This window comes from Ursus arctos, unplaced genomic scaffold, assembly GCF_023065955.2.
Source record: "Ursus arctos isolate Adak ecotype North America unplaced genomic scaffold, UrsArc2.0 scaffold_16, whole genome shotgun sequence".
Taxonomy (NCBI): domain Eukaryota; kingdom Metazoa; phylum Chordata; class Mammalia; order Carnivora; family Ursidae; genus Ursus; species Ursus arctos.
Window position 1 is genome coordinate 5631038 of NW_026622830.1, and position 65832 is coordinate 5696869.

A 65832-nucleotide genomic window follows, 5' to 3' on the forward strand; every position below is an offset into this window, starting at 1 on the left:
CTACACCAATGCTTGTAAATCCTGCCCACCTGCCCGCAAAGCCAGCTACCGCTAAAACCAAGCTTGACCCTCCGCACAGCGGCCTACTCGGCCCATCTTCCCACGTGTGCAGGGCTGATTAATGAAAACGGAGGTGTAAATAATTAACTTGAAAACTCAGATTTTTTTTTTTAAGCCAGTGCGCCTGCCTTTCTCTCTAAAAAATACATTTTTCATGCAAAAAGATAGAGCCAAAGAGTTAACAGGTCTGATTTTACTTGTGATCTGACTACCAAAGAATTTAAACCACTGAGTGCAGGCAATCTCTTCCAGTAGAAAATTTTATTTTCATTGTTTTTCATGAGTAGGCACACACAACACACAATATTGTCAAAGGCAGATTTCCACTCAGCAAGTCACTTTATATATACCAGGCCCCAACAGTAAAGCATAAGCAGCATTTGGGATCACAGGGTAAAAACACAACGGACTCAAAAGTCAAATGTTAAGTTGAATTTCATTTCAGATACTTACCAATCAAGAATTTTAAATGACAAGAAATAAAAAACAAAAAACCCCAAAAACCTACCAGTACTGGGGCACGACTGAAGAGCACCTGTGATGCGGGGGGCTCGGGTCCTAACTTGAAGGCCACACAAACATCACCCACTTGGACTTGCCCGCAAAGGCCTGCCCCTCAGCACACGGACAGGCCCCGTTCCGGCCACCGGGACCCCTGCCCAGCAGAGCCGAACACCACTGGGGAGGTTAAAGATGGAACGGAGAAGCAAGGAAACACACATTCAGCCTCTGCCCGCTTGTGCTCAATGCTGCCACTAGACTCGCCACACGGCAGAGTCACAGCTCAGGACTCCCTCTCTCCTAAGGGGCAAGACGGATGTGCGTCCCCAAGGGCAGCTCCAATCACGAATCAAACCCAGGATGCTGCGGGACAAGATGGCCACTTCAGAGCTCACGGGGCAGGCATGGGGAGAGACACATGAAGGGAGCTTAGTAGGGAATCTTCAAAATATTTTATTACAAAATACAGTACAGCGTTCATAGAATGTTTCCCAATGTTCTCGAATACACACACGGCTGAATGAAGCACTGCAAGATACCTGGCAGTCGCCCATAGGAATCTAACTTCTAGAATTATTTCAATCCCCGTGGAGTCACAGAAGAAATCTGTAACAGGCAGTGGAATGGAGAGACGGACAGTCACTGGGGCCAGCGGGGCTCCTGACTGCTGATCAAGGACATTGTTTCCTCCGGGGCTTGAAATCCACATCCAGGGCTGACAACCTACCAAACACTGGGACCCAAATCCGTACAAAGACGAGGCAGAGTGGAGAGGAAACAACTCTGGACAACCCAGAAGTCTCTGGCCACTACTTCTTATTCCTGGGTTTTAGCTCTTCGGCTGCATTACGCAGGAAAATGTAATTTTTCTTTTGGGGATTATAAAATTCATGTCCCTAGAGAGGAAGAAAAAACACACACAACAATCTTACCATTAAAAAGCAAAAATTAGCATTTTGTGAGCACTTTGTATATGCCAAGTCCTGTGCTACGTGCACGAAACATAGGTATCTAGGACAATGAAACAGGTTTATGGAGGGAAAGAAAAGTCAAATGTTAAACAAGTTTAAACTCTGGTTTCAGAGGAAAGGTTAAGGACTTGGTGGAAATCTTGTCCTCGGTGTCCCACTTAGAGGGATGATCTTTTACATATTTTCACTGCTAAGACTCTTCAACCCACCACCATTTCAATACCAAGGCGCCTGCCCGCAGGAGCAAGGCCTCCAGGGAGGGCGGTGGAGGACTGGCTCAGACCTGAGGTTTCACAGAAGAGGAGACATCTGCTCTATGACTTCCGGGGGGGATTAGCCATCCACACAGACCCAGAGAGAAGTGCAAGTACATGTGGTGGTCAGTGTGTGTGCCCGTGGGGAGGCAGAAGGGGAGCTGTGCAACTCTGGGGGAGCCTGGAAATCAGGATGAGGCTAGACTATGAAGGACTGTGAAGGACAGACTGAGGCCTTTGAACATTATCCCCCAGGGAAAAGGAACAGGAGCCACAGAAGTTGTAAGTGGCGTTCACAGTGACAGGACAGTGGAGGAGGGTTGTGGGCAAGGCAGAGAAGTGGGCACCTCAGGTGATCCCAAGACCTGGAAGAGGGAGATGGGAAGGGCCTCTGGCTGCACTCTGCCTCCTCTAATGCAACAAGGTGTTTTATTCTCATCCCTTAACAGATATGCCCAGACGGTTCTGGACGTTTAGCTCAATGGTGACCGTAAGTTCTCATCATAATATACAAAGTGTCCCTTCTGGACGGTTACGTTCGGGCAGCAAGCTCATGACGTTGATCCTATGTGATTACAATTTCATCCTGGAGAGAACTGTCCTTAAACTAAGAACAATGTGAAATTCCCAAAGCAACTCTTTTTAAATTAAAAAGATTATAATTTCAGTAACTCCTACTGTAAGTTGACATTAACTGTTCAGATGGTTCACCTTGAACAGCATTCACAGCAATGAGCTTTCTCACTTCTTTCAACAGACTTCCAATTTTTCAACGCCTGCAACACGCAGCGTCCTGAGCGTGACACGGGCTGAGCACGCGGACCAGGGAGGCCCTTCGAAGAGCCCGTGGAGACACCAAGGCCCCAGGCCCCAGCCTGGCTCCAGCCCCAGCCCGGCAGAACCAGAAAAGGCACCCTTTGTAAGAACCGCGTGTGTGGCCACCATAGGTGGACAGATAAACCCATGGCACCCTGTACCACAGCCCGCCCGGCAGCAGAACGGGACAGGCGAGGGAGCCACTCAGCGTCGGGGGTGAATGCCACGATCCTTACACCGGGAGAAAGCAGCCAGGCCAGAAAGAGTATGTAGTACAGGACTCCTCTGACATAAAACTCTAGAAAACGCAAGCTCATCTATAATGACAGAAAGCAGACCGAGGGTTGTGTGTGTGGGAAGGATGAAGGCAATACACACGGAAACTTCTGGGGGAGATAAAACTGTTATCTTAAAACAACAAGGTTATCTGCACCGTGGTCATGGTTTCCCAGGTACACACAGATGTTGAAACCGACCACCGTGCACTACCGCGCCTCCACGGTACCTCAGCAAAGCAGCTTCGAGAGAAACACAGCACAGCTGCCCGGCTCGCATCGGCACACTCCCGGGGAGAGAGGGCTCGGATGCGGAGGCCAGGCGGGCAGGGGTACCGCAGGTAAAGCCACCAGAGATGGGGACTGCCCAGCTCTTCCGAGAGAGGATCAAAGGTGACACCGAGACCCCAAGTGAACAGTGACTGACTCAAAGGAGGAACCCAGGAGAGGCCGCTAGCCTGGACAATAAAGGACACGTGTGCGGGAATTACAGGAGTTTCATCTCCTGAAGTGAAGGCACGCCATGCACTCATGCTGTCGGGACAGGGACACTGGAAGAGAAGTGGAGAGCGAGCTCAGGAACCAAGTCAGAGACTGAAGGGTCACTGGTTTGCATTGGGAGAACCAGTCAGGCTGGAGCTGACGGGGAAGGGCGGCACCCAGGAGGCAGCCAAAGGAACGGAAGCCAGCAGGTGTTAACCCCCACCGACACGCTGATCAGTCGAGGAAAACAAGGCTTCTCAGCTAGCTTTGGCATGGCCGAAGGCTTGAATGTGTGCTTACAGACGGAGGACCAGGAGCTGGTGGGCAGGGAGAGAAGGTGCTCACAGAAGGAGAAGAGAACAGAGGGGTGTGAGGGAGTCTCGGGCACGTCTGGGATGGGAGGCAGGCACGCGTGCAGGTGAAAGGGAAAGACACTGCGGTGGGCGGGGGACGACGGACAAAGCCCTTTCGGGTGAAGCGGGCGACCTCACGAGTCAGGAACCTGGGCAGCAAGGGCAGGCAAAGTCTGGAAGGCTGCTGTGGAGAGGGGGGCTGGGGGATAGCATAAGAAAAATGAACAAACAATCCAGGAGAACCAGCATCTGAGAAGCAAACACGTGGGCTGGCCGAGAAACATCAGCCGTTAGCCAGCAGCCTGCAGCCCCAATCCCCGAGTCTGCTCCCTTACCACCATGCTGGGATGCCTCAAAAACGCAGCCACGACCCTGTCGGCCCCTAACTCACCTCCCCAGATAAGAAACAAAGCAGCAATGCCTCCAGCGAAAGCCCCATGACCTGGCCCTGCCGCCCCTCCGGCCGCCCTCGCCGTGCCCTCTCACTCTCTGGCAACCGCCTCAGGCCTCACCGAATGACCTAGAGCCTCCTGGAGTAACGGCCTCCAGCTCACCTCTGCTTCTGGCCAGACAATGACCAGACCCTTCCCAGGGGCAGGCTCCCAGGGAAAGGCTCTACAGGTATGATTTCGCGGAGTCCCCACATCTCATGAGGAAGGCCGGCTATTTCCCTTTGCAGTGACGGGATGGTGACCTGTGAAGGTCACCAGCAAGTCCAGAGAAGAGTCACAACTCAAGCCCAGGCCTTCCGACTCCAGACCCTGGCGCTGCTGCCTTAGAGTGCCCAGCAGGCCTGGGAATGCTCACCTTTGACCAGTCGTAGCTGGAAGCGTAGGCAAATATATTTCCATTGTGATTGAAGCAGCAAGCCGATATCGGTTGATCTAACTGTTCTGAAGTTTTTAGTTTCGTTCTGGCATCTTTGTCCCAAAAGCTGAATCTACCATCAGAACCCACAGTTGCAAGGGTGCCATGGACAGGATGGAACGCGATCCCATTTACCTACAAGGATTAACACGCACGATGAGAAGCAGTGGAGGAGGGAGGGGAAATCAGGTTTGTACCAATACATGCCTCCTGCTTCACTCGGGAAACAAAATGTGTGGACTGCCGCTTCCTGACTGCCGGCGGCCCGCAGATCGAAGGAGAAACCAATCACACTTCTGGAATCAACGACCAGCCCACAACCGAATCATGTCTCTTGTTACGAACACAAGTTAGCCAAAGTTAACAAGTATGTAGCCAGGGACGCCAAAAAGCGGACCTCAGGGAAGTGCCTTTTCTTTTGCAGCAATCAGCAACTTCTCGTTTTACTACGTATGAACAGTTGGGCAGCACTCAGAAGGAGGGGAAGGCCCTCCTGAGAGAGCCGTCCACTCGCACTCAGCAGCAGATAGAGAGCAAAGATGGTCAATGTGGACAGAAAACCAGGGCCCACAGCGTAAGCCATCGATCTCTGTCTGTGAACGTGCACAGACAGAATGAGCTTTCCTGGCCCCGCAATGACTCAGCCACCCACCTCCAAGTCTAGTTTCTAGATGTGTTCTCAAGGTCAAAGTTTCTAAAAACGTACCGCATAGATGTCCTGAGGAGCTGAGGTATTGGTTCCATTCGAGCGGTGACATTTGAAGGTAAAATTATCTTTGGCACTGAAAAGCAAAGGCTCAACTAAGTTTTCCTTTCTGAAAAAGTCTCAAGTGAAAATTTGCAAGCAAAATCAAGCCCACTTACGGATTTGGGGGGTTGATGTAGTGAATAGCAACCCTGCCCTCAATGCTTCCCAGGGCAAAGCCAGTCGGCTTGTTCTGTTTGTCTTTAAAAATAGCCACACATCGATGCTACGGTTGGAAAGGAAAAAACTGTATGTTATCACAATGTAAAATACAAGATTTCATAACAAAGTGAAGGTACATAATGTTTACCTCATTTTGGGGTGACCCAAAGGAGGGTCTCCTGGACTCTACAGAAGATCCCACAAAAGAGCCCATGACCCAGCCACCAGGGGCAGAGGAGCAGAGACCAGGGCCTGGGTCCTCACTCCCTCCTTCTGGTCATGACAACCTGGCCTACTCCAGAGGCCCACCCACACCCTACCCAAACTGAGGTCTTATCTTGCGTGAGCTCAGGAGGCATGGGGGCAGGACCAGAGCCTGGGGATGAAGCCATAGAAGATGAAGGTAAAGAGCACTTTCTGTTACTGTGACCCTTGCTAGAGCACATATGTCCTAAGTAAATGGCAAAAATATGCTAGCTCTGTTTCTATACCATTTGCCTTTTTTTGAACAACAAGCCCATTACTTTTGTGAGTGGAAAGAGAATTAATGAAAAGAGGCAAAAGCCTAGAAGTCAGTAGGAACCATGCCTGTGCCTCCCATGCTCAGCACAGGCTCTAATACACAACACAGAGACCAGCAACTGCACACCTTTGAGGGGCCCCATTTACAAGAACACAACCACACAGTGACCCTGTGCTAATGCTGAGGGCATGGCTCAGCAAACGAGAGGTCAGGGTGTCTGGCACAGGCAGCAAGAAGTGAAGCCAGTCAGACTAGGTTTTATCGAGGAATCTGGGATCTATCCAAAGGGAAGTGAGGAGTCAGTGCTGGGTTTTTAAGCAGAGATGTGGCAGTCAGATGTGCCACTATGAGAGAGCCCCCTGACCCACGCATGGAGAATGGATCAAAGGTGGGCCGAGATCTAAGCTCTTACACTCACGCAAGGAGACTCAGATTAGATGCAGAAGGAGGGAAGGAACAAAATGAACAGATTCCAGACCACCTGTAGGGCAGGAGGGAAGCTGGGGGTCAGCGAGACAGAAGGAGGAGGAGCAGAGCAAGGAGGACACCCGGATTTCCAGCAGACAGAGCAGGTGGAGCTCCCACCTCACGAGCCGCAGAGTGCACGGCGGGGGGGTGGTGGTGGGGGTGGCCGAGGGTGGGAGGGCAGGAGCAGGTTAAGGCTGTTCACTCAGCGAACAGCTGCAGAACCCTTCTACGCATCAGACCTGCCTCTAGCAGCTGGGGACAAGGTGGCAACAAAGAGAAATCTCTGCTCCCGCAAGTCTATATTGCAGTGGGCAACACGAGACAGAATACGTGACACATGTTATGCGGAGATCTATAAAACATATACATACACACACAGTTTGGGGGAAAACAGCCAGGGAGAAGCCTGAAGAGAGGTAACATCTAAAGGTCTGTAGAAAGCAGTCCCGGGTTTAGTGTGAGATACTGCTGGGCTGAGACGCTGGGAAGACACTCAAGGCGGCTGTCAGACTGTAGGTGTCCATGCAGGGATCCCAGAGGGGAGGTCTGTTGGGGATCGGAGTCCCCGGCCCACAAGGTATACTAAGTGACAGCAAGGTCAAGAGATGAGGTTCTGCTTCAGTAGAGAAGGCGGCGGGCAAGGGCAGAGGCCTGGGGAACCCCAACATGCAGCAAGAACCAGCAGGGAAAACGAACTAGCCACCGGAGAGGCAGGGGGTAAGAGGTGGGCATTACAGAGGCCAGGGACAGGGTGTTTCAGAACATGTAAGAACAGTGGTGAATGCTGCTCTGCTGAGCTGAGGGCTGGTCAGCGTTCACTGGAATTATGGATGAGGAAGCCATTGGTGGCCAAGCAAAAACAGTTTCAGCAGAAGTCTCAGCGAAGTCGGGTGAGAAATGAGTGGGAGGTAAGGAAACCAAGAAAGCTCATGTGAGATGCTTAGCTGCAAAGGAAAAGGAGTCCAGGTGGTACGGCAGGATGTGGGGCAAGAGAGTCTGTTTTCTAGGATGAATGAGACTGGAGCACGTGTCCGTGCTAGTGGTGCCAATGGCGGGGGGGGGGGGGGGGGGAGAGGTGGCACGAGTGTCCAGACACCCCCAGAGGAGGGGGGTAAACCATGGCGCCCCACCACAAAACGGCCTTCACAGAGCACAGACCTCACCTAACTGGCAGGAGAAAGGCAAGGGAAGATGCAGGTACAGGCAGACTTCTAGATTCCCCAGAAGACGACAAGAAGTTCCCCGCCACTATGTTCTCCGAGCAGGAGCTGAGCTGATCGGCTGAGACAATGGCTAGCGGAGGGAGAGCCTAGGAGTTAGAAGAGAGTGAAGAAAACCGAGGAGTCTGTGGCAGGTGGGGAGACTGCAGGAAAAAGCCTGGTGTTGTGCGAGCAGAGCTGAGGCTGGACGCTAGGACCCGACAGAGCCCATCCACGAGGCTCACGACTGTACGCAGCAGCGAGTAGCCCCCAGGGGCACGTCCGGAGACGAGAGAGCTCCTCCAGGGATGGACAGCATCTACTCACAAAATACATGTGCTTGTGTCCTTAAACTCACCCCTTAGAGACTACTTCAAGGCGTCTGAAAGTACAACGGTATTCCACACGTGACACGTACAAAGTACATGCTTCCTGATCGGACATGCGACTCACCTGATGTTTCAGTGGAGATTCTATCCTCCTGAATTCAGAAGGTTGATTCTCTAACTGGTAGACAATCAGTCCTCTCTCTGCAGTTGCCACCACGGCCATAGGGTAGATCTAGGGAATGGAGGGAAGCAGAGACATGCTTAAAACGAAGGAATGTGGGGGCGCCTGGGTGGCACAGCGGTTAAGCGTCTGCCTTCGGCTCAGGACGTGATCCTGGCGTTATGGGATCGGGCCCCACATCAGGCTCCTCCGCTATGAGCCTGCTTCTTCCTCTCCCACTCCCCCTGCTTGTGTTCCCTCTCTCGCTGGCTGTCTCTATCTCTGTCAAATAAATAAATAAAATCTTAAAAAAAAAAAAAATGAAGGAATGTGGGGCACCTGGGTGGCGCAGTCGTTAAGCGTCTGCCTTCGGCTCAGGGCGTGATCCCGGCCTTCCGGGATCGAGTCCCACACCGGGCTCCTCCGCTGGGAGCCTGCTTCTTCCTCTCCCGCTCCCCCTGCTTGTGTTCCCTCTCTCGCTAGCTATCTCTCTATCAAATAAATAAACAAAATCTTAAAAAAAAAAAAAAAAAAGAAATTTGGAATGTGTTTTTTTAATACCAAAATATTAGATCCATGTTTTTAGACTCACAAAAATAAGTCTGAATCTTTTAAAGTTTAAAAATCCTATATCACAACATTTTTCGTGAAAATCTAGGGAAATAATTATTTGAAAGTAGAACATCCGTTTTTAAAAGACTCATTTTTTAAAACTATAAAATATAGGATTATTTTTAAAAAATACTGAGGAATAGAGAAGAAATAAAAATCACCTACACCACCCTTCCAAATGCTGACGTTAATGTCATGCCGTTTCCCCTGGGGCTTCTCTGGCACCATGCATGCATATGTAGTGTGTTCCTATATAATTCATATCCTTCACTCAAGGCGCGTATTCCGAGAATACTAGCAGCTGCTGTCCAATATTCCCTCAAACAAGTTCATTTCACCTCACTGGTCTTGTTGGCTCATCAGGCCACATCCAAGCTTTCATTACACTATACAGAACATCTGCGTCTTTATTTTTCTTATGATAAATTCCTAGAAGTGGAATTACTGGCCGTTAGCACAAAACTTTAAGGCTTATAACCAAATGGACAGAGAAAGTTCTTCAGTTTCTCTTCCACTCAGACAGTCCCCAAAGATCCAACGCCACACCACACAGTTATTGCCCACTTTCCTACAGCCGCCAATAAATGTTATATATTGAGGGCACACGGCTCCCTGCACATGTTCAAATAACAAATGACAAAAAAACTTGACAACCAGTATTTAGTATTTGGAGACAAACGCAGCACAAAAATCTCCTGATTTAATATGACTGAGGCAATCTGAACTATACCTTCTGTGTACTGATTTTTCAAGTTAGAGGAATTTTTAGATTACCCTCTAATTGCAAGACGTCATAAAGTAAGAAATTTGTATTTCTCTTAAAATGATATATATTGTTAGAAATTCCTTACCACATCAGCACAGTAACATCTTTCCGGGAGCTGCAAAACCATCATAGGATTTGATGATCGTGTATCCCAAAACTAAAAGAAAAAAAAAAAAAGCCAGTAAGTGACCATTCAGAGCTATAGTTCAAACAGTGTAGAATTAACGTCCCTCCTAGTCAGGCCACGCTGTCCCCTCACTGGTCTATCATACCTTCAGAGTCTTATCCCAACTCCCAGTCATCACACAACTGTAGTTTGGTGCTTTGATCCAATGTATGGTTTTCACAGGAGCATCGTGCTTGCAAAACAAAACCAAAACAAATCAAGATAAATGTAACTACGTGCTACGCAGCTTCAGTTCTGGAAGCTCAAAGAGAAGGTGCAAACTTAAATACTGAGGTCACACCAAACGAACACCGAGGATATCCCTTCCCAATGACCGTGACATTCAACTTAACCTAAGAACATGTATCTACTTTCCATCCTGACAAACATTAATTTTATCTTACCCATAATGAGAGTCAAAGTAAGCCCCTCCCCAGGGAGATACTCAGAAATAACTAGGAGGGAACTCTACCAATTTCATTTATTGACGGTGACGTGAATGAAGAGATCAAAGAGATGCTTCTGGCACACATACTGTGAGCTCGGTGAAGGTAATGCCTTTCCAAAAATGGTTTCGTGTCAAGAGGCCCCCCCTTCCTGACCAGGTCAGACCCTCTGGTTCTCGCTTCCCCGAGCTTCATTACTTCTGCCCTTCATGCCTGCTGTTCCTGGTAGACTAAAAGCTCCAGGGGCTTACTCACTGCTGGGTCTCTACCCCTACCGGCAGTGCCTGGCACAGAGAGGGCATTCACTAAATACTCGTCGAATGAACCAGTGTCCAATGCAGTTGGTAAAAGGCAAGCCCCACATGGCTGTCAGAATGTCAAACACATGAATGTTGAGGCCCACTTGGAACATCTGTCTTTGATAGGCTTTAATGTCACTAACTCCTTAGGACCCCATCCTCACTTACACACATATGGAAGATCCAAGACAGACCATCTGTGAAACGCCAGTAGGAATAAGAATGGTTATCACCCTGGTGTTACTCTGATGCTAAAGAGCTTTCTGGAATTAAGTCTAAATGACCTGGTAAAGTCAACTACACTTTTTCTATACTAGAGAATTAGAATTTAAAAGTCATCACAAGCCCAGGCACCAGCCTTTCTGTACACAGTGTTTATTACCTGTGCTATCTGTATTGCTTGATTACTGTTGAGGTCCCACATTTTGGCAGTTTTATCACATGATGCTGTAAATACTTTGCTCCCATCCTAAAAGAAAATCAAGAATCTGTCATTCTAAAAAAATAAATAAAATTTCTATCTGTATGTTAGGTTGATCATACTGAAGGTTTTGTTTTGCAATTTTTATTTTTCTAATTCTTTGGGGACCAGTGTATTATAAACTCCACTGTCATATACGAAACACACTTTCACCCCTATTTCTTTATTACTAATTTATTTTTCTAAGACATACCAAATAAACAGGATAAAAAAATTCAAACAAATCTGAAGTTATACAGGGAAAATGAAGTCTCCCACCCCTGACCTGCTCCTTCCTCACGGGCCACTGACTACCTTCCAAGAGTAGTTTTTGCAAATCCTGCATCTATACGTAGTACCGGGGGTCACTTACACATTTTTTTCTTATTCTAGTTAATTTCTTTTTTTTTTAAGATTTTTGTTTATTTATTTCACCAGCGGGGGGTGGGGTGGGGGTGGGAAGAGCGTGTATGAGCACACAAGCAGGCAGGGCAGTAGGCAGAGGGAGAGGGAGAAGCAGGCTCTCCGCTGAGAAGAGAGCCTGACACAGGGCTCGATCCCAGGACCCTGGGACCATGACCCGAGCCAAAGGCAGACACTTAACAAACAGCCACCCAGGCACCCCAGCTTCAAGCCTTTTTTGATCAATTTCAAGCCTTCACAAAAGTTATAAGAATAAAACAATGAACACCCATAAACCCTTCACCTAGAATCACCAATGGTAAACATTTTGCCACATTTAGTGCATCATTCACCCTCTGTATACACACATATGCATCTATTATCATATGTTTGTTCGGCTCTGTATCTAACAGCATTCTAAAGTGCACACCATGAAACTACACTAATTTTCAATAATCATTGGTCCTATGAAAACTACAGAACAGCTTAACAAATTAGTAATCATTGTGTAGTGGTTTTAAAGATACTCAAATATAGAACTCAAAAATTAGGTCATACATGAAGAAGCACAAGGTAATTTTTAGAGAAAAAACTAAATGGAAAGTCTAGACCAGTGGCTAGCAAATTTCTTCTTAAAGGGCCATTTACTTAGGGAATATTTTAGTCTTTATAGGTCTCTGTTGCAACTCCTTAACTGTTATAGTAGCTTGAAAGCAACCATACATGCTACGTAAATGAATGAGTGTGGCTGTGTGCCAATAAAACTTTATTTACAAAAATAGGCAGTGGGCTGTATCTGGCCCATGGGCCATAGTCAGATGACCAGTGTGCTAAATTATCTCATTTCTGATTCCAAGGCTCCAAGATTTACTGCCATTCCTTAGCAAAAATTTCTTCTGATATAAAGTCACCTGTTCTCCAACTAAAAGAAAAGATAAAACCTGCTTCTCGATCAGTGAAGTTATAAGGGTAACTCCATAAGTCCTTAGAGAAAGATAGCCATGGATGTAGTGGGCTACCCTGAGCAATACACTGGCCTCTCCTACCAGCTGTAGCCAGCACTACGGAGCAGCAGCGTGCCAGACCCCAGCAGCACACAGACATGGAGGCCAATCTAGCGGAAGGCCAGGGCAGAGAAACAGTATTTCCACGTGCTCTCCAGCCAGCTGCTCTCCACACTGCGACGGCCGCACAGTGACCCATGTCCTTACAGTGCCGAAGAATCACCTTCACCGAGTTTGGGTTTCATGCCTCACAGGTAACCCTAACTCCGGCTCTTTCGTGCATCTGTGCGGCTGCTACGTGTGTGGCTTCCTCTCGCGAATGCTCTCCCCCCTCCCACACTAGCCCATTTCCCTCCCTGTAAGCCTCTGAGGAAGGCTGTCAAGCACATGGGCTCTGGAGCCAATAAGGTCTGGGTCTGGGCCTAGACTCAGCCATTCAGTATGTCCCCTCAGACAAGTCTGTCAACTAACCCCGTGCTAGCCACTTTATGCAGATGCAGTCTAGCTGCCACAACGTTCTACTACCTGCAATTCTGTCTGTCTGTCCTGACAGACCAGGAGTTCCATGAATATGGCATTTGCCCACCTTGCCTCCTTCGCTTTCCACCCTATCCGCAGGCCTTTAGCATACTAGAGGAGCCTGATAATTATCTGCATAATTAAATATCATCTGTTGTAATAATTATTACCTTCATCTTACAAATGAAGAAACAGAGAGATTAAGTAACCTGCCGAAGTCAAAATCCTGAAGAGTAAGAGCCCGAATCTTAACTTCGGCCTGAGCTGGACGACACAATGCTCTCAAAAAGCCACAGGCACACCGTTCATTCCTCTCTTAAGATTCAGTTCAACTTGTCCCCTCAGTGAGGCCTTCACGGCACGCCTCCCAAAATTTATAGCTGCTTTCTGTGTTCCCCACAAGCCAGCACCAGGACATCCCGCCCCTCTCAGAGCTCGGCTCACTATAGGAGAACCCGTCATTACCGTGTTTGATTCCTCCATTAGAAGACGCACAACTTGGAAGAAGGAAATAGGCTGTCTTTATTTTTAGAAATGCCAACAGCCACTCAGTAACATGTGGGCAATGGAATTCTGTATCCGTTAATTCTACTTCTTACCCTACTTTGTAAGAAACTTTACATTCTGACCCATTACCCAATCGTAAAAAAAGACAGGCAAAATAAATCAGAAAAATCTTCAACTTACTCAAGTTGCTACTTTTCCACGTGTAAACTAAAAATAAGTTGTATATGTAATAAATGCATCACTTTTCAAACTGTTATCACAGATCTATTATTAATCTCATAACAACCCAGATAGGTCAAGAAAACATTTTTCAGATGACAGAAATGCTCAGAGAAGCCTATCACAGCTCATGATGAAAACTGGAGCAATTCTGGCTCCTAAACCCTCTCGAAAAATTTATAAATAGAATCACTTGTTAGTTATAAATTAAGTAAGATCACATAAATGTGTGGTGTCATCTGAAAATGACAACATAAAATACAAATAGTTTGGCAATTTCTCAAAGTTAAACATACACGTAACATACGACACAGCGCTCCCACTAGTAGATAATCACCCAAGAGAAACGCAAACTTTTGTTCACAGAAAATCCAGTGCACAATTGTTTACGGCGGCATTATCTATAATGACCAAAATGGGAACCAATCCAAATGTCTTTCTGGTGGCTGGGTGAACAAACAGCGACACATCCACACAATGGGACACTGCTCAGCAGGACAAACTACTGACATAACGACCGGCATGGTCTCAGGTGCATTCTACTGAGTGAAAGCGGCCTGACTCCAAGGTGACACGATACAGGACTACGCACGTGACATTCTGGGACAAGCAGAACCACAGGGTCAGAAGACACGCTGGTGGTTTCCAGCGGCCAGGAACTGAGGAGCATCTAAAGGGCAGGAGGGAATCTGGGGCAGATGTTCTGTATTCTGACAAGTCTACGCATTTCTCAAAACTGACAGATCTATACACTAAAAAGGTTCAATTTTATTGTCTGCAATTCATATCTAATGAGTCTGACTAAAAATTACATATAAGGCCTGGGAGGGGCCTGGAGGCTTAGCTTCCTCATAAGGGAGGTACATCTTCTCTGCCCCTGTCACTCAGGCCCTTGTGTTCTTGCCTCTGCTGGGTGCAGTCACGGGGCAGCGGTGGCAGAAGGGAGAGAAAGGCTGAGCTGTCAACGCACTGGCTCCTCCTTTACCTAGGGGATAGTCCCCTTTACAGCCATAGCTCTTGCTGTGGCTCACCACTTACCTTCCTTTCGGCTGCACCTTTGTGAAGGGCCCCTTCGTTAAATTCTCCCCAATCAATAACAAAAGCTCAGAGCCAAATAAACTTGAACATATTTGCTTATACTATTGATGTTCAGGATTTGGGAGGAAAAAGAGAATTCCAAAAACCCAAAAGACTTCAAACGCCTATTAACAGAAAAGGATTCTTTTTTTCTCTAGGATTTACTTTCTGGAATACTAAACTTCTAATTTTAAAATGACATAAATTCATGGCATAAAGGTAGGAAGGGCTTCCAGAAATTATTCAACTGTTTGCTTAAGGTAATGTGTCAATAAAATAATGAACTTTTTATGCAAGAAAAACTTTCCAATAAACTAAAACTAACGTTAACTGACTATATTAGGAATGTCAATAAATTGTTATACTGAATATAAACTACAAACTATACTACTACAAACTATAAACTTAGAATTCCAACAACGTGTATACATACATGCTATTTGTTTTTTTTTTGTTTTTTTTTTAAAGATTTTATTTATTTATTTGACAGAGACAGAGACAGAGACAGCCAGCGAGAGAGGGAACACAAGCAGGGGGAGTGGGAGAGGAAGAAGCAGGCTCACAGCGGAAGAGCCTGATGTGGGGCTCGATCCCAGATCGCCGGGATCACGCCCTGAGCCGAAGGCAGACGCCCAACCGCTGTGCCACCCAGGCGCCCCCATACATGCTATTTGTGATTCAGGTTATGTAAAAGTAGAAATATATAAATACTCCAGATAACACGTCATTTTATGTTGCAGAAAATACGAAAAATGGAAAGAAACTTACATCGCTCCAGCAGACATCTAACACAGGCCCCGTGTGCATCTGCTGGGCTTTTGGAATCGTCTGTCCACTATCTTGAACTTCCCAGCAGCGAACCTACAGTAATAGGACAAATTAATGCAAACATAGCAACTCGTGACATTCTACATGCATTTAACACCAGTACTGGGGTGCACTACTGGGGTGCAACTTAAATATACAGGAACTTCTCATATCAACCTAATTATCTAACTTTAAGAATAAAGCAATTGAGGGCTGCCCGGGTGGCACAGTTGGTCAAGTGTCCAACTCGCAGTTTCAGCTCAGGGCATGATCTCAGGGTGGTGGGATGGAGCCCAGTGCTGGGCTCTGTGCTCATCTCACAGTCTGTTTAAGACTCTCGCCCTATGCCCCTCCTGTTCACGCTCCCTCTCTAAAATAAATAAATAAACTTAAAAAAAAAATAAAGCAATTGGAAAGTCGACTAAAGTAGCTATTTTCCCATTCCTATTTTCAAGCCATCAGAATATACAAATTCTTTTGCTTCCGCCTGAAACTGCGAATAAATTTCTCATCACATCTATGAGATGTATTTTTCAATCATTACCATTCAGAGAATCAAGACCAAAGGGGAAACTTACCTTTCATCTCTGAATACTATGGTTTTTCACATATTTTTTTCCTGATTATAAATGTAATCCACTTTACTTAAGAGATTTTGTACATGTGACAAGAAAATAAAAAAGCACCTTAATCCCACCACAGACTATAGTTATTAGCTCATTGTGCTTTCAGTGTTTCTATGCATATATTTTCTTCAAAACACTAGATTACAGAGTACCTTCACTCTTTTAATTGAAACTTTTCTCCCTTGCATTAACTGCCATTGAACATTCTTCTAACATTTTCAGCAGTGAATCATGTGAAGTCTTTCCAGAAACATGTAGAAACCAAACCTGTTCAACCATGACTACCTTCCTCCCCCTACTGTTCTCCCCTCACCCCCCGCTGCCACCCTCCGCTGCAGAAAAATCTTTTCCAAACTTTTAAAATGGTTTTCCAGCACACAAACATACCGTAAAATACATTATTTGATATTACACTTTTCAAAACTTCCACTAGCATGAAGACTTTTTAAAATGAGGTTGGGACGCCCTGGTGGCTCAGTTGGCAAAGCATCTGCCTTCAGCTCAGGTCATGATCCCAGGATCTTTGGATCAAGTGCCACATGAGGCTCCTTGCTCAGCAGAGCGGTGAGCCTGCTTCTCCCCCTGCCTGCCGCTCCCCCTGTTTGTGTGTGCTCTGACAAATAAATAAAATATTTTAAATGAAATAAAATACAATGAGGCCATATCAGGCAGTGGCTAGGAGCACAGATCCGGGGTCATACTGCTGGGTCAGCATCCTGGCTGCTGCTCCCTTAGATGCGGGACCTGGGCCAGTTATTCTACATCTCTAGGCTTCACATCCTGCATCAGAAGATGGAGAGCACAGTAGGATCACAGTGCTTTAGCTCTTTAGAGATTCATTCAGTTATGCACCTAAAGTACATTACTGGAGACCTTCCTCAAGCCCCAGAGGGGAATTACTGAGATGCAGGGTATAAACTTAAGGATTTCTGATAAATATTGCCAATTAGCCTTCAGAAGAGCTATATCAATTTACATACCTACCAGCGGTACATGTAAGGTCTCAGCTTTTCTTTGCTGGAACCAACTGTTATTCTTTTAAACTTTTCATTTTGTTAACTTGATAGAGTCTATCACAGGAGTTTGAATTTATCTGCTCATGAGTGTGGCCGAATGGTTCAAGTTCACACTAATGGGCCATCCGCACTCCTTCTGCTAAGTGCCTCTTCACATCCTTCACTTATTTTTCTACCGGAGTTTTTATCTTTCCTTTTGTACACTATGATTTCTTGTCTTCCTTTTTGTACACAATAGGTTAAATGTAATGTCTATGCAGGATTTGTGCTATATCCGAAGTTTAACATTTGCCTTAAGAACATTTTCAGGATACCCAGAAGTTTATGTATACCACCACGGATAACAGTCATTCTCAATGACACTACATCTGATCTGGGAATCCATGTCAAGTCACTGAACTAGAGTAGGAATTTTTGAGTGATGCAGATGATCATGCTTTCTTAACAAAAATCAGTGTAACAAGTGATGTCTGCCCACTCAGAAGGGTCACACCCTTTCGCTGATTTCTTTTAAAAAGCCATGAATAAGCTTTAGCTCTGCTTCTTCACTTGGGAAAGAATGAAGCCAAATGGAAAGCTAACCTTGCCCATACAAAGAGATAAGACTTCTAGACCATGCACGTTAAGGAGCACTTACATCGTTAGCCCAGGATCCTGCAATAAGAAAGTTCCCAGGCAAGGTTGGTGGGCTGAAAGATAGACAACCAATGCTGTCATCGGGAGAGGATGTTACTTCAATATCCTGGGGGGGGAAATCAATGTTACAATGTATGCATCATCAATTTCATTCAAAATTGTTTTCTTCCTCATTGAACACTCATGGTGGACTTTTCTTGTGCTAAGAACTAAGTGAATTGGACCTTTCTTACTTTGATCCAAAAAAGGAGTAATAAGCCAGTGGAAGGGCTAGCACTGCTGGGACTTGAAGCAGCACTCTCAATGAAATGCCCATGATGATGTTTTCCACGTGATGGTGCACCGGTTCACTCTGGCCCCAAAGTGCTTGATCAGAGTCACTGCCTGCCCCCACCCCAGTGGAAATTCTAATTCAATAGTTGTGGGCTGGGCCCTGGGAATACACAATTTTAACAAGCACCTCAGTGACTTAAGTGATGAATAAAGTCAGGGGGCACAGGACACTAGTGCAGGGGAGACCGTTTCTGTGCTCCAAGTTTGAGAAAGTGGACTAGACCAATTTTCAGAGCTTTTGCCCCAAGCTATCTGGATTTCTCTCACTCTGGGAAACCCTGGCCTGTAACTTCCTCGAAGTCCCGTGAAGCTCCATGTAGTACCTTCATAGGGTTGTGGTTATCTGTGCTTGTGCTGCCAAACATGCTGGTCCCACTAGTTCCAAAACCTGAGGTTGTTCCAAACAGACTCATTTTGATCCTAAAAAATAATGGAAAATGTTAAAGGACAGGTCCTTTCTTCAGTAATCACTGAGAGCTAATATAAAGCTAATTAAGTCACACAAGGGAAAAAAGACTCTATGATGCCAGGTTTCTCTCCTCCAAGGAGATCTAAATATGTGATACTAGGAGCACCTGGGTGGCTCAGTCGGTTAAGGGTTTGCCTTCGGCTCAGGTCATGATCCCAGGGTCCCAGGATCAAGTCCCACATCAGGCTCTCTACTCAGCGGGAAGCCTGGTTTTCCCTCTCCCTCTGCCTGTGGCTTTGCCTACCTATGCGCGCACACCTGCGCTCACACTCTCTCTTGCGAGCTCACTCTGTCAAATAAATAAAATCTTTAAAAAATGTGATAAGTGCTTTTTAAATATGAACTATTTTAGGATAGTTTTTATTTATAAAAAATTGTAAAGATAGAGTTCCCATACACCCCACATCCAGTTTCCTTATTTCCTTCTTACATTTGTCACCATTAGTAAAATACACTACAGCAAAGTACTTGTCAATCAACAGCTAGAAGATAAATTCACTCCTCTTACATAATTTCAGACCCTGAGCTTAGAACCAGGAATACAGCAGTAAAATAGGAGAAGGCCCCACTGCTCCAGGTCATCACTCAGTGATAATTTACTTTCTTTTTACTAATTTCTCTGGTTTAGGTAAATATCTCCACATGGAGTTACTAAGAAAAGCAATCAGTCCTGGCAAAGATTCAGCAATTTCTCTGTAGAAGGAGTTTTAAAAAGTAATCCACTTTGGTGTAACTGAGTACCAAAAGGTCTGCTATTATGTTGTGGACAACACAGAATGGGAAAATTGTTAGGGATTCTGGAAAGGCATTTGGGATTCCCAACTTCATGAAGAAAATGAGTGCAGATACCCTGGTCAAAGGAAGAGCTCTGAGCATGTTAGTAGCTCGGAAAGCAACCTTGTGAGAGGAAGCGGTGTGTGCCAACTCCCTGTGCCTCAAATGTTAGAGGTGCACTTGGAACACCAGTTAACTGCATGAGTGAACACGGGAATAACAAGGCTTCTGCAGTCAGAGTCTAGGAACTAGCTATGTGGCTTTGGTCAGGTTATTTAGCCTTGATTTCCTCATTCGCAAAAAGAAAGTCACTAACATCCAGTTCACGGAATCATGAAAACCAAGTGAGCTCGCATGCCCGGTGCCTGAAAATTCTTCTGTTCCTTCCCTCTCTTCAGCTATCAAGTTGGGAGAGAACATTTCTGCCATTTGGGATGAACTTAGGGAATTAGCAGGGGTCATTCAAGTATTAGTTGGCTGATGTGGACCACACGTTATACAGGGCATAGGGAACCTTCAAGAAGTTCAGAGGACACGTGTACACCTCAAACCAATCTCCGAACCTGAGCCGCTTGCTACATCCCAGCCTCTTCGGTTCTGGGGGCATCCTTTCCGCCTGTGAACACAGCAAGCTCAGCCCTGCCCTGCAGCATTCCTACTATCTCTGTTCCTTCAGCCTGGGATGATTCGCTCTCCCCCAAATTTGTCTCAGTCTGAATCTTCAGATCCCAATTCAAAAGTTGTCTCCTGAGAAGGTGGGGCGGTGGGGTGGTGATGGAAATGTTCTCGAACTGCACTGGGGGTGATGTTTACAAAACTGTATTGAACTTCCCAAACTCATCAAAAGGTCCACTTTAAATGGGTGATAGCAGGTAAGGTGTACTTCAATAAAGCTGTTAGACCTACCTTTTTCAAAAAGGTCACCTCCTGAGAGGCTCCCCTGCCTTCCTGATTTAACATATCCAACCTCAGATAACACCACCCTGTTTTCTTCTTAGCACCTGTCACGACCTGGTATTGTGTGCAATCAACCTCTTCCCCAGGAAAACATCAGCTCCAAGAACAGAGGGCGGTCTGGACGCCTCTCTAAGAGACACCCGGCCCTCGGCAGGGTGCCTGGGCCAAGTCAGCTTGTATTTAACAGACACTTGCCTGGGGGCAGCGTGTCTCTGTGTTTACAGTAAATACTTGCAAGAGGAGGACAGAAACAAAGAACAGACTAGTTTCAGAGGTAAGTGCAACCAAGAAAGGTAAATGTGGGAGAGAACGAGAGACCGAAGGGGACGGATGCCCTTCCGTAGAAGGGTCACGGAAGGCTTCTCCGAGAAGGTGGGAGCATGTGTCTGATAAGCCAGACGTGTTAACTGGGAAGGGCAGAGACGACAGACGCTGCTATCAACTCTGTGACCCTTCCCGGTGCCTCACTTTCCCCAAGAGAAAGACGAGGGATTTAGACCCGAGGTGACCCCAGAGCCCCTCCCAGGGGCCAGTAATGAAGCTCGCTAACCGGCCGGCCGGCGCCCAGGTGCCTGGCTGCTGGGCGCACTCCAGCTGGGGGCCGGCGTCGCAGGCGCCATGGCGGCGGGGAGCGAGGGAGGCCGCACGGGGCCTACCTGAGAGTCACGCCGCGGCGGGGAGTCGGTGGCAGGCAGCGGAAAGGACTCGGGAGCCTGCGAACCCTCTCGGGCGCGGAGGAGGCGAAGGCGAGCTGCCGCGCATAGAAACCCCAAGGCCGAAATAACCTCGCGCGGGTGGAGGAAACTGCCCCAATTACCACGGAGCCACCGCGCAGGCGCCTCGGAGCCACTTCCTGTGTCGCCCGGAAGGCACGGAAGAAAGAAAAAAGCTTCCCCTCCCACGAGGCGATGGCACATGCGCAGAAGCACCATTGACGCCAAAAAGGAGTCCCAGTGCCAGCAATTTGCGGATTGGTCGAAAGTTGGTGGGGCCGCCTGCATGTTACCAAGCGACCGTTTTGATAAATTCGCAGCCCCGCTGATGGCGGATCGCTAGTATTTTCTCTTGAGAATTAGAAGTCTAGCATATTTCTGATTCCCGCCAACTCAAGTCCAAAGCCATACTCGGAGAAGCCGATGGAACGCCGCTTCGGTCGGCGGTGACGTCGGCCAGACTGGGTCCGGGCCCTGACCTCGTGTTTGCCGACTGGGGCGTCCTAAGCAGCATCTGGGGCCCTTTGGGCCTCGGTTTCCCTCCGTAAAGTTGGCATAATGATGCCCGACTTGGAGGGGAGCTCTTAGGTGCAAGTGAAGTCACATACGTGAAAGACTTGTTGCTAAGTGTAAGGTTCCGTAAGAATGTGAAGGAGCTGTTACGACAGACAGACACACATGCCAACTCCAAATATTTCAGCAGGTTGCTGAATTTCTGAGGGAAAAAAAAGAGGCAGGGATCTGCTGAGGTTGTGGGACAGAGGCTGAATCTTCTCCTTTGCTAGTCAGTGTGGTTTGCAAGCGAGTAGTCCTGATATCTGCAGGGAGCTTTCAGACACCCCCCCCCCCCCCCCCCGACCTCCTTATAAAATGCAGATTCTGGTGCGCCTGGGTGGCACAGCGGTTAAGCGTCTGCCTTCAGCTCAGGGCGTGATCCCAGCGTTATGGGATCAAGCCCCACATCAAGCTCCTCCGCTGTGAGCCTGCTTCTTCCTCTCCCACTCCCCCTGCTTGTGTTCCCTCTCTCGCTGTCTCTATCTCTGTCGAATAAATAAATAAAATCTTAAAAAAATAAATAAAATGCAGATTCAGAAGGTGGGGGGCCTGAGAACTCACATTCTAGCAAATTCCCAGCTGAGCTCGCCGCCCCAAGAATCTAGCCGAGCACCAAGAATCTAGATGAGGTATCTGGAATCATTTGGAGGAACTTTCGTAAAGCCCTGCTGCCTGGGCCTCATGGAGATTTCTGACTTAGTTGGTCTGCAGTGGCACAGAGGGAATTAATAGTTTTTTATAAGCTCCAAGTGATTCTAAGATGCAGGCAAGATTGAGAACCTCTAGTCTAGATCGTGATAGTAATAATAGCTCTCCTGAGCGCTGGATGTTCCATCTCCTGTAATTTCCAGAGCAGCCCTACAAAGTAGGTACCGTAATCTCCATTTTATAGAAAGGAAAGTGCGGCCAACAGAGATAACATACTTGTCAGACATCACACAGCTGTTAAGCAGCGGAGCCAGAAAGGTCTGTCGGGTACCCAACTCCACCAGCGTAATCTTGGAATCCTCTCTGACAAGTACTCCCTCCTCAGCGACACCTTTCCTCATTCTTTCCCAGATGGATCATCTCATACCATCTCTTCTTTAACCTCTCAAAGCCCCCTCCGTGCTTATCATATTCTGTCTCATAAAACAGCACAAGTATTTGCCTTGTCTAGCTTCTGAGATTTTAAACGTTATGCCTTACTCCCATGCATATCCTTTGCAGCACCAAGCACAGTGTCCTACACATATATGCTTTTAAATGAATATTCATTGAATTCTATTTTCCATGCCTGAGGAATATTCCAGAAACCTCCATTATGATACAGATTCTCATATAATACTGGTTATTCAGCATACTTTAAAAGACTCTTTCTACGGTCTAGGGACATAAAACTGACCAGCTCCTTTTGCATATACCATCAGGGGAAGAAAAGCAGCAGCACGCATGCCCAAATGTAACAACTAACACTCCTTGACTTTTTCTGAACAGTGGTACTCAAACACTTTACACAAATTATCTCATTTAATCCTCACAATGACGCTACAGGGGTATTACTGTTGTTATTTCCATCTTACAGTTGACAAAACCAAGGCCAGATTGTAACTTGTCCCAGTCACAGAGGCAGTGAGTAGAAGGGGAACTGGTATGCAACAGCCCTTCCCCACAGTCTGAGTCCACACCTCCACAGACGGCAGACTGCAGCGTCACCTCACTTCGTCCCCCTAGAAATAAGAAGGGGGATCAAAACAATCTGTATGCATGGGTATAATTATTGAGCCATAAAGTATAGGTGAAAATGATCAAAAACAAAACATAATTAAAATTAAATTTCGGTTATGGCTCTCATTCGCATTGGCCAACACTTCTGCAATTTTTACCCAAGGTAATATTTATATTCTGTGTCTAGGTGAATAAAAACTAAATGTGCTTGTAAGCTTAGTATCAATTCCTTTTCATTTAAAGTGATTTTTAATTTTGAAATTTTAATTTAAAAGTTCTAATATGTTAAGGCTTTGTAAAGAGCTTGGTTGCCAAGGAGCATACACGAAGTGCAGCTTTACAAGGGCTTGGGGGCATCCAAAGCTGATGATATAGAATGGATTTTTGTCGAAAAGTAGTACTCAGGCACACACAGGAATTCTCACGGTTTTACCCAACTTCTTTTGCTGTGTCTCAGACCCTTCTACCCCATTCCTTAAAACTATGACTTGAAAATATTTTAAAGAGATATCCACCCAGGGGTGCCTGGGTGGCTCAATCAGTTAAGCATTCGACTCTTGATTTTGGCTCAGGTCATGACCTGGGGGTCCTGGGATCAAGCCCCAGGTCTGCTCAGCAGGGAGTCGGCTTCACGATTCCCTCTCTCCCTCTGCCCCTACCCCTGCTCTCTCTAAATCGATCAATCAATCAAAAAAAAGAGAGAGAGAGGGAGAAAGGAAGGGAGGGAGGGAGGGAGGGAGGGAGGAAGGAAGGAAAAGAAATATGCCCCTCAAGAGGGAGGATTTGAGAAAACAGTAGAGCTTCTTCTGCCAGCAGAGGGCGCCTTTGGCTTGGGTTTATAGGATTATTTCCTTGGGATACAGACTTAAGGCTGATCCCAAGGCCAAACAGAAGTAATGTTTCTCAATATTTTGCTACAAAAACACTCTGCTGCAAATATTTTTAGTGCACATGTGCATGTGGTTTAGCTTTGACAGTGTTCTTAGCATCCGTTCTTGTCGGCACCAATGAACAGGGACCTCTGTCAAACAGTTCAATGGAGATGCTCCAGCTAAAGGAAGTCATAGATGGAAATCCTGGAACGTTCTTTCTATTTTGTAGAAACTGCAATGTGTTTTTTCTTTCTCCATGAAATCATGACTTCTCAAATCATTTAGCACCATCAATGATAACAGTTAAATTTCCCAGAAACCTGGGGATATTACAAAAGCTTTTATTTTATGAGGGTGATTATGAGCTCTTAAGGAAAAAATCAGATTCTCTAGACATCTTTTTGTTGCACCAGGTTTTACTCACTTCCATTATAAACAAATTCCAATACCAATGTTCTTAATTAAAATTATGAAAATATTAAAAATGAACACAGTAGATGATGGTGGAGGGGATATCTCGTCAGTTGCCATGTTAAATAGTTATCTATTTTACAGCAATCATTTTTAGAAATATCTCTTGAGAATTAGAATTCTAGATGGTTCCCAAATAGCTACTAACGTTAGGTTTTCATCTGCATCCAAGAGAGGCAGCAAAGCCAAACAGCAATGCATTTTGCTCTCCCATTTCCTTTTCCCAAATAAATGAAAATTATTTTAAGTACATTTCCAATCACAAACTTGAATGTAATTATCTAAACTGAATGTATCTGCAAGCCCCTTTCAAATTTTTTTCAAAAAATAGTTTGTTTATTTTCAAATTTTAATGACTATCATGTCATTAAATATTAATGACAAATTTTTTTCAAAAAATTGTTTATTTTCAAATTTTAATGACTATTATAGATACTTCCCATTTTGATAGAATGTCCCAATCCAGACATCTGCAGCTTGACCATTTATTTCTAGGTTAATGATGTTCTCCTTCCCAGAATTTGTCAAAGTTCAGTGATATTAGATGTTAAGGAAAGAAGTATGGTATAAATTCAAAGAAACACTTGTGATTTATAAAAATGTCTTTACAATCTGGGATAGTCTCACAAGTCAATTTGATAGTTCCACAGAATATTCTCAGAATGAAATACTTGGTTCTGACGTGACCAGGGGAAATAACAGAATTGTTGACATTATAGGCTTGGCATCAGGGGGACCTGATTTGACCGCTAGCCAACAGGAAGAGTTGTAGACGTTTCTGAAGCAGTGTGCCCCCTCAGCCACGTAACACACTTCATGTGTACCAATGTCGTGGTTAAAGCACGAGCCGTGGAGCCGGGCTCTGGGGTTAAGTCCCAGCTCCACTGCTTAGTAGTTATGTGACCTTGGGAAAAGTTCCTGAGCAAAAGTACAGGTTCCCGTACCTTGGTTGTTGTATCTGTAAAGTGGGGCTAATAAGAAAAGTACCGAGTTCAGAGTGTGTCTGTGAAGATGAAATTAGTGAATGTTCAAAAGCACCCAGAAAAATACGTGGCACATAGTAGGTGTTATACAAGTATTTTCTTTTCTTATTATATGACCTTATTTAATATTTACCAGAACCTCTTGATTAGGGCCAGCTTCATGGGTGCAGTCATGCCCAGCCCCATGCTAACAAGAGCCCCCCATGAGCACTTTAATTCTCTGCTAATGTCTTGAAATTCTTAATAACTTTTGAACGAGGACCCTACACTTGCATTTTGCACTGGCCCCTCATATTCAGTAGCTGGTCCAGCTCTTGAGGTACACAGTCTTACTGTCCCCACTCTGCCACGTTCTGGCTACATGGCTTTGGACAAGCAACATCCCCTGTGTTCTCACCTGTAAGCTATGGATGTAATTACAGACCTGACAGGGTCCTTGGGGGAGGTAAGATAATGTGTAAGCAGGGACTGGCACAGGTAAGTTCTCAGAGAGGGGACCCACTATTACTAACATCTATCTTGATAAAATAACTCACCAACATTTCTGTTCTCTACATATCCTTGCTTACAATTACAGGTAACTCTTCAATACAGTGATATGTTTGCTGAAAGTACAGAATAAAGTCATAAGACTCCTCTCTGGAAAAATTCAGACAGGGTTAATAGGGGAGAAGATCGGATCTTTATTATTACAGAAAAACCTTATTAAAATTAGAGGCTTCTGTAAATCTTGAGCATGTTTCATAACATGGACTTAGAGGGGAAGACAGGGGACTTGATTTGGGGTGAGAATGGATAAAACCCTGGAGAAATTTTCAAATAAATTGTTAATAATAAAAAGCATACTCAGAAACAAAATTAAGTGCTCCAGACGGCATCAACCCAAATAGTTACTCATAATAAATTTTACTACTTTCACAAGTAAACAAACAGGGCATGACCCCTACACCATGGAGGCAAAAAAAAAAAAAAAAGAAAGAAAGAAAGAAAAAGAAAGAAAGAAAGAAAGAAAGCCACTAAAAAGGAAATGCTAGACACACTAATTCATTTGCAACTTCTCAAATTTAGGCTATTATTAGTTTTGATACTAAAAAGATACTTCATGCCTTAACATTAGTTGCATTGTAGAAGTTAAATAAAATATTTCTGCAGACTTTGATGGCATTTTTACAATATTTTTTCAAATAAAATTTAGAAGTCAAATAATGTATACTTTTTTATAAATGACTTAGAACATAGGATAGAATTCAGTGCCTACAGAGAAGGATAAAGCCTTCTAAAGAAAATTGTTTGGACAAAAAAATATAATTAATGGAAAATTATTTTACCTCTACGGAATTAAGAATATATGTTCTTTCCATGACAGTATCTACTGCTGAAAACAAAACTAATGAAAAGCCCTCTTGCAGTCACAAGCTATATCCTGATGTATTTTTATATCCATCCTCCAAATTTTAATTTGTTAGGTAGGTACACTCTGGAAAGATAATCTGATGATAGGAAGGTCAAAGCTTGAATTTCTGCCTTCATTTTAGAATCTGCCATTATTTCCATCTGTTAATAAAAGTAAAGAGCAGCCGTGATCGAGTCCTGTGCTACAACTCTGTTGACTCAAACTAGTAAATCTAGGCTGTTTTATTCTCAAAAACCATGGGCAATAGCTTTTAGGTCAGCCAGAACATTCCAGAGCATTACAGAAAAAAATCTCAGAAGAACATCCAGTATGGATGTCTTCGATAACTAGGAATGGTCTGGGGTCTTTATGTAATTTCTTTCTTTTCCTTCTTCCCCCCATAAACTATGCTACAGCCATAGACGATGCACATAGAACTATGATGAGGATAAAAATAGTTCCACCCCATCCATCTGATCTTATCTATTAGCGTTCACAATTCAGTGTTTCAACAACCATTTACTGCCAAACACCACTCACATTAGTTGTTGGCTATATAAAATTTCAAGGAGGATATTTTCAAAATATTATGTGAATACCCACTATGAAAGTTAACGGCAATGAAACATACAATACTTGAATTTTAGAAAGAAACATACTTCTTTTCTCCAAAATGGTTGGCAAGTAACATAAGGTCTTTTCAGGACACTGTCAAGTTTCATCTGGTCCCGTTTTGTCAGCGGAATTAAAGTATCTCTAGGTATATTTAACCTAGAAAACAACAGATGAAAAAATCAGCAAAAACAGGGCGCTCCTATAACTTTAAGGTCACATAGTTATTTGTATTTATTATGCTACTCAAGAAACTCAGAAATAACAGATAAGCAAATTAGCACAGATCCCTCTTTTAAATCCAGAATTTAGAGGCTCTGGCACGTCCTAGACCAGCAAGGATTCTAGTTCATAGTGGACGTCTGCTCTAAATTGTTGTTTCCCTTCCCATCACACACACAGGACAACGACAAGAAGAACACAGACATTGGTAATAAACACAATGCCAATAGCACTACCATCAAGGGTATGGACGCCCTGTGGCTCCCAGGGCGCTACAGCCTCGAAGCAGTGAGCTAGAGAGTACGTGTGGCCGGCAGCAAGAGTCACTGTGGGATCTCAGGTTGCACTGAGCACTTCATTCTCTGTAATTCACTGAGAACTTTCTGGGCCAAGGAAGTTAGTCTATCACTAGCTTATTTTCACTTATGCGTACGCGTGTGCACACACACATAAACACACCCCTATCTAGTTTTAAGTTTTTAAAAAAGTGGATTGTAATTTTTTCTTGGTGTGTGTTTTAAAAACAGGACAGGAGAGGTCCAGGATTTATGTGTACAGACTACTTTTTGAAGTCATGAATCCTTTTCCCAGGAGAGCTCTAGTTTCAAACAGTCTTTTTAAATGTCCCCACAATTATGATCATTTGCCAGTGGCAGCTACCAGATAGGGTGACAATTTGATTAAAAGTAGGTTGGGGGGGGAGGCTAGAAGATTTCCCATGAAGCCGTGTTTGTGTAACTAACATACTTTTTAAAAATTTCATTGTCCATTTACTTGGAGGGACTCTGAGGGCACTGATGGAATTTATGAGCTGCAGCTAGAGTTTCTGCAAGCCCTTCACCTTAATAATTATCAGATCACTTGTCCTGAGTTTGTGTTAGGAAAGCTCTTCATACAAACAGATCACCCCCAAGGAATTTTGACCATGACACATACACCAAATGGAGCAAAACTTTGATCCACTGGAGTGTAAATATTCTAAAATCAAAAACTAAATGTTTTCTCTTATGCCCTTATTTTGTAAGAAGTGGCGATCACCCAAAACCTGTTCATCTTCCAAATTTAGGAAACAAGGAGCAGGTACCAAGGTTTGCTCACTGCTTAAAGAAATCCTATAAACACGTTTAAGTTCATTCACACTGGCCAATTAAAACCATAAAATATTTTTAAATATCACATTAGCAGAGATGAATATAAGTGATCATGTCCTATGCTGAGGGGCAGGTGGGCTCCCACTCTCCAGGGAAAACAAAATAATTAACCTATCCGGAGGGCAGTCAAAATCTTAAAAATGTGCATACCCTTTGACCCAGCAATTCTGGGAATTCAGCCTTCGGGACTAAGGGACTAATTAAACATGCAGGCGAAGATTTAGTTACAGGAGGGCCCATCAAAGCTCTATTTATCAGAGATTTGGAAACCACCCAAATGTCTGACTACGAGGCACTGGCTGAATAAACACTGGTACATCCAGAATTGGAGCTCAGTAATAGAAGACACTAAAATGAGGTCATGGATTCGGAAAAGTGATTTCATTGTGTTGTGTGAGAGAAGCAGATTACAAAGTAACAAAGTATGATCCCATTTTTGTGAAAAAGTGATGGCTATGCACAGAGAGTAATAATCTACAAGGATAAAGCTGTTCATCAGTAGGTGATTTTTATCTTGTTACATAATGATATTTTTTCTGTAATGAACATATATGTTAAACTTGCCAAAATTTAGGTTCCCAAATGTTAAGCAATCTTAAAATGAGATTTTTTTCTTAACAAAATTAACATTTTAAATCTATGGTAAAATTGATTCATATGGCAAACAAAGTTGTCAACGATTACCATTTAACTAGATTCAATGCCTTACACTTTCTGAGAATAAAAATATTACAAAATCTTAAAAAAATAAAAATTAAAAAATTAAAATAAATATTACAAAATCTTTTAACCATAAAGGTAAAACAAAAAATATTTTCTAGCTGAAAGTTCTGTTAACCAAATTCATTCAAGCATTTTCGTAATTGAAACAGAAACATCGATGAATTTAACTCATAATTCTATAATCCTGAGTCATAGTGACAATATAAAAAAACACATTAAGAACTTTCCAGTGTAGTCACTTTTTTGGCTTATTGTTACATATTATGAGTCATCATTTTAAATATACTAGTTTTACTAAAACTAAATTAATCTAACCGTTTAATATCGGAAGGGAGGAGACCAAGCCATCTAATAGCTGGAACTGTGAGATTATGGGCCTCAAAAGACATCGCCTAAAATAAAGAGGAAACATACATTAGGTGAGGCTAAGTTGCAGAAAATCAGCATCCTTGTTTTTGCAGCCACATTTTTTACTTACTAAGGATAAATACGAAAGATTGCACACTCCCCGAGCCCACAGAGCTAAGAAAATCACCAAGACTTTTGCTAACCTGGGCTTTCAGTGAAGGTTTTAAAACTGCTCTAGTATTTCTGTATTGATTTTATATAAAGTGAAACTACAAATGAAACTCTCTTACCTGCAATTATTGTTGCTCATGATTCTGTACTTTAACATCTTGCTTCACCATCCCTTTCGTCTAAATATATACGTCATATAAACAAATCTGTCAGGGACACTCAAGGTGTATACCAGTGGTGCCCAAACTTTATCATGCATCAGAACCACTTGGGGTCCGAGCCTAGAGATTCCAATTCAGGAGGCCTGGATGGGGACTGAGATGTGCATTTCTAGCAAGTTCCCTGGTAATGCCAACACTGCTTGTCTGGGACCATACTCTGAGAACCACTGACGTACGGTAAGTAGTTCATACTCTAGCAGTGAAATTTGGTGATGTTTTCATTTTTTCTTATGGTGGGTGTAAAGGGAATTGGCAATGTCAGAATTCAAGGTTACATATAATTTTCAGAGTTTATTTGGCAACAGACCTTGCTGTTACCCTGAGGTCCCACAGTTACTTCAGCAGGCTGGGAGAGTGGAAGATAATAGTGCCTGTTGCCCACAGCTAATCCCACTCTGTCATCTGTGGTCACTCTGGTCTTTCCAGAAGCTGGAATCACAGCCACTAAAACAGATTGGCCCTAGACTAGGAGAGTAGCTCCCCAGTGCACTTGGGGGTTCCTCAGCTAACTTAGGAATGGGAAATGAACGCAGCAACTGCTCTGATGAATGTGAACTATCTCAACAGTGGAAAAGGAAAAATACTTTTCTGTACTTACCATAGATCCATACTTGTAGATGCACATTATTTCTATGCCTGTGAAAAGAAAGTCACCTTAATGGTTAGTCTCCTTGTACATTACAGGTTAGATCGTGTGCACTCTCACATTTTACCTAACACCTGCAACTTTTATTTTCATAGACACAGCCAATAAAAAAACTAACGATTCAGTTCAATGGGGGCAAAAATGGCAATAAATTGCCTCAATGATTACAGTCATTAATGTAAATCTAATGACCATCTTCTTTTAAAATAATTTATGAAAGTTTTCTAAGAGCAAAAAAGCACAATCTTAGGTACGATGAATAAGATTTAGTTAGGACAACTACTTCAAACAATCCAACGACAAATCACCATGTGGATCGGCATCGACAAGAGTGAAAATAGGAATGTGAAACGTATCCCACAGCTTCTTGACCAAAAGTCTTGTGTTCAGATCAGGGACCCCCTTTCCCTAAAAGCAAGATAGAAATTATGCATTTTAATTCCAGCAGAATGAAACTGACAAAACCTTTTCCTTATCAGTAATTTAAAAGTTAGAAAAGTTAGATCACCTTCAATTTCAGGTGGAAGACTAGTATGGAGTGTGAAAAATGTACATTCTACACAACAGAGTGAAAAAGCCCACCTGCATTCATCACTGTGACTCAACTATCCCAGTCCTGGGAAATAATTCTAAGGAAACATTTCAGCAGAAACAGAAATAATAAGAATTGGACATATCTACCAACAGGGACGTAGAGAGGCAGTGTCGCACATGTCACTCAGCCTGAGTCCTGCAGGTGTCCTTGATCACTTCAGTGTTATCGACTCTTCCCATGTGACCCTCTAGAGGGAAGTTGACTACCCGTCCCTCACGGATGCCTACAGCTGCCTGTGTGGCATCTCAACGTATGCTTCTGTGTTCCTTGCCGTTCTTGGCATATATATATATACGTATATATATACGTATATATATACGTATATATATATATATGGCGTATATATATGGTGTACATATATAAATACATGTATATATGTGTATAGAATCACAAGGTCCCTTTGATGGAATTCATGCAATTACCTGACACGCAAACCTGCGGGAGGCAGAACACAGAGCAGCTCCAGTGTTACCGTATTACAGTTGAGACCAGCAGCCGTGGGGGAATGGTATGTGGGTGACTCTGAGAGCCTGTGTAAACTCACTGTGGTATTAGAAAACCACTAGTATTTAAGAATTAGAACCACCAAGGGCGCCTGCGTGGCTCAGTCAGTTAAGCATCTGCTTTTGGCTCAGGTCATGATCTTGGGGTCCTGGGATCAAGCCCTGCATGGGGCTCTCCACTTAGTGGGGAGTCTGCTTCTCCCTCTCCCTCTGCCCCTCCACCCGGCTCGTGCTCTGTCTCTCTCTAATAAAGTCTTAAAAAAAAAAAAAAAAGAATTGGGACCACCACCTTGATTTTAGTCAGATTTGAGGATGTTTAAATAAATGCCTTGGAAATTCTTACTCTATCACCCCAAAGAATGTGCCATATCAATAACAGAATGTTGTGTGAGCTGTAGATAATGTTATAAACCCCTCTTGCCAATCACCAAAGTAGTATGTTAGTCGTGGCCTTGTAGTAAAGGGAGATAATCTAATACCGTAACCATGATGCACGGGGACATTCTGTTGCAAAAGTTGTCATCTAGGAGTCGCTGAAATGTTGCATCTTTTTCTACAATTAATAGAAATTTTGCATCTGTAATTAAATCTATGATGTTAAGGCTGATAATTCGAAGCCAAGAATATTTCTGTTTAATTGCCAACTAAATAGAGGTGCCATATAAATCAGTTCTGAAGCAGCTACATAGTATATTCCTTTTTACCTTCAAATATATAGACATCTGTTCACATATTTAGATGCCTAACTCTCCTACCAGAAAGGGAGGTTTAGGCAGAAACCATGTGTGTTCATCTGGACCACTATAGGGTCTAGCTTGATGGTTACACATTATGAAAGGTTGGTTTATCAAATAATGAATGAATGAACATTCTACAAGCTTCAATACTTTTCCCACTCAAAGGATACTTCGAATTCCTTGAATATTAGATGGCACAGCAACAGCCTAAGTTAACAAAAGAAGAGAGTTTTTATTTTAAATAAAAAGTAAGTATAACCACATTTAAAAATGTATCACAAAAATCCCGTATTTTCATTTTTCTCCGAATATACCAGTCATCAGAGTTTTATTCCTCAGTAGGGAAACAGTAGGAAACAGATTTACTCCTCAGTAAGAAGACAGATGTGCCACCCAAACCACTTCCTAGCAGGTGAGAATCTCTCGGAAACTTTGTGGATACGTGGCTTATGCGGCAGGACGTGATGAATTAAAGCCCTCCTTATCCTAGAGCGCACAGGTGACGTCTTGCTTATTTCCAGACGGCTGTGCAGGTTAGTGCCATGGGCTTTCCAGGTGCCAAAACCCAGCAAATAGTTCAGAATTAAATAGATCAATTTCCCAACCAGGAAACTGTATAAAGATTACATAAATAATCATGCTAAAATAGCCAAGCTACATTCTACCCGAAGACAACAGCACTTTTTTCAAAGGAAAGCGTATCTTTGTTTATTTTAATATGACATTGGACAACTGGTGTATTTTAAAACTGTGTAACGGACGACCTCCTAAAGCATACGCTTATTCACCCTTCAGTTTTATTTGAACATCATAAGCTCCGAAATCCATAAGAAAGCAGGAAATAAAATACATTTCAGAAACAAAGTTTCTAAAAGGGAGGTAAAGCAGGTGACAACATCAATGTGCTTACCGTGGAACCACAGGTACAATGCACTCTCGTGCCGTCTTCCTCCATATACCTTAAGTTGCCAGCAATTAAACCTTTTGATGTAGATAACTGAAAAAATAATAGCCATATTTGAACACTTTTTTACTGACATGTTTTTTTAAGTTTATTTATTTAAGCCATCTCTACACCCGATGTGGGGCTTGAACTCATGACCCCAAGAGCAGAAGTCACATGCTCCACCGACTGAGTCAGCCAGGTGCCCCTCACTAACATATTCTATACGGCTGAGTCAATCCTCACGTTCACCTGCCAGATTACATGTATTTTAGCTCAGACTGGAATTTAAGAAGTAAAGGAGAAAATATGTAAGGATATTTAGGAATAAGAAATATTTAGTAATTCACCTCTTTTAGTCCATTCAAATATATTGAGAGTAGGTTATTTAAATTCATAATGAGAAAAATGTAGTATCAAAACAAAGCACAGATTACATTTATTTTCCTGTTATGATTTTACACAAATCTTTTGTCTTAAAATAAGATGTTATGTATTAAATGCTACTTACTATATGAAGACTCATCCTCGGCACTTTTAGCATACAAGAAATGTCATTGATAATATTGTCCACGACAGTCTGGTTACCAAAGAGTTGGCTGTCAGTATAATATATGTCTCTGTGGAAGTTAAATGTATATTTTTAATTAGCCATATTCTCTTTGACTATGACAAGTATTGAAGTATTATTTGTAGAAAGCTTTAAGTGGATGAAACACGACATATAAAGAAAGTAATTTATTACCCATAGTCTAGTCTTACGTAGCATTTCAAAACATAATGGGAGTTAACCCAAACTAACTCTCACATTGCATCTTAAAGGAGTAATTTACCAAAACAAGTATTTACCTTTTGGTTGCATAAGTGTTGCTCTGTACTAATTTATAAATCATGGACAATATTTTAAGAATCAGGGCTGGAAAATAAGATACAATAAGCAAGTTACTCATCATTTCTCTCATTAATTCAAAAGACACCACTATCAAGGATTTCAACTACCCCCAGTTACTTTCCATAACATTAAAAAAATTATCTTTCCAAAACAGAAGTACTGAATACAGAGTAATAATTTCCTGAAGGATCAAATATAATTAATTGCTCCCTGAACAGCAAAATTGAGAGAATACTTTTCTACTGAATCATGTACCTTGAAAATTTATTTTGGAATTATAATCTGCTTCCTTGGTTATTGACAATGAAAAATTCTGTAACTTTATTTCAGGTGTAAGGGTGGTCTATTAAGGAACAACTAAAATTATTAAACTAGGAACAACTAAACCCAGAAGGTAACCAAGCTTATTCTGTTACTAAAAGCTAAGAAAAATTAATTTACCAAAATTCTTAACTGATTTTGGTGAATCACTTTTGATTTTTCTCGTGGTACAATGAGATACCATCTGAAGACCCACAGAATCTTCAAACCTGTCATTTTGTTGAAAGGCAATAAAAAAGAATTAACTTCTGAACACCAAACAATATACACTTCATGTACTCTTCTTCAAATCATCTAAATCTGTATTTCTTCTCAACAGAGGCACCGAAGCTTTAGGACAACTTCATTTATAATCTTAGACAATTCCAGATAAGTATTTTTTCTCAACAGAGGCACTGAAGATTTAGGACTACTTCATTTATAATCTTAGATAATTCCAGGTAGTAATTAGGTAATCAGCTTTGTGACATAAAGAGGCACTAAAATAAAGTGTTTAAAATAAGTGAATTAGGGGCGCCAGGGTGGCACAGCGGTTAAGCATCTGCCTTCGGCTCAGGGCGTGATCCTGGCGTTATGGGATCGAGCCCCACATCAGGCTCCTCCGCTATGAGCCTGCTTCTTCCTCTCCCACTCCCCCTGCTTGTGTTCCCTCTCTCGCTGGCTGTCTCTGTCTCTGTCAAATAAATAAATAAAATCTTAAAATAAAATAAAATAAGTGAATTAAATACCTCTGAGTATAATGTGTGGATGTGTGTGTATTTAGTGTATAATGTGTGCTATTTAGTGTATGTAAACTATTTTCACATATTTCACAAGTTTACTAGCATCTTGCTCATTTTAATATTTACTCATGTATTAATTTTGCTTAATTTAATAAGTTTTGAAATGTTATATTTCTGATTTACCTCCAAAATTACATTAAATGAAATAACAATTTGTAATAGGTTGTTAAATTGAACTGCCAAGCCTGTCCTAAAGGTGGCAGAAGGCACCAGGCAAATGGGCCGGGTGTCAGCTGCCTCAGGGCTTGATGAAATCCATTCTGCAAAATGATGCAAAATAGTTTCAAAAGTTTACAGTTTGTATTAATTATACTGACCATAAAAGAATACTAGTGACTAAGGAGACTCAACATTACTTTTATTGTGTTTCTGTAACTCTTACTGAGAACTATTGTAGTCTTTTTCATGATTTAGATTGTACAGACTGAGCATCTGAAAAACACAAAAGCTACGAGCAGGTTGGAGGGCTTTGACAAAGCTATTGGCTGATTTTACTCTTTTGGACACATGACTTAGCAGGGGGCAATCTACCAGGAGAAAGAGCATTTGAAATGTGCTCTGTGTTCGGATACGTTTCTTTTCCTTCCAGTATCAGGATTGGTTGTAACTCCCCTGAGCAAGTGGTTTGCTTTTGTGGTATTTCTGCAGAATTCCACTGGTCCTATTTCCCCCCTTTGAGTGCTAAAAAGCTTAGATCCCAGTTTGGAGCCTGTTTTTAGCAGAACTGTAAGACTTTATCACATGCATTTTGAATTCTAACCTCTTCTGGCGCTTCATTTGTTGTTTCTAGCATTGTTTTCCCTTTGCCTTATCTTTCACGCCCACTTCTAGTTTATATGACCTTCCTATGAGGTATGTATTTTGTAAACTTCCTTAAATCCTTCGAGGCAGGGCAAAAGCAGTAAAAAGAATGAAATCAGACTAGAACTCTAACTTGAATAAATTCAAATAATGACATAGATACTGTATTTAAAAATTAAAAATGCAAAATGCCCACTTTATATTTTCCCAGCTTGATCTGTTTTCTATTGTGAATGCGGGTGCTTCATTCCTTGCCACGCTTGAGATGATGCCTTGGATAACACTTTCTATAGATGCAAGAACCTCAGAACTGAAACGATAAACACACTATAATTCAATCTTAATTCTAAATTAGACCTTTACGATGTGTAACATTTCCCCCAGATCAATAGGAAAGTAGGTTTTTTGTTACATTGGTTGTTTTTTAAGACAAGGCTATTCACCTCCATACTGATCCCTCCCACTAAATTTTGACATCGGCATTGCACTGAAACAACTGTATTTATAGTGGTTACTTGCAAAGAAATTTCATTTGCTTGTAATTTTACTTCTCAAACAATTAACAATTGAAGTAATATCTTCCTTTTAGACAATATTAATAACTAGACAACATGATTTATAAATCCTACTTAAATTCAAACTTGTTGGCTTGAAATACTACTGATAAATGTTTTAATTAAAAATGATGTAATATTGGCTTTGAATTTAATTTCTTTCCCAAAAAATGCAATGCAAAAATATTCCAAAAGAAATATTTCTTATTGTAGCACATCACCCTGATTGATCTCATGCCTTCAATCTGCCCTTTTGAATTTTAGTGATACAAAGAGAAAAAAGTTTAATCACGACCATGGAAAGACTTGGCAACCATTACACCACTTTACAGCAGAATGTTAAAACCTAGCCCAGTTTTCTGCGAGCTGACTTTTAATTTCACAAGCCATCAGCTTCAAAAAATGTTGTTCAGTTATAAATACCATTAGCGTATTGCCTAAGAAGGGAAATCAAATTAAATCTAGAAAATGCGCAGAATGTAGAACGTTCTAATTCCCCCAGAAACTTCAGAGCTTGCTTTGAAGATGCACGTTATCAGAAAGCAAATCTTAAAACAATCAGTATTTTCTAACACGGAGAAATAAAAACTGACTCAAAGAAAAATCTCATTCATTTTTCCAGTTCGGGGGGGAAAAAAGTTGCAAGGTAACACTGTGACAAACTTAAATACAATTAGATTAATTTGCATCTGAAACTTAAACAGGGGACTTCCATTCCCTCCTTTCCTCACCCTCATAAGTTCTCCCTCAAACTAAATACTTTCACAAAAATCCGTTTGCTTGTAGGTTTTCCACTTTTGTGTGTGTGTGTGTGTGTGTGTGTGTGTGTGTGTGGTGTTTCTGTTTTGGTTTGGTTTTTTGGTAGTTGGCTTAGTCTTCTTAAAAATAAGACTGTAATTTGTTTAGGCTGAAAAACTTTGCTGATAAACCAGAAAAAAAGATCCGGGGGGAAAAAAAACAACCCAACATTTTAAGTAAGAATGGTCAATAACATAAACATATTCTCTGTAGCTGATTCCGAGCCGGGTAGCTGGAGAATCTCAGTAATCCGTCTCCTCGGCACCTGGCTCTAACCAACCTCGCGAGCCGCCAACTGCTTTAATTGATTTTAAATAAATCACTTAAAATGTGTGTACATTCTCTCCAAGTCAAGTAAATCGTTGTCTCATTATCAACCACTTCCTTGTTCATTTTGATAAAACCCGGATTGAGTGGGAACTCCCAACATTCATCTTCCCTCTTTCTCTTCACACACATACACAACCCTGAAAGCTTTTTAAATTCAAATTGTATCCAAAAAAATTGTGTTTTAAACAAACTCAAAGCCAAACTATACCCTAAACTCCCCGACCTCTGAGAATCTTAGGAAACCTGTGAGCCTTGCTCGCTGTGGGGCTGCTCCTGGAACATTCTAGAAGGGGAACATTCTAGAAGACCGGTGGGGGGGGGGGGGGAAGCGGGGTCTGTCACCGGGCTTTTTGAGTTCAAAATAAGAGCTAAAAGCAGAAAAGAGAGGGCTCAGAGGAAGGACCTTTGTCAGGGTTCGTAAGTGGCCGGCGAAGGGGGTCGCCCCTGGGGAGAAGTCAAAGAGCGCCAGCCCTGTCCCTACAGAGCGCTTCAAGCCCCCGCCCCGCCTGGCTGAGGATCCGGCTCCTCTCTAACTTCCGAGCATGCGCGCCCCAGAGGGAGCCCGCCTACCTCGAGGCCAGACGTGTGCCCCCGCCCGTGGGCTCCCCACCGCCTCTCCTCAGGGCGGCCAGCAGGGAAGCCCTGTGTTGGTCCAAAACTGCGAAGAACGAGGCCTCGGGCCCCATGGGCGCAAAGGCCATGAGGGCCTACAGCAACGGAAAGGTCCAAGAGCAGGAACCCCACTGGCGCCCACGACGGCCCTGCCAGGCGCTGAAGCCCAGCCTCCCCGGCAGCCTCCCTGGCGAAGACGGTAAGTCAGTTTTCCCACACTTTCTGGCGGGGCTTGCGCAACCTTGCGCGCCAGGCATGCGCAGAACGCCTCGCAGTGAGTGGAGGGCGCAGGCGCACAGGGTTCAATTAGGCGCAATCTCGCCTGGGGGGGGGGGGTGGTGGTAAAGTGTTGGGCCCGGTGGGGAACAGCATGACCTATTTGGGATGTTGGACCCAGTTTTCCTTGAAATGGATTTATGGGTGTTTTGTTTTGTTTTGTTTTGTTTTGTTTTGTTTTGTTTTGTTTTGTTTTGTTTTGTTTTGTTTTGACGGAGTAAGGGGTGGTATTTAAGGAAAAATAGTACCAGCGATTTTTCATGAAAAGAAATAGTTCTGGTGATCCACCTGTGGGCCGGACGCAGCGCTAGGCTCTGGGTTCAGCTGTGGTCAAGGCAAACAAAATTCCTGACCTTACCAATATTTTTATAGTAGCCATTCTCTTAATTTTCATAGCCATCCCAGGAGGGTCCTGATGTGGTCATGGTGATTTTGCAGGAGAGGAGGAAAGTGAGGTCCACAGCTGAGTCAGGCTGGGGTAACAGCCCAGTGTGGTCACTTTGAAGGGTCGCCAGATTTAGCAAATTAAAATACAGGACACTCAGTTAAATTTCAATTTCAGATAAACAACTAATACTGTTTTTTTTTTAAGGATTGACATCCAATTGTTGAGACATACTGTTACTGGAAATTGTTTTGTTGTTTATCTGAAATTAGAATTGAACTGGAGATCCAGTATTTCATCTAGCAATCCTGACATTGGCCCACATCCTTGACTGGCAGATTCGGTGAGCTGTGTCCCCCCCAACTCCCCCCACCCTCTGAACCTTTGAGCAGACGCTAGGAATTTGGAAGCCCCAGGGAAGGACGCTTGCCTCTTGGGGATGATGTCCTTGAGAGAGAGGACAATGGGGAGAGACTATAGCAAGGTAGGTCCCAGGCCTGTGGTGGTTTGGTCCTACAGGGATGGGAGGCCAAGGGCTTTGCCCCAGAAGGGCCACCTGACAGCAGGCCCCCTCCAGAGAACTATTGTGTTCCCTCACTTCCTGGTTACTTGATATTTTAAAGTGAAAACTGCTTTGCTGTCAGAAATAACAATGAACCCTCTCTGTTCTTAGTGATGGCTGCCTGTGCCAGGCACTGAGCTGAGGGCCTTGCTTATTATTATTACAAATACTTCCTCATGCCTACTCTGAGCTAGGAAGCCTTGGTTACTGAGGACACTGCTGTGAACAAGGCAGGCAGAGTCCTTGCCCTTTGGGAGCTCAACCTTTCTAAGAAAAGGATAAATAAGTGAACACTGAAATCGTGAGGTTGGCGAGGTGAGAAGTGTATTTAAATGGGCAACCTTAAGAGGTAAAAATTATTATCCCCATTTCACAGATGAAGAAACTGAGGCTTGGAGAAGTTGAGCAATTTGTGCAAGATGGCACTGTGGTATGTGATAGAGCTGAGAGGTAAATCTTGACTCCACAGTCAAACTGCTACCACGGCGATAGGAGGCACCACTGCAGGGAATGTGTGGTAATATCGAGAGCCTTTTCTGGTGGTGGAATTACCCTCTCTGGTCTCGGTTTTCTCCACAGTGAGATGAGGGCAGTGCCACAGGTGGGCTCTCATTTATCATCCTCAGCAAGGAACAAACAACAGGCCTTTGAAGGGAGAGGGCAAGTCAGTGATACCAACTGGGCTTGTCTGCTGGGAGGTGTCTCTCTCCTAGGACTAGAACCACCTGTCTGGTTGTCTCTGCCTCTCGGAGGGACAGGCTGTTCTGTGTCTCGTAGCGCTCCACTCATCCAGGAGCCAACGGCCTCGCTGGATCGGACATGAAATGAAAAGTCCTGAGCTGGGCGAGGGCACAGGGAGGGGATCGACACAGAGAAGGGAACAACCCGTAATAAACCTGGCCTCCTGCAGGGAGAAACCACAAGGGGCAGACTTGAAAGGCCTCACTGTGCTCCTGCCGGCAGACCAAAGCGGGAGGCGTTAGCTGTCCTTCCAGGCAGCGGTGTTCTGCCTCCAGGTATCCAGGCTGCACTCAGGTAGCGTGCAGGCTCTGTGGGCACCACCTCCACATCAAAGTCAGCCCTCCCAGCCCCAGGCCCCGAGAAGAAACCAGAAAAACAGTTTCCGCCCCTAGCAACAGCTTGCAAATGAAACTCTTTGCAGGGTAGTCTCCCTAGTGGGTCGTTTCTTCCTGCTGGCCAGTTACGCTCCGCACAGGGACAGAGAAGGGTCACAAAGCTGTACTAGAGCTGCTCTTGGGAAAATGGAAAGCTTTTCCCCAAACCCCACTCGTGGGCCTTTCGTCTGAACCCAGCCTGACATCCAGAAGCTTGTATGAGAACCAGAGCCCCCATGTGGGTTGGCAAGGAGCATTATTTATATGAGGCACGATTATTGTAGGGAAGGATGGGGAAGCCCTTCCAGCAAACCAGACAGGAGAGGACAGAACGCTAGTTACCTTTAAGCAAGGTGGTGTCGTTAGCAAATGTAAGCGGATTTTAAAGTATTATAGATTCTTGAGAAAAAGAAGTAAATGCTACAATAATTTATTTCTTGGGGCTTCAAGCTGGTGTTTTTCTTTTGTATCTGTGGGGTTTTTTTAGGTTTTTTTTTTTTAATTAAGAATGATATATGGTTTTCTTAAAGTATTTGTGTAATTCAGAAGGTATAGAGTAAGAGTGAAAGAAACTTCCTCCCCTTGCAGCCACTCACTCCCCACCTTCATTTGTCCTCCTCTGGGCTCTGTCATATTCTGGACCCTGGAGTTATTCCTTCGTGCCCCAGGGCCTTTGCACTTGCTCATCCTTTAGGAGTTTGGAATGTTTTGTCCTTTTTCTCTTCTACTCCCTGCTTTCCCTCCTCCAAATCCAGCTTTGCTAATTCTCCTGTATCCTTCAGATCTCAGTCTGGCCATCTCCTTGGACCACCCCTAAGTCTTGACCCCTGTTTTCCCCATGTCTCAACATGCCTGCATTTCTCTACCCTATCAGCCCTAGGGGGTGAGCTCACCCAATACCTCACGGTTCCACTGTGCCTGGCACACAGAAGGCACTCAGTCGTGTTTGTTGAATAAACGAATGACCCCTTGTGGGACTATGTCTATTATCTACTTGTAGTATTTCCCCTCAGACATCTTTCTGTACATGCCCAAATAAGCACCATTTTTTTATATGAATAAGACACTACTCAACATTCTTCTGGGATTGCTGCCACTGGTCATAATCATAACCGCAGTTTGCTGATGGTCGGACACCGAGCCAAACGCTCCACACACAAAATCTCATTTACTCCTTCCCACTGTGTGAGGGAGAAAGTTGAGGCTCGAAGAAGTATAAATAAAGCTTCTGGGTTTCTTAGGCATCTGAGAAAACTGGCAGGGACAGTGTCTCTGCCGTCGGCTACTGCACGAGATGGCCTCAAAGTCAAAGGACTTTGGTTCTGATGAATTAATTTGCCATTTTTCGTAGCCATTGATTATATAACAGGATGTGCGATGTAAAGCAGATCAATGAAAGGAAGATAAATCAAATTTTAATAAGATCAGCAAAACATCGGTGAGCATCTGGGTCATCTTACTGGTGCGGGCATGGTGGTGTTTGGGGGTTTTTAAAAAGATTTTATTGGTTTATTTGTCAGAGAGAGAGAGGGAGCACAAGCAGGGGAAATGGTAGGCCAAGCAGTCAAGGAAGAGGCAGGCTTCTGGCTGAGCAGGGAGCCCGATGAGGGACTCGATCCCAGGACCCTGAGATCATGACCTGAGCCAAAGCAGATGCTTAACCGACTGAGCCACCCAGGCGTCCCGTGGTCGTTTGTTTTGGACCCAACACTGGCTTCCATGGCTGTCAACTCAACAGCCAAACTTTTTCACCTACATCCACCCCCTTCCCAACCTTTCGTCCAGATTATTTGGAAGCAAATTCCAGGCATCATTATTATTTCATCTTAGGTATCTAAACAGCTATCTCTAAAAAACAAGGACTCTTTAAAAAAAAAAAAAAACATAATCGCATTTTCACAGCAAAACTTCTATTCACAATCATCCTTTAATATCCCTCAATATCACTGCTTAATGTCCCCAATTATTCCATGAATTGTTTTATAGTTTCTTCTCCTCAAGGTGCAGATGAAGTCCATCCATTCATGGCTATTGGCTGATATGTCTCTTAAATTTCCTTCAGTCTATAGGTTCCCCCTCTCTTTCTTCCTCACCATTTATTTGTTGAAGATACCAAGTTGTTTGTCCCAGAGAATTTCACCCAATTAATAGTTTGTGGATTGTACCCCTGTGGTGTCACTTAACGTGTTTTTCTGTCCCTGGTATTTCCTGTAAATTGGAGGTTAGATTTAGGGTCTTGAGTGGTCCTGCTTTGATCTTCCTTCCTCCCTCCCTCCCTCCCTCCCTTCCTCCCTTCCTTCCTTTGGCAAAAAATATATATCCTAGGTAGTTTGAACTACGTAGGATCTCTACTGTAACCTTCCAGGACCTCTGTGGCTGGGGTTTCCAGGTTGAGAAGCTCAGAGCCAGGCTGAGCCTCTCATTAATGGAAGGAGAAGCTCACCCCAGGAGGCGAAGTCACACTCAGCAAAATATCTGCCCAGTTCTAAATCCTTTCACGGAAGACCAACCCAGAGGAGGAAATCCAGGGAGAGCGCTCAGAGCCACAATTTCCCTCCACTGCATGCAGCCGTCTGTGGATTTGTGGGGAAGTTTCTCCACCTGGCTGCCTCTTGGCTGGCTAGCACACAGAGTCTTCTCGCCACAGCCCAGCCTGACTCATCCTCTCTGCTTTTTATTTCTCCCTCACACCCCAACTGGGCTGCTCATCCCTCTCCACCCACCCCGTGCGTCGGAATCCTGGCCTAGAGACACCCTACCACCCCTGTTTTCGAGCCCTGCTCCAACAGCTAGTCTTGGCTTTATTTGAAAAATCAGTTGACACTAAACAGTGACTTGCTTTGATTTAAGGAGACTTGAAAATTTTTAAAGTAGTTCTCATCCTCCCTCTCTGCTGCTTCGTCTTCTTTTTTTGTCTTCCACTCTAAAGACTTCTTGGCAACTGGCTTTGACAGAAAGAGACCTTTTACGAAAGACCAGAAGGCATCTTTGGTGGCCAAAGCCAAGGCGATAAAACTCTCCTAAGGTGTTTCCCCCTTTGGTTCTCCCTCTCTGCTGTGCACAGGTCCACACCAGGCCTCCCGGGTTTACATCATGCTGTGAGTCATCTGGCAGAGACAAGGCCTGCCTGGTGCCCAGGGCTCTTCTTGGCACCAAGACTCGAAGAAGAGCAAGATCACCCAGTGCCATGCCCATGTGCTGGGATTTTGGTGGGCAAGACAGATTATAAAGAAAAAACAAAAAACAAACATACAACATAAATTCAGTAATGCTGTGTTGCCCCGTGTTAGGACAGGAAAGGCTGGAGAGGAAAGAGTAAAGAAGTGAACAGAGAAAACGTGAATAATGAAGAAGGGCCAGCCGCAGGCTGGAGGGAACAGCATATGCAAAGGCCCTGAGGAGAGATGGGATCGCAGAGCCAGCCAATGTCGGTGGAGGGTGTGAAGGACAGGAAGGTGGTGGAGAGGAGGTGGGCAAGGGCCAGACGATCAGGGGCCTATCAGCCAGTGGGAGGAACTGGACTTTTACTAGAAGGCAATGGTTCTAACTGGGGCAGTTTTGCCTCCGGGACATTTGGCGATGTTGGGAGATATTTTGGGCAGTCACAACTTGCAGAAGGTTGGGAGGGGGGTGCTACTGGCATATAGTAGGATGAGGCCAAGGATGTTGTTAAACATCGTGCAGTGCCCAGGGCAGTCCCCACGGCAGAGAATGAGCCAGTCCCCAATTTAATAGTGCCAAGGCTGAGAGAGCCTGGGCCCAAGGCAGGGGGAGGTCAACAGAGGGTTCAGAGCAAGGGAATGATACAAGCTGAGCTAAGAGAGGAGAATGGAGCACAGGGAGTGAGGGTGGAGGCAGCAAGCCTGGGGAGAGGAACTGCCCCTGTGCAGAGGAGCGGGGCTCCTGGACCAGGGTGCTGTCCTCCAGGAAGGAGAGAAGGCATAGGTCTGGGGATGCATTGTATCAAAGTAAGCCACGGACGCACGTGTTTTGGAAATGCTGGATACTCCAACAGGACAGCAGTCTAGCGTGAAACCCAGAGCAAGACTAGATGGGTTCAAACCTCGGCTTTGCCACTTGCTAGCTGTGCAATCTTGGGTAAGATTCTCAATCTCTCCGTGCCTCAGTTTCTTCCTCTCTAAAATAAGGATAATAATAGTACCCACCTCACAGGGTCGGTGTGGAGAGTTAATTTGTTCGTACGTGTAAATGAGTTTGTATGTGATGCCTGGAACGTGGCGGGTACTCGGCAAGGATCGCCGTGTATTAGAGCAAGGCCCAACGTGGGCTGTCAGTCTACAGAGCTACAAACTGAAGGCTCTGCATAAAAATCTTACTGAACCTGTTTAACCCACATTTCCCAAACTTACTTTTTCACGGCTTTTCCTCATCGATACTCGGAAAACCAGAGGTTCTTAGAACACACTTGAAAAACAGCTCTCCTGAGATATAATTCATCGATCCCAAAATTCGCCCTTTTAGAGTTCCTAGTTCCCGGTGAATTCACAGAGCTGTGTAACCGCCATCGCAATCCACTTTCAGAAGATTTTTGTGTTCCTCCCTCCGCCCCGAAAAAAAACCCCCAGTACCTATTAGTCATTTCTCATTCTTCCTTCCTACAACCCCGGCAACCTTCTGCCTTCATACATTTGCCTATTCTGGAAATCCATCTAAACGCAGTCTCACTAGCTGAGGCCTTTTCTGACTGCGTCTTTCAATCAGATGTTTTCGGGCTTTATCCATGTGTATCTGTGCTTCATTCCTTTTTATGGCCAAGTAAGTCTCCTGCTGGGTGGAAAGAACACGGTTTTGTTTACCCATTCATGAGCTGATGGGCTCTTGGGTTGTTTCCACTTTTATGAATAATGCTGTTGTGAACATTTCCGTACAAGTTTTTGTGTGGACATGTGTTTTCATTGCTCTTGGGTCCAGACCTCATAGTGAAAGAGCTGGACCAGGTGGTAGGTGTGTGTCCAGCATTTTGCAGAAGAGGGCGCTCTCCGCGACACATTGATGCTGTGGTGGTGTCAGCTAGGCCATTTTCCTTCCTTCCTCCATCCCCCCTTCCCTCTCCCCAGTCCAGGGTGCAGGCCAGAACTTTGCCACTTCCCATCTTGAGCAAGTACTGTGCGCCTCCCCGAGCCTCGATTTTCTCATCTGTACAGTGGGAGTAAGAGGCAAGGAGGTTGTTCATGGAAAGCACTGGCTCCGGCGTCTGGCAGTCCATCAGCTGAAGCTGGTAGCGTCTCTGAATCTGTATTCTGAGATCTTACTGATAGACGCAGCGTATCTTGGTAGATGGGGAGGATGTGATTGCAAACCCCCGAAGGATTCCTGGGCTTGTCTCTGGGCAGGACACAGGGCACACACATCCTCACCTCTGCTAGAGTTTGCCAAATAAATCTCTGACCGCCTCGAGATGCACTCCCACGCAAGTGCCCATCATACCCATCCTTGTCAATCCGTGACAACCCTGCCTTTCTGAGGGTATGAAATGGTGTCACTTTATGGTTTGGCTTCGGGTGCCTGCCACTTCACCTGGGCTATTGTGCACCTACAGACACCCTTTGAGGTAGGTGCTGGTACCGTCCTGTATTGCAGATGAAGAAACCAGCTTTGAGAGGTGCAAGGCTGGCCCATACGTTTGGAATTCAGGCAGTCTGGCTCCGATCCCTGGGCTCTCTGCCTCGGCTTTACTGTGCCTCCCGTGGAGCTCAGGGCTGGCAGCTAAACACAGGGAAGACCTCACAGTGACTATTTAAGACCATTAAGAAAATCTAAGAAACATGTCCATTCTTCCAGTCAACAAATATTTATTGAGCATTTACTCTGTGCCAGGCTCTGCAAACACAATAAAGTCCCTGTCCCAGGGCTTGCCGTCCGGCGGGGGAGGGAGAGCGAATACATCTGCAATATCACGTAGACTCTGTGAAGAATGGCAAAGCAGGGTTAAGGGGCTGGGGAGCGAGAGGGGTGATGTTTCTGTGGGGAGGGCGAGGGCATCTTCTCAAGGAGGTGCCATCAGTACGGAAACGCAAGGAGGGCAGTGGTGAGCCACACGGACACTTGCCAGAAGAGCTCTTTGGAGGAGGGGACAGCATGCACAGGCTTCGAGGGAGAGCACAGACGAAATGTTTGAGGAACAAGGAAGCTGCAGAGTCCTCAGGCTGGCCCCCAAGATTCCTGTCCTCTGCCTGTTCATCCAGACTTGAGCCTAGATGCTGCTGTGCAGGGACTTTGCATTTGTAATTAAAGCCCCAAGTCAGTTGACCTTGAGATGCAGAGGTAAGCCGGGTGCATCGGTCCTAATCAGGGGAGCCCTTGGAGAGCAGAAAGTGAGTTCTGTGTGGCTGGGGGCAGGAGGAAAAGTCAGAGGGACTGGAAGCTGAGAGGATTTGCTGATCAGAAGGCTCATGACATGGTGGGAGCGGAGAGCGGCCCCGGGCCGAAAGCCACCAAGGAAATGGGGCTACAGTCCTGCAACCATGAGGAACGGAATTCTGCCAATTACAGCAATGAGCTTGGAAGAGAACCCTCAGCTCCTGCAGAGAGCACAGCTGGCTGACACCTTGATTTCAGCTTGAGCAGAGAGCCAGCGATGCTGTGATGTCCTTCCAATCTACACAACCGTGAACTAATAAAAAGGTGTTGTTTTAAGCTGCTAGATTTGGGTCATTCATTACACAGCATAGAAGTCGGATGTGGGGGCGCCTGGGTGGCACAGCGGTTAAAGCGTCTGCCTTCGGCTCAGGGCGTGATCCCGGCGTTCCGGGATCGAGCCCCACGTCAGGCTCCTGCACTATGAGCCTGCTTCTTCCTCTCCCATTCCCCCTGCTTGTGTTCCCTCTCTGGCTGGCTGTCTCTATCTCTGTCAAATAAATAAATTAAAAAATCTTTAAAAAAAAAAAAAAAAGTCGGATGTGGCGGTGGCGTAGCTAGGACAGAGGGCGCAAGTGGGAGACAGAGGTGGTGAAGCCCAAGAGTAATAGGCCAGATCCTGCCGGGCTTTGCGTTTGTGCCGAGGGCACAGGAAACCACCACAGTTGAATAACTCTCAGACCTCCTCACTGTCCTGCCTTCTCTCATTTTCCATCCTGCCCACTGTTCGTTCCATCCCCACACCCTGCTTCCTTCTGTCTATCTACTCATGTGTGTTTGTGAATTGGCTAGGGCACTGTTGATTGTGACAGAAAACCACACAAATTACTTAGCCCTCAAACCCAGGGGCTTCAGGAGTAGCTGGATCCAGGAGCTCAAGTGTTACTTCCAGAAATCCGGGTCTTTCCATCCCTGCACTTTGCTTTCTTCTGCCTTGCCCTCATTCGCAGGCAGGCTCTCCCCCACGTGGTGGCTGAGACGGTCACCAGCAGTTGTGAGTCACATCCTATCATCTTCACAACCCAATCAGAGAGACCCCCCCCTTTCCACATGCCTCCCCTAAAAATCCTGGGATGACCTGGAATGGCCCAGCTTGGGTCACGTGACCACTGCAGAACCAGTCACAAGGGGTGGGGGAAGGAGAAATCTCTTGGGGAGGCCTCAGCCCTGGACCTGTTCCTGGATGTGGGGCTCAGGGAATGGGGAGTAAGGGGGTTTCGGGCCTCCCTTGAAACCCCCTAGACTGAGAAAGGGGAGGGTTGGTCCCTTGGGGTCCTTAATGGGGTCCCTGGGGGGCTGTGAATAGCAAAAGAGGGAAGCGATGCTGGGGGGCGCAAAGCCAGCAGATCCACTGGGGCCAGCTCTGCCCACGTAGCTGTGGGTGCCGTGGGTGCCATGGGAGCCGTGGGCGATACAGCTTCTGCATGGAGATCCCAGAGCCTTACCCGGTGTTCCGCTCCGATCGTGGGGCCCTCATTTCTCCCCTCATTATCTCTGCATCCTATTAGACCTTGGCACAGGCAGCGGGAGTTGTGGAAACACCACACAACCCTGCCTGTGCCCTGGTTGTTTACTGAAGAAATAAATAGAGAAAGAAATTCAGCAGAACAGATGCTTGGACCCATGGAGCAACCCTGGGAGGCTCGTGCAACAGAGTCATCTTCAGAAACAGATGCCGAGAGGAGCAGCTTGGAAAGTCTGTCCAAGCCCCAAACAAACGAGGACCCGCAGCCAAGTGTGGGGCCAGCTGGAAGGTCCTAGCCAGAGGGGAGAGCCCTGGGATGGGGGTGGTCCAGCAGGATGCCCCCGCCCGTCGCCTGTGTGCGTGTGCGTGTAAGTGTGCGCGCGTGTGAGCGCGTGAGTGTGTGAGTGTGTGTTGGGGGGCACCGAAACTGCATCTTCTCCTTGTTACTTTTTAAACGCAGTGTTGGAAACAGGTCTGGGAGGACAGGTGTGCTGAGTGGTTTGGAGACCCTCCCCGCCCCAGACACCAGTAAGCATTGTGCTTGGCCTTACAGTGGCCTGCAAGGATGTGATGGGTCCCTCCTCCCCCTCTAATTCCGTCCTGCTGCTGGAGCTACTCTAGCCTTGAGGGCCTCCTTGCTGTTCCTGGAATACAGTAGTATACTCTTTTGCCTCAGGGCCCTTGCACCTGCTGCTTCCTTGACCAACAACTTTTTCCCACATACTGTCCTGTGGCTTGCCCCCTCACTCCCCTTAAGCTTCTGCTCCCTGAAGACATAGGACTTTGGATCAGGCATAGTTACGCTGCAATTAGCAACCCTAAACTCTCGTGTCTGGGCACAATGAAGGTTCATCTCTCACACACACTGCATATCCAGTGTCATGGCCTGGGGGCTCTGATGGCCACTCAGAGGCCCAGGCTGACCCAGGCTCCCACCTTGTATGTTCATGGTCACAGTGGCAATGGGAAGGGACAATGACAAGTCACACAGTGGCTCTGTGGTTCCACTCAGAACTGGCACCTGTCACATTTCATTGGCCAAAGCAAGTCACAAGGGTCCAAAAGGAGAACTAAGACATTGGACGCACAGCTCAGTGTTACCCCTTTCCCGAAAGTCCGTGCATCTGTGCACACCCCCTCCCCACCGCTGTCGTGCTCTGCTGTGTGGCTCCCTACCTGACCTATGCCGCGTGATGTGCCCTGTGCCCTGAAAATCTAAACCCCCATGAGGGCGGGGTTTGTCTGGTTTTGCTCACTGCTAAACTGTAGCACTTACAACACTGCCTGGTATACCAAAGGCGCTCAATAGCATTTAGTCAAGTGAATCAATAGTAGTATGAAGAGTTGCTGACTCAGGATGCTTGCCGGGGGTTGGACACTGCACTGAGTGCTGTTCGCACATGAACTCATTTCATCTGCATCTCAGTCCCACGGGAGAGGGAGGTCTATCATGACCCCCATTTTCCATACATGGAAACTAAGGCTCAGAGGGGGTCAACACACTTGCTGAGGCCACACAGCGAGTTAGTGGGCAGAGCCAGCCTCCTGACCTCCGAGAGGCCCCGTATGACCAGGGTACAGGGGCCCGCCTCCAGGCTTGGCCACTGAGCTTCCAGTGTGCGTAGGGACGGGGCCTGGGAGCACAGACAGAAGACAGTCACAATGGCAATGGCCTCATCATTCATTGCTCGCCAGACACTGTGCTTTGGGAGGCATGGCTTAATTCATGCTCACGAATCCCCCCTGAGCAGAGGAGGAAACTGAGGGAGGGCTAGGTCCTTGCAGGGTGCAGTAGTTTTAGGGAAGCGGCGACTTGGGCCCTGGCCGCCCAGACGTGGAGGCTGGAGACCTACCCACATGGCTGTCTTGCTGCGGGTGGACCCGCTTGGGTCGGGCAGGGAGCACAATGCACCCACTTGCACCGTCAGTGCCGCGGAGGCCCCTCGGCACGCCAGCTGGACCAGCTGCCCTCACCCAGCTTTTTGGAACCAAGATGGAGATGTCACGCAGCACGTTGCCTTACTGCCTGTCAGCTCGATTTTTCTAGCAGAGTGCTTTTAATGCTTTCTTCCCACATATGCTTGCATTGCTGCCCCCCCGTGTGTCCCTGACCTCCCTTCGGGCTCGGTCTCCCCCTCCCCAGCCCGCCCTACACTCTGCGCTCTCACCCGTGGGGCTGCTCCGCTGCCACAAGCACACAGCCTATGTGCAGACCTCCCCTTCAGATGCCTGGGTTTCGTTCCAGCCCCTCCACTGACTAACTCTGTGACTGCGAGCCTCACCTTGCCCATCTGTAAAGTGGGGGTGCCCGACCTCAGAGGGTCGTGAGGATAACCTGCGTCGACAGTGCAAAGTGTACAATGCTTAGGAGTAATCCTTGTTTCTAAGACCTGTTCTAAAACATTCAGCGTCCATGCAAATCGGCACGTTCATTGCCTCACTGTTTGGAAAAGCAAGAACTTGGCAAACACTCAAATATTCTCCAATAGTCAATGGGCTCGACTCACGTTTTCTGGATACACAGAGGAAACCACTGAGGCTGATGAGGGGAACTAGGGCTGCCTGGGTACACTTTCTTGGTGCGTAAAAGCCACCGGCATCACATAATCCCACTTTAGTAGATTATATTTTCGCCTTCCATATTATACATTTCTGAAATGTTTGAATTGGCTTTTAAGATAGGGATTATTCTGTAATCAGGAAAAAGGGAAAGAGGTTTTGAGCTGCATAGAACAGAAGTCAATGAGGATCTTTGTGGATGTGGAACTTTGTCTCTCTCCATCCCTGACTCAGCTTCAGAGAGTGTGAGGGATCTTAAAGTACAAATCTTCATTCCTGCTGTTCTGGGGAAACTTTTGATTTGCTGCTCAATAAAAATAGAGTAAATGGTCTCAGAGGTCTGACTGTGGTCTCCGCCATAAGGACGTCGCTCACGTCCCCTCGTTTGCGGGCTGGTGCTCAGCCCACCTGTCTTGAATCAGTTAGGTGCTGCCATCCTCCATGGCCGGAGGGGAGTGGACCCCTCGTCCTGCTGTGGAGACAGCAGCCACGAGACCATGTCCTCCCTACGTGGCCTACTGCTTCTCCTAACCACGTTGAAAGCCATACCCACATACTTTGGCACTGTAATTAGTCCTGCGTGTGGAGGTGGTGCTGGCAGCGGGACAACCCCTTGAACTAAATTATCCCAGTGCCACTTGGCATCCACACACGGTCCTGCCACTCGGGTGTACTCACCAGTGCCAGCTTTTCTATTGAGCAAGTGGGTTTCATTAGGAAGCACTGCCAGTAAGTCAGACCTTCTCAGTTAGCTCATTAGCATGTTGTCCAGACAAGGTAGATTCTAGAAAGAAAAGATCAAGGAGGCAGGCCGAGGAGATTCGTCACCAGATCTGTCGTTGGAGAACCTCTCAGGTGATGGTCCCACAGTCACGAGACTTCCAGTGACCAAGGGCTTTCATTTCTGCCGCATTTGTGATGAGGAGTAGATTTGGTGTCTCTTTCAGAAGATTCATTCGAGGCTTGGCAGTCAGGACCAGAAACAAGAAAACCTCCCTGAGAGGAGCCCAGCTTCCCAGCTACAGACACGCTTCGTTCTGGGTTGTGTGGCTCAGAGCATATGCTCTGTGGCCAGAATCCTGGGTTCTCGCCCAAGTTCTGCCAGCTGTTAGCTGTGTGACCTTGGGCAAGGGATCAATCCTTCTGGGCCCCACTGTCTCCATCTTTAAGATGGGGATGGTAAGGTGCCGGCCTCATAGGTTGTTAGAAGGATTAACTGAGGTGACACATGTGAAGGGTTTAGTGCAGGTCCTGGCACATAGGAAGTATTCAGTAAATACTAACATCAGTATCATTACTAGTACATTTTTTTTAAGATTTTACTTATTTATTTGAGAAAGAGAGAGAAAGCACAAGCAGGTAAAGAGGCAGAGGGAGAAGCAGACTCCCCACTGAGCAGGGAACCTGATGTGGGGCTTGATCCCAGGACCCCAGGATCATGACCTGAGCCAAAGGCAGACGCTTCACTGACTAAGCCACCCAGACGCCCCACTACTACTACTTTTATTATTAATATTATTATCATCATCTTCCAATTGTGATGAAAATGTAGGACAATGTAAACACATGCTCAGAGTCTGGCCTGGCTTATGCACCATCCCGGAGATTAGACCCAAGGGCCTGCATCCCATCAGTTTACAGGAAAGTCTTCCCGCCCTAATAGAGGCAGGAGCAAAGGCCGCTTTCAAGGTGGTTAGGAGAAGCAGCAGGCAAGGCAGGGAGGACGTGGTCTTGTGGCTGCTGTCTCCACAGCGGGGACGAGGGGCCGACTCCCCTCAGGTCACGGAGGACGGTGGTACCTAACTGTGATTCAGAACAGGTGGGCTGAGCACCAGTCAGCAAGCAAGGGGACATGAACGATGTCCTTACGGCGGAGACCACAGTCAGACCTCCGAGACCCATTTACTCTATTTTTATTGAGCAGCAAATCAAGAGTTTCCCCAAAACAGCAGGAATGAAGATTTATACTTTAAGATCCCTCGTGCTCTCTGAAGGGTGTTGTCCCATCTGTGTGCGAGAGCTGGAGCTGCAGCAGCATCTCGTGACCATGAGGGGACAAGCTGGTCTGCAGTGGGTAGGGCAGAGCAAGAAGACTCTGGATCCTCAAACAATTCCCAGGGATGCTGATTCCAGGTGGGGCCGCCTACCAGCGGACATCACATTCTGGGAGGAAAATCCACGTCGTCACTGGTTTTGTTATTGTTTTTGAGAGAGAGAGAGAGCAGGGAGGGGCAGAGGGTGCAGAGCCCGATTTGGGGCTCCATCTCATGACCTTGAGACCACAACCTGAGCCAAAATCAAGAGTCAGAAGCCCAACCGACTGAGCCACCCAGGCACCCCTACTTTCTTATTATTTGATCCACTTTTAATTGACTGCCCTGTGACCTGCTGTCAGACGTATTCTCACCGAAGAAACAGCAGGCCCCACGTCATAGGCCCGCTGCGAGAATTAAGTGAGGTAGCGGTGTTTGTAAAGCACTTAGCCCTGTCTTTAGTCCTCGAGTGTTGGACCGACGTCAGCCCTAAGTGGCTGGAGCACAGAAGCCTTTCAACGTCGCAGCTGTGACGGAGCTCGCGGTAGATGAGATGCCCTCACAGAGCACATGTGACATCAAAGGCTCTGGTCCATACTCTGTGTGCGCTGTTGTGCCGAGTTCTCGTGAAGGGCGTTTGAAGTGGTGCTGATTATCTTCCTTTCACACATCAGGCAGCGAACGCGCAGAGAGGTTAAGGAACTCACCCCCGGACCACCAGCAAGAAAGCAGTGCAACTGGGACCTGAACCCAGGCCGGTCTCCCAAACTCCAGAGCGTCTCCCCTGAGGGAGACAGCTTCTCCTGGGTCAGGAACCCTGCTGTTTCCATCCTGGGTGGAAGCACTTTTTAAGAATCAAGGAATCCTGCAGAGTGACATCGCCCTGGGCTCCTGGAGGTCCCAGCTCAAGGCCTCCACGCACGTCGCTGCCCCTCCCTGTGTCTGCTTGGTCCCTAGGCGCTCTCCAGAGACGCAGGAAGAGCCAAAAACCCCTGGCTCGGCTGCCTTGCTAATCGAATTAGAATGTTCTTGTCAAGATGGATTTCTTTTGGGGATGGCCAAGCCAGCCACGTACTCAGCTGCTCGAGGCAGAAGACAAACACGATGTGTCATCGGGACTCGGCTACAGCAGCTGACACTTGTCCTTCGATCCTCAGGGCTGGGTGTGCCAAGAGGGGCCTGTGCTTCGCATGCCAAATCCAACTTCACTGGGGGAGTTTTAGTAATCTTCGATCGCTTTGGGCTCCCCTCCCACGTCTCTGTCATTTCCCGTCTTCTCCTGAGGCGACTCTCAGTGTCAGCTTGCAGACCTCAGTCCCTGGGACCGGGTGTCCCTTCACCGAATCAGCCCATGAAGGGAGAGTAAGGTGCTGCTCTGGGGAGGGGGGGCGGCCCTGGTGGTCATCTCCGATCCCTTAACACCACCTGGTAAGGGAATGCCACAGACTGGGTGCAAATCTGCATCAGAAACTGGTTCTATTTGCTTTGAACTTCGATCCCTGGCTCTCGGATTTCCTTGACGAAGCTCAGCCGGGACAGCGCGCGGCCGATTCCCTCAGGGGCACTTGAACTAGGCACGAGGGAGAGAAGAAGGGAGGCCATCCGCCAGGCCGCAGCCCGTGGGTGACAGTGTCCTGCAGGATGCTGCTCTCGTGCCTCATGACTCAGCGTCGGGAGATATTGCACACAGATCTGTTTTCTTTTTTTTCTCTTATCTGGTCCTCCTCGACTCTAAGATACCCGCCCTCTTCGGCATGCTTTGTAGCCAGGGAGGCTGTCCATTTTGTCGTGTGCTTGTAAATCCCTGTCTCGATTCGCTTCTCCCCACGTCCAGCTGCTGCAGCGGGGGGTGGGGGCACCGCATCTGTAGTTTGACCCGGTTGTGCGTTCCATCTTGGGGGTCTAGCTTCTGTGCCAGTCACAGATGGGTGACATCATATTTTAGGTTGTGCTGAGCTTCCTGCCACTCACTCAAGAGTAGGCAAAATACTGGATTGGAGAGGCACCCTTCCCAGGTCGGCTAAGCAGGCTGGTAGGTGCAGGTTGACAGTCTCGGCTGGGGGCTGGTCCCTGGTTTCACACTGTGCCTTAGGCTCTGAAAGCCCCAGCAAGCAGGTGTGCTATGAGGCTTTACCTCCCCCCGCCAGGCCAAGCCCTCAACCATCTCTCCCTCTTGCCATTCCCAAACCCCTACTATAACTTTCCCTGCTGTGTCATGGCATTTAATCTCACCAACGTGTGATAGAGTCACAAATATGGTCCCTTTGGAACTTTTCTCACTGCCCCTCTCATTCTAAAAATTCCATATTTCAAACAAACTGTAAGTCATTCTCCTTTTGGCTCCTGTTCTTCTGTCGTCCTCTGGGCTGTGGTGTTTTTCTTCATACTATCATTTGGTCTTGGATTACATCTGATTCTGTGTCTGACTCTCGGTTTGCTGTGGTTTCCTCCCACTGCAATGGAAGCATCAGGACAGAGGCCTTGCAAGTCTTTCGGGTGTTCCTTTCCTGGTGTCTAGAATAGGACCCTTGGCATTGCAGGAATGCACCTGGTCCTTGAGAATCAATGGCATGGATCCAGTCACTGAATAAGAAGTAGTGAAAGTCCCGTGGTGAGTGTTGGGTCCTGAGGTCAAAAACTACAAGTTATGGACGGCTGGATGAGACGCCGTGCAGCATGTGTGTTTCGCACCCATTACCGTGTTGAACTGGAGAGCTGTGGGGCATGCAGTCTGTGAGCTGGGCTCTACTGACCAACTGTCCTGGTTCGATCCTGCCTCCCAGCACTTGCTACAGATATCTGTATTCTTGGGCAAGTTGCTCAGCACCCCCACCCCCCACCGGGGATCACTTTCCTCATCTGTAAATCCTCTTCATCTGGGGATAATGTCAGTACCCATCTCCCTGGGATGTTGCCCAGATTAAATAAGGTCATGCATGTAGCACACTTAGAAAGATGCTTTAGCAGCTGTTACTAACCCTTACAGCAGCCTCACTAAGCAGGAACCACTATGCTCCCCATTTAGCAGATTGGGAAACTAAGCAAGTCTGTAAGAAGACAGAGCCAAACAAGACCCACCCTGCCCTCAGCGAGTTGGCAGTTTCGTACGGACGGAGGAGACACCTGCACAAAACCTTAGCTCTGCATTGCACTGCACTTAAAAAAAAAGTCAAATGCAGGCAGTGTGCTTCAGACTGCATTCCTCACAGAAGAACTGGCTCCAAAGCCTACACTCAGGTCACAATACAGTACTCCGTGGCTTCTGGAATGCCTTGGACGGACTTCCGTGTGATTCCAAGAGAATCTCCAGTTATGTGAGGACATGAGCCGGGGTGTGACCTCTGTATCAAGTGGCGTTAAGTATTTTACACAAATAGCAGGATGTTTGAAGAGCGCTCTGTGAACGGAAGAGGTTTTGTGACAGACCTTGCAACCCAGCAGCATTCCCGGGGCCGGCTTAGGGTAAGGGAGCTCTTCCAGTTCATTCACAGGCTCAGTCTGGTGCTGCGGTTTCCTAGTGTCCTCTAGCGAATGTCTACTCATTGACTGTGTTCCATTTCTGCTATAAGGGTGCTGAACGTGGGGGCCGAGAAGATACACAGCATAGATCCCACGTGCTTCTTATTCCATAAGCTGAGATGAGATGCTCCTTGCAAGACAAGGCTGCTTGCTACAGCCTCACCGAAGACAAGCTCCATGCCCCGCACAGCAAGCTGAAACCTGCCTTAGACTAAGGGCCTACGAGGGGTAGTCATTACGTGGTCCTGGCCTTTGAATCTTGCCGATGGTGGTATTTATATTCTTAAAATGTGGCTGAGCAGACAGGCATTTCCTTGGGGATGGGCCTTGTTTGAAGAGTTAAGTCATCAGCCAACAGTGTCTCCAAATGACTTTGTGGAGACTGCCAGGGAGATGGCTCAAGGTCACCGAAGGCTATGGGCACCAATGGGTCACATGCTGGGAAGAGGGAAAAAAGGCTAGCAGTCGCAGTCCATGTTGATGAGTACTTCCTATGCACTGTGCGTTGTGCACAACTGATTTATAAGATTCCTCATGAATAGGAATTATTAACCCTGCTTTATGGAAAAGCAAACTGAGTCTCAGAGAGGTTAAGTAATTTGCATAGGTCACAGAGCGGGGATGCTGGATATCTGAAGTCTGGGATGTCTGATTCCAAATTCCATACTCTCACCCTTAATTGGCTCGTGATTTTTCCTTTTAGAAAAACAGGAAAGAAGATAGCCTCAGGAGAGGAGGGAGAAGGCTGTGAGGGGGCAGGAGAATCAGAGGAGGAAAGGAGTGCAGGTGTTAGGGAGGGAGGTTGGGTAGCCTTGATGATTTGCACAGGTCTCCCAGAGGAGCCTGTTGGGCAGGAGTGTTAGCCTGCAGCCAGCTGCAGAACTCCCAGAAGAAATCAAGGAGGTGTGGCCACAGAAGCCACTTCAAAAGCAACTCTGTGTGTTCTTCCCCTGGTGTCAGCAGGACACTTTAGGTTGCAAGTGACAGAAAAACCAAAAGATAAATAACAGTGCAGAGTAGATGACTTCAGGTACGGCTGTGTCCAGGTGCTCCAACAACGCTTCTGTCTGTGTGGTCTCCTTTTTCAGGCAGGCACTCTCCCAGGAAGATGGTGGTCAGCAGCTCCATTGTGTCCAATGCTCTCAGCAACTCTAGTGGAAAGAAGTGCCCTTCTCACAAGAGTTCCGACAGAAAAAGGCAGGGACTGAGTGGTGCTGACGCTGACTCACCATGCCTGAGTCATGTGTCCATTCTTGAACTGATCACTCTGGCCACAAGGGATGCCATGCTCTGATTGGCTCACCCATATAGAGCCAGAGCCAGCCCCACCAGAACTCCCTGGACTCAGAGGAGGGTGTGTCTCTAAGAGAAATTTCCGGAAAAAAAGTGTTAAGCATACCAAGGAGAGAAGACAAAAACATCAAATGTCCTCTACAAAGCTTTTTTTTTTTAAATTTATTTTTAGGTAATCTTTATTTTTAGGTGCACCCACCATGGGGCTCGAACTTACAACCCCTAGATGGAGAGTCACGTGCTCTACTGCCAGAGCCAGCCAGGCGCCCAAGCTTTTTCCTATTATAGAAAAATCTCTGATACTATCCACTCTTTGCCATTTCTGTTCTCGCCACTGTAGGTACAGTAACTCTGCCATAACCCTCGAGGGCTCACGTGCCTGCAATCTCACAACCCAAAACCAGGACCTCTTCCTAAGGAGCTGCTCCGGTGTTATCCGCCCCACCTGCCTGCACACGCCTTCAACAATATTTTCTCCTCCATTTATAAAGGAACACATGACCGTGCTGGAAAATACAACGAAAAAGAAAAAATAAAACTGCCCATAATCTCACACTCAGAGGAAGCCATCCACATTCCATTCCAGCGGTTTTCGTATGTGCTGTAGATCCTTGTTCTACACTCGAGGTCATTTTACGTATTTAAGCGTGTGTGCTGCGCCTCCACGTTAGCAGTGTGACCATTTCCCTGCGAGAAGAGGGGCTCCACTTCACGCAGACAGAAGAACAGATGTTGACGCTGTGCAGGGAAGCCGCAGCAGGTGCACCGCGTTAAGATGATGCAGATTATGACCTGCGGAATGGGCGGCACACGCCCCCACACGGGGTTGGCAGGGAGCTCCCTCAGCATCTGAGCCCCCGCTTTGGGGAAGTGAAACCACAGGGTCATCTTGATCAGAGGTGCAGTTTCAGTAGACCCACACAGAGGAAGCAGTCACCAGATTTGTGACTTAGAGATCCCAGGAACAGAGGGGTGCAGTGAGCTGGGAGAAGGGCAGTCCTCCATCCCAGGTCCCGAGCAAGCTAGGTAGCTAGCGCTTATTACTGAGAAGAGGGTTGCGGTGGAGGTCACCAACTTTTCACAAGCTTAACTCTAAATAGTTATATAAAAAGGGGCCCCGGGGAAAGCAAAGCAGGAACTTATGGCAGAATCCTCAACTCAGGTCCTTATCTAACTGTGCAGACTCGCTGTGAGCAAGCTGGTCATACTGTAAAATGCCAGGACAGCAGCTCAGAAACAGAAGTTGTCCTCATCACAGGTACTTAGGGCCCATGCCCTCATTCCTACTTCTAGCCTTCAGCCCAGCTGGAAGACGCACTGTTCATTCAGCCTGTCTGACTCTCTGCCTTGATTCCTGTCCTTCTCTGAGGCCGTGTCCTTGTGCCATCCTCCATCGGGTGTCCTCTGTGTTTTCTGGCAGGGGACAATTTCACCTTCCTCTCCCCTCTTACTGCAATGTGATGTGTGGCTTTGGCCTGCCTTGTCTCAGGGTTACCCGGACCACGTGTCCACCTTCCCCCTCAAGGCTGGCCTTACTCAGTGGTCACTTAATAAACATCCATCTGGGGGGTCGGGGGCACCATGCAGAACAGACATGGTGCTTCCCTTGTGAAGTTTACAGTTTCGGTTGGTGGACAGACATTATCCATCACACATAATAATAATGGGAAAAGGAAAAGTGTTCTGGAACTTGAGGGCAAGTTTAATGAGGGGAGAGGGATTTGATTTCCTCTGGGGAATCAGGGAAGATTTCATGAGGAGGTGACACCTGAGCCGAGGTCTGAGGAGGAGTTACCTGGTCCAAGAGGCAGAGAAGAGAGCTCCAGGCAAAAGGAGCTTGTGCAAATGCCCTGGGGAAAGCATGGTGACCCCAGAAGGTGGGCGAGGCTGGAGAGATGTGCGGGGTGGGGGGGGGATAGGGGAAGGTAGAGAGTGGGGAAGAGGGCTGGAGAAGACCATGGGCAAAGGCATGCAGCTCCCTGGGGGCCTGGTGAGAATTTTGGTCCTTGTTCTAAGAGCAGGAGTGAGATAGGCATTGGAAAGATCAGAATTACGTGGTATCACCGAAGTATCACAGTGTATCAACAGAGTATTGTACTGTATCTGTGGAGTATCATAGTGTATCCGTAGAGTATTGTGCTGTATCAATGGAGTTTCATAGTGTATCAATTGACTGTCACAGTGGATTGTGCTGTATCCGTCACGGTATCATAGTGCCCGATCTCTTGCAGCCTACTCAGGAAGTGACATCCCACGTCATATGCCAGTCCCTACTCATGGGGAAGGGATTCCACAAAGACATGAATACCAGAAGGTGGGGATCATGGGGGCATCTCAGAGCCTGCCGTCTACACCCCAGCACTGAAGATTTAGGGCAGGTAAAAGGATGAGCTCCTTGGCTAAATATTTCTAATCCTGGGAAAGGAGAGGTGCAAGGTCCTGCAGAGGAGGATGTCCTACCACAGTTTTCTGTGTCCCGTGGCTCCCGGTGGCTGGCCCCAAGGCAGCAGACTGAGAGGGTCCTCAAGCCTTCCTCAGTCCTGCAACCCCAAGGGAATACGCCCTGGCTGATTCCGGCTCTGGGACAAGCAAGGGGACCTGTGCCAAGGTCCCCACTATGAAAGGGTCCTTCCGCCCAATTCCCAGGGAAATGCAAAGAATTCACCAAGTCTCCATCAGAAGAACATTGATTTTCTTCACATAAAAGGTTCAGTCTGGCTTTACTCTGTCAGATGGATTTTCTTCTTTCTTGTTTCCTGTGCTCTTTGGAGTCACAAGATAAAAATGAGATTTGATTGTCAGTTAGCTCATTGACAGACATTGGTCTGAATAATTACAAGAACACTCCTTAGCACACTGCTTTATAAGGAAGTCCAAATTGTTTCCCTCTTATTTTGAAATTTTCAGATACAGAAAGTGGGAAAAATTATACAGTGAACATCCACATCCCCATGGCCTTAGTTCTGTAATGAACATTTTACTCAACTTGCTTTTTCTCGTATCCATCCATCTCTCCATCCCTCTTTCCACCCACCATTCCATCTACTTTTTTGGTGATTCTTTCAAAGTGAGTTGCAGATATTAGTATAAGGGAGTCCAATTTTAAAAAGTATTCTATGAAGTTTTCTATAAATGCTGAAATTCAATGGATTGAGGTTTTATAGGATAAAGGTGGACAGTCCTTCACTCATTTACATTTTTGAAAAATGTGTTGTCACTGTCTTCTAGGGCAAAGCCTACCTCTTTCCCCACTGACCCAAATTGCTCATCTGCCAGATTTTGATCCAGGAATTTGAGTACCTCTGCAATGTTAAAAGTGTATTCACTCATTCACTCGCTCATTCATTCATTCAGAATACCGGTGAGGTCCCCTCAGGTGTCCGGCCCGCTTGAAGTCTGAGCAGGCATTTCAGGACTAGAACAGTTGAACAGTGCGCTGTATATAGGAAAGGCTCAACAAACATTCGTTGGACAATGAAATGAACCTCTCAAGAGCTTGCCAGCAATGACGTTCTTGGACATTGTTGGTTTATTTGTTGTTTTGTGTTGTGATGGTTTCAATGCATCATGAGCTGAAATGTCAGCTTTTACGTTTTGTAGCAACAGTAACTTGTACAAAAAGATGTACACATTACAAAGGTGTAAATTCCACTGCTTGCATAAATTGTTTTCAAGCTCTGAGCTTCGGGATCTTGTCTGTATAAAGGGGGATAATAGCCTATCCTCAGTTCGTTCAGAGATGAAATAAAGCGCCCAGGGCCTGCTTGTCGAAAGCCCTCGATTACACTGGTTCAAGTTATGCTCATGCCTGAGAAGCTGTGTGCCATCTCAGGGATGCTGAGAGAGCAGGTGTGTCCCAGGGAGATGGGAAGGAAGGAACACTTGACCACCTTGGTCCTCTGTACCCTCCTCTGTTCTTTCCTCTCCCACCTTCAAGTGGCTGCATTCCAGGGTCGAGGGGTGGGGGTGGGGGCTCGTCTGCCAGCTCCCAGCACAGTCCCCCTGGTCTGAGAAGCCAGTGGTTCTCTCTGGGTGGCCAGAGTGGGCTGACCCAGGGCCCCACAGGTCCCATTCCTTGCTCGCCTGCCTACCTCTGAACAGCAAAACATCTCCTAGCCACGTTCCCGGATCACCTATGTCAAAGTCACACTCCACGCATTGAGGTTCCTTTTGCAAAGTACGGGACAGCCCTTTCCAGGTCACTGCAGTGGAATTTGACCCCCGGAGCCAGGCTCTGCCCCTTTTCGGAATCAGACTATTCCATGGTTTGGTTCCCACCCGTCTCTCAGGAGCTCAATCTCTGTCCTCCCCTGAGGAGTGCAATTATAGCTGTTTTTATTTCAGTGTATCTATTCCACAAGCCATATATTCTCATTTTTAAAATATTGAAACACGAATGTCAAAGTAAATCCCTTTCCCCAGAAATGAGCAGTTTGTGAAAAATTCTTTAGGATTTCTTGTGTATCCTGACAATATTTTTTAAACAAACATGGGTAACACTGTGCATATTATTTTAGTCACTTTTTTTTTTACCTTTAGGCATATCTTATTTTTTTAAAGATTTTTATTTATTTATTAGAGAGAGAGAGAGCGAGAGCAGGAGGGAGGGGCAGAGGGAGAGGGAGAAGCAGACACCCCATAGAACAGGGAGCCCAACACGGGACTTGATCCCAGGACCCAGGGATCATGACCTGAGTGGGAGGCGGATGCTTAACCAACTGAGCCACCCAGGCGCTCTTTTAGGCACATCTTAGACATCGTCCCAAATCAAGTCCTTTTTTAACCGCTGCGAAGAATCTGTCACAGGGACGATTTATAGTATATCATTCTCTCTGCTATGGGTAGATATTGAGTGGTTTCTGATTCTTTGCTGTTACAAACACTGCTGCAATGAACAGCTTTATGTCCATATTGGAAGGCACTGGAGGAATCATAAAATTGAGAGTTGGAATTCAGACTAGAAAAGCAGAATCAATGGGTCAATGAATATCATAATATGAATCAAACCCTTACTAGGACCTAGGCATTATTTAATGCTTTCTGTGTATTAATTAATTTAATCCTTACAGAGATCTGTGCAACAGTCACTGTTAGCCCTGTTTACAGATCTGGAAACTGAGGCACAGATAAGTGAAGTAATTGCAATCACAACTGGTAAGAAGTGTGTTTTAAATTTTGGCCCATATTCCATCATTGACCCCCAGAAAGATCATACTCAAGTATTCTCCTGCCAACCGACCCTTTGCCCCTACTCTCCAACAAAAGCAGGTCATGCAGAACCATAGTCCACATTTATGGAGTGCTTCCGAAATGCTTTATGCATCATCCCATTATAATCTTCACAACCGCCTCACCTCACTGGTGGGGAAACTGAGGCACAGAGGCCAAATGGATGTTGATTAAGATCACCCAGCTCCTGCAAGGGTATTTGGGATTATGACATCTGTTTAATGTTTAAATAAAAGAAAATTTACATGAAAATGATCTTAAGAAGTCCATGGCCACCTGAGGGGTTCCTGGCCCCTCGGGTGATCCCTCTCCCCAGTTATGCCTTGCCTGTGTCAGTCGTGGTGTCATTGGTGGATGGCAGTGACAGTGCCCTTGGAGGTCTGTAGGGACAACGGGGGATGCTTTGGGCACAGAGCTGGGCAGGGTTCCATCCACAGAAGGGCAAAACTCTTCCTGGGCAAGGCTGTGAGACCCCTTAGTGGGGAGGAGGCTAGGGGCCGAGAATCCCTGCAAAGGTGAGGGTGCAAGACAGGAGGGCATTTGCACTTCCAGGTAACAAGCAGGTGAGCCCCTCTGGGAGTTCCTAGCACTCCTGGGGCAGCCACCTGTGTGCCCCTCCCCATTCGCCATCAGGACTCACCCATTCCTCCTTGTGACCCTGCAAATACCCACCTCCAGGTAAGGCCTATCTGTCACTCACACCTTAGTGTCAATTGCTTTACTAGGCTAATTAGATCAGCACCTTGCCTCCTGGATGCCCAAACTTCCCCCTAAGGCCTTATCAGGAAGGAGACAGACTTATTTCTGAGGGAAGATAGCCTGAGGCTGAGTGGGGTGGCCCAGCGTGAATGTGGAGACAAAGTTCCCTTCAGGAACCCAGGAGGAAGAGAGTGAGCCAGGAATGAAGGGAAGAGTGGCAGCTTCCTGGCCCCTTCAAAGGAGTTGGGGTGGGTGGACTGGAAGGAGGTGCCAGACTTGGGCATTGCTTGAAGGAGAGGGGGGATGACATGAGACATGAGTGGCCTGCAAAGCCCTCAGGTGACAAGGTCACTGCCTTCACCACTTCAGGAAGGCCTAAGGCTGCTGCAGCCAGAAAGTGACCCCACCCCAGGGGATGGGTCCTGTTCATCCAGCTTCTCTGTGTCTCACCTTTGGCTCAGTCCTCATCCACTCTGTACCCACTCCCTTTGCACTCTCTTGGCATGAAGACAGCAAACTCTTGGGCTGGGGGGGGGGGGTCCTAAGAAGGGGCCAGGGATCCCCTGTTTGCACACCAAGCTCCAAACTGCTCAGCACGGTAGACCTGCGGCAGCTCTCTCTGCCTCATGCCCCCACTGCTGCCCCCCTCACGTCCCACCTGCAGCACCCATGGGCCTGGTGCTTTCTGCTGCGAACCTCGGCACAAGCTGTCCCTTCTTCCTGGAATACCTTTTCCCTGAGGACAAGGTCAGTTCCCCTCTTCCTGCAGCATCCCTTCCCTGCCTCCCACGCTCACCCCGGGGGAGAGCAGCTGCTAGCCCTGGGTACCCAGCGTGAGCTTAAAAGATGCCCCTGTACCGTGATTACGTGCGATGCTAACTTTAGGGGAACCGGGTGAGGGGGGGTACTGGAGCCCTCCCTACTGTTTCTGCAATTTTGCTGCAAGTCTGAAATTACTTCCGAAGCAAAAAGTTCACAAGAAGAGATGCCCGATCACCCTGACCGTCCTCTTGGACTTGATTTCAGACCCCACAGGTCCTGCAAGGCGGGACCTCCTTATCCTGTGGGTCGAGGTCTGTCCTTCAGCTCTCCTCCAGCCCCGTGCACCCCCGCTCATCCAAAGCATGGACTGACGGGAAAGCCACTCAAAATACACACCTATTGACCCTCTGATACCCCTGCTTTTGGCTTCTCGGAACTTGCACACAATCAGATGGACCCCTAACCCGCTGCTTGAAACCACGTTGCTAAATGTCTCTGCCTTAGGTGAGCCCCCCGAAATAGCCCCTGAGGCGCTAATCCCCGTGCAGTGATTTACTGAGGACGTGTGCGCAGGAGCAGGCAGATAGGGGAGGGAAGGAGCCAAACTTGGGGGTGGTTTCAGGCACAGTGCCCAGCCAGC

At 46.2% G+C, this 65832-nt stretch overlaps 2 protein-coding genes across 3 annotated transcripts; both read right to left on the reverse strand.

The window, feature by feature from the left end:
- Positions 1 to 304: 304 nt before the first annotated feature.
- Positions 305 to 21129, reverse strand: RAE1 (ribonucleic acid export 1). Its single transcript, XM_026503791.4, has 12 exons — positions 20918 to 21129; positions 18385 to 18481; positions 17730 to 17834; positions 15412 to 15504; positions 10838 to 10924; positions 9817 to 9903; positions 9630 to 9701; positions 8131 to 8238; positions 5445 to 5551; positions 5287 to 5362; positions 4521 to 4715; positions 305 to 1457 (listed from the first exon to the last, which is right to left on the reverse strand). The coding sequence occupies exons 2-12, from the start codon at positions 18472 to 18474 to the stop codon at positions 1371 to 1373; spliced, it is 1107 nt and encodes a 368-aa protein (XP_026359576.1). The 5' UTR covers positions 18475 to 18481; positions 20918 to 21129; the 3' UTR covers positions 305 to 1370.
- Positions 21130 to 26996: 5867 nt separating this feature from the next.
- Positions 26997 to 39006, reverse strand: SPO11 (SPO11 initiator of meiotic double strand breaks). Of its 2 annotated transcripts, XM_026502872.2 has the most exons (13): positions 38876 to 39006; positions 36820 to 36933; positions 35161 to 35249; positions 34677 to 34743; positions 34339 to 34447; positions 33795 to 33881; positions 33055 to 33091; positions 32627 to 32736; positions 31358 to 31457; positions 31002 to 31039; positions 29979 to 30055; positions 27615 to 27726; positions 26997 to 27116 (listed from the first exon to the last, which is right to left on the reverse strand). In XM_026502872.2, the coding sequence occupies exons 1-13, from the start codon at positions 39004 to 39006 to the stop codon at positions 26997 to 26999; spliced, it is 1191 nt and encodes a 396-aa protein (XP_026358657.1). The 2 variants fall into 2 exon arrangements, with proteins under 2 accessions (XP_026358657.1, XP_026358658.1); XM_026502873.2 differs by lacking the exon at positions 36820 to 36933.
- Between the last annotated feature and the right edge of the window lie 26826 nt (positions 39007 to 65832).

Bases quoted from the DNA above. Each gene is read 5' to 3' on its own strand.
- RAE1 (XM_026503791.4), bottom strand. From the start codon at position 18,474: ATGAGTCTGTTTGGAACAACCTCAGGTTTTGGAACTAGTGGGACCAGC. The intron at 8,239-9,629 runs GTAAGGAATTTC...TCCATTCCCTAG, and splicing joins GATGTTACTGTGCTGATGTG to ATCTACCCTATGGCCGTGGT. The intron at 4,716-5,286 runs GTACGTTTTTAG...TAATCCTTGTAG, and splicing joins CTCCTCAGGACATCTATGCG to GTAAATGGGATCGCGTTCCA.
- SPO11 (XM_026502872.2), bottom strand. From the start codon at position 39,006: ATGGCCTTTGCGCCCATGGGGCCCGAGGCCTCGTTCTTCGCAGTTTTG. The intron at 36,934-38,875 runs GTAGGCGGGCTC...TTATCGTTTCAG, and splicing joins GGCACACGTCTGGCCTCGAG to TTCTGAGGTTCTTGCATCTA. The intron at 34,744-35,160 runs GTAAATTAATTT...CTTATTTTCCAG, and splicing joins AAAATCAGTTAAGAATTTTG to CCCTGATTCTTAAAATATTG.